The following is a 70,184-nucleotide window of genomic DNA, read 5'->3' on the forward strand; positions in this document are numbered from 1 at the left end:
CTATACAAAATGATTTGAATCTACATGGTAGTTTAGGCTATTTGAATCTACAGTTGCTATACAAATAGAAAGGAACCCGGAAGCATATTATCACAATAAAAAACTGCCAGCGATAGCAGCATCTCATAGTGCGCCTCAAATGTTGCACATCAAAGTTGGTAAGTTTATTTAAATACTGCCAGAGTGGACCAGTTAGTTCTAATTTCATTTCCATAAAGCTCTCCGTTAGCTTGGTTGAAAGCTGTCACAGGTTGGGTACATTACAGGATTGAATATATTGTTTTACATTCTGAAGTGCCCCCACTACCTGATATATATTTGTGTCAGTGCAATTTTTAAATGTCCGAATAATTGCAAGGGAGTGTTTGAAAGTTTAGTGGATGAATACACCAAATAGCATGTTGTCTGCAAATATAAGGGATGAAGAAAATTAGTGCATCCTGCTGCCATGAAGTTTGGCAACATCAAGAATACGTATATTTTTGAACATGTGCGACAACTGTTGATTCCTAAGCAGTTAATAAGAAATTTTATGCTACAAACAAACAAGAAAATGTTCTTTTACCGTACCTCATCTTCGCTGCATCCCTGGCGATTCATGGGAGCAAACAACAAGTCACCGGTGGCAAGCTCAAAGGCAATGCAAGCAAACGACCAGATGTGGTACTGGGTGCGCGTCCGAGGAGGACGTGGTGAAGCTCTCCTCCTTGGGGAACGTGGGCGAGCTCCCCGTGTTGCCGTGCTCCTGCTCCGTCATGGACGACTCGGTCACCGACGACGAGGCCGCCGACCGTTCGGGCGACGCCGGTGCAGCGGTGCCCGGGGCCGGTACGACGACGGCCGTCGCCTTCCTGGCTCCGCCGCCCCCGCGCTTCGCAGCCACCGCGGGCCTATGCTTCTTGCCGACGCCAGCCGCCGGCTTCGTGTCGTGCTGCTGCTGCTCCTGCTTGGTGGGATCCAGGCGCTTCTTAAGGTGCGTGTGCCAGACGTTCTTGATCTCGTTGTCCGCCCGCCGGGCAGCCTGGCGGCGATGGCGGACCTCCTAGCAATTCAGAAGAGAGAGAGCAGAAGAGAGAGAGGCGAGAGCAGCAGCTGCGGCAAACCCTAGCGTCGGTGGCTGCGGCTGTGGCTGAGAGAAACGAGAGAGAGGCGAGAGCCGCAGCTGCGGCAAAACCCTAGCCGTCGTCTGCGAGCGACGAGAGAGGCAAGAGAGAAGACGTCAGTTGAGGCAAACCCTAACCAAAGTCGGGCCAGGCCGCACTGAGAACCTGAAAACCTCACGTTTGTACTCAGCCTGGCCCAAATTTGTTTCTGGCTCGTCTCAGCCAGGCTACCGAGCTAGGCCAGGCAACCAAACAAATGTACACTGTACCAAACGGGCCTGGTTGTGGGTTGGGCCAGGCAACCAAACACATCCATAGTCATGCTCTTCCCGTTGCCAGCTGTTAATGCGCGGGACGGGCGGTGGGATCACTGCCGCTGCACGGCTCGGCTCCACACCCCTGCACGGCTCGGCGCTGGCAGGTGGATGGGCCGCGGGCGTACAAGTACGTACATTGCTCGCATGGACCATTGGACCGTGGTGGTAGCGCCGATCCGTGGCTGACGTGGGTGGGCCGGAGCCTAGTAACGTGTATTTGAATTACTGAAAGAAATATACACTATAATTAATTAATTATTATATATCAAGCAAAAACCTTTATCGCTGTATATATTGCTACTATAAAAATGTCGCTACGTGGCCGCGATTTGCGCCTCCTACTGCTGTTTGTTGTCTCCGTACCAGTAGGCAGTAGGCAGGGTATAGGTAGCTAGTCGACTTTCCCTAGCACTAGCATCTCCCCGACTAGTAGATGCTGTACAGCAAAAGCACACCCGGGTCACGGCACTTGGCGTTTCGGGAAGCGTAATGAAATCGACCCGTTCAACCGTGCACGGATGGCGCGGCTCGTTCAGTCTCTTGGGTTCTTGCGCGCAAGCTAGAGGTAGGAGGGGGTCTGCATCGGCTCTATCTACACAACTTGCTGTATTTTGCACACCAAACGTCCGTGCGCTCCGGCGTTTTTGTTATCATCTGTATTACATATATATATTTATCACCACCTAGTCTAACCTAGCACTTTTGTTTGCACACAGTCGTCCGTGATGGTAGCGTTACTACATGTGCTCAGCTGCCTTTATTTACGTTAGGCTCGGCTCAGCCTCCGAAGCTTCACGCTCCTAAGGACATGTACAGTGCTTAGTTGCCGTCTGTAAGCGCTTAGAAGTACGTATATAGACAACATAATAGACAGTTTATACAGTGGGTTGTCTATTTACACTGTCTACATAGTTTTAAATTTGTATAATGTCTTTTATTGCTATAAGAGATCCCATGTATAAACTGTCTTTGTTACTATTGTGTTTCTTATTCATAAACTACAATAAAATAAATGAATTAGGAATAAAAGAAAAAATTTAAAATATATATTATCATTTGTAATTAAAAGATATAACATAATTGATATAAATAGTAAATGGCATGATACCTCTATGTAGACCTATTTTGACGGTTTCCAAATTTGTGTACAATATTTGCAACTAAATCTCTCTTCAGTTGAGTGTGAGTCGAGCGAGCACGGATAGTAAAATTCCTTTGTAGCACTTCAACGAAGCAAGGGTCAGGATTGTCACTAGTCTGCCCTTCTGGCAGTAGCACAATTGTTGCTCCTAGGTTTTCATTTAAATCCAATGGAATTTTAATTGTTTCTTTTTCATCTTCAACAATCATGTTGTGAAGGATAACACAAGCTTGCATTATGTTCACAACATCCCCCCGCTTCCATAAACGATCATCCTTACGCAACTTAGCATCTCAGTTCGAACAGCTTCATCCTCGCTGTCCACATCAATTTGATTCTGGTTTGCTTTTGCAGTCGAAGTACATGTCCTCATGCCAACAAAATGGGAATTCTGTGATGATGAGTTGTTCACTAGGTTAATAAATCCACCTGGGGGGTGTGGATTGTTATCCCTGAAAGCATGGATCGAACAACATCATAAACTTACTAAGAAAAAGGAAGGACATCACCCTGTTAGTTACAATTTATTCTGCAAATAAATTATAGTTGAATAAGCAACTACTACATGGTTCGTGTAACAAGACATATATGCAAACCACAAGCCATAGTTGAATCGAGCAGTTACCAATTTGTTGGATCAGATTGTGGAATGACCGGAGAAGATGAACCGGGATTGGATGCAATATCGGAGGAAGCCATAGCTGCAGCTCTTCTCTTCAGCCCAAGTGTTCGTGTAGAATCAATGGCTGCTGCTGCTTGCCCAGCCAGCAGTGGTGGTCTTCCAAACAGGACTGATGCCACCGGTGCCTGGCCTGTCCGAGGAAGTCCTGTCGCTGCCGCCTGGCCTATCCGCTGTAGTCGCGATGCCGCCGTCGTGCTTGTCCGCGACGCCGCGCTGCCCGCCTTCTGGCTTGTCCTCTGGCCTATCTGCGGTGCCGCGTTGCCCGTTGTTTGGCCTGTCCGCGACGCCGCACTGCCCGTCCTCTGGCCCGCACACAACCCCGTACCTGCTTGTCCAGCTCCAGCTTGGGAAGAATCCCCACCTGCAGTCGCCGCTGCACGCGAGAGGTCCCTGCTTGCTGCTGCCGCAAGGAGTCGCTGCGCTTGCGCCGCATCGAAGACGAAGGTGGCTGGAGGCAACACATCATCCCCATCGGACTCCATCTGTTAGATTGGGGGAAAAATTCAAGATTGAACTGAAACAACGAGAGGAGAAGCTATATAGGGGAGGAGAAAAAATGGCGCGCGCAGGAGCAAATTCATCCATGCCGCCCGCCAAAAGCTCCCGCGCGTAGGTAAGCCGTCGTCGCCGCCGACTCGCTCTACAGCTGTTGCTTCGTCCGTCGCTTGGTTCTTGGAGCACGGGACGAAGCCGTCGCCTCACGAAACGACGACTGCACTCTCTCTCTTCTCTAATTGCTGTCCATGTAGGAGTATTCTCTTTAATGATAGCTTTTAGAGACTGCTAACTAAATGCCGCTGTACATGCCCTAAGTAGAGATGGCAACGGGAATTATCCGTCAATCTATATTGTAACTATGAAATTAATCTAATTATAGTCTAATTAATTCATAACATTATGTATTACGGTTATATATATGTTTAGTATTTTTTTTAAAAGAACTCCAAAAAACTGATGTTAAATGGTCAAATGGTTGATCTAAAGGATAAAGAGAGAGCGGGAATGGCTGGAGAGTGGATGAAATAGATAAAAAAGTAGTTGAAGGATGTATTTATAAATATAAGTTCAAAGTATGAACGAGGAGATTTGAGAGGGCAATAGATGGAACCCTCTCCATTCACAGGCAGACAAATGCGTCCGTCTCGGAGCCACCTCACATTCAGCGAGGCAGGCCCACTGAAAATAGAAATGGAACTCGTTTTCAAGGAATCCAGCCGAGACAGTGCAAGCTGATGGACGCTACTGATGAAGCCAGAAAAATCTCCATATCAGTTGGGTAGGCTGCCCCATTCCTGGTTCTGCCATTCCCATTCCATCTTCACGTTCTCATTCGCATTCTCATCCTGGTTCTGCCCAACCATTCCCATCCCCGTTGGCTTGTTCTCCATTCCCATCCTGGTTCTGCCCACCATTCCCATTCCCGTTGGTTGGCTTGTTCTCCATTCCCATCCCCGTTGGTTGGCCCACACCCTGTCGTACAACGTCTGACAGGTGGGTCCCACACCCCTGGTCTTGCATGTGGGGTCCTTGTCTTCGTGCACCGCGCATTTGACCAAAAAAGCCTGCTATTTGGGGTGACATCAATGGTCAGGTAAGAATACACAAGATGTTCCGCATAAAAACTTATAAACATGTGTCTGCACAATTCAGTGGTCGATGTGGTACTAAGTTTAGCTTGTAAATACAAAGTGCATGCGTCCTCGAAGGCCCATCTGCTTGTTGCGGCCCATACCAAATCCTCTTGTACCACCTCCTTCCCAGCCCAGCGGTCCTGCTCTCCTGGTCTCACCCCGTGCTCTCCTGTTCCTCGTCAAGCTCGGGCATCTCGGCGCAACCGCGGACCGCCTTGCTCTCCCTTCGGCGTGCAGCACGATCCCAGTCCACGACCTCCACCTCTACCGCTTGAGGGAGCAACAATGAAGATAAATAGTGACCAGACTGACTCGAAGGCACTCCCACGGGTGACATGGCGGTTCCCTCTCGACGACACCTCCAGGTTCTGGTCCACGGCGGCGGCGTCTGCGCGGGACGGGGCGAACGACAACAAGCGTCTCCCGACGGCGCCTCCACCTCTCTAGGTTCCCCTCTGCTCCTCGTGCCCCGCTGTAGATCTGGTCGGCACTCTCCCTCCACCGCCACCACACCTCGCGTGGCATCCTCCGCGGGCGAGGCACAGTCGGGCCCTCGCCGCTCGCCCGCTCCCCCACGGGGCGTCAAATCCGAATTGGCTGCATCTAACTACCGGCGGGGCCAACGACCTTAGCTTCTCCTTCCCGCATGTTCCCCTTCCCTCCTTCCCTTTCCTCTCCTCTCCTCTCCACTCGTCGTCCACCCCTCGTGCTCGTCTCACTCTTCACCTCCAGCTCCGGATCTGAAACGCCGAGCAGTCTTTCGTCGTTTCGAGTCTTCAGCCAGAGCTTCTCGGTGAGTGCGAGAATTCGGGCCGGAGAACTGGGAAAGCCTCGAGGAGACATGGATGGGTTGCCCAGAGAGTTGTGCGTCAAGATCTTCCACCTCCTGGATCACCAGTCCCTCGCCTCTTCTCCCCAAGGTCTGACGCGCTCCCTAAAATTGTGGCATCCCAATACGGAATTGGAAGCGCCGGTGATTGCAATTGCAATCGCTCTGCCTCTTTTTTTCCTTTTTCAAGAATGGAATTTCAGTTTCTCTGTAGTAATTACTATGAACTTCCTGTGGTCCGAATTCTTACTGTCCATTTTAATCCGGCCCCCAAAAGAGATCCTAGGGTCTGGTTTCCGTTGGCAGTTCAGATTTTGGTTGTGTATCTCTGTAGACTTCTTCCAAGTCTTAGATTGCCAAATCGGATTGATCGTATACCCTGTGTTTCTGTAGTCTGTACATGCTGGAGCATGAAAACGTTCCAGGCCAGAGAGCTTGATATAGAGGAGTAGTTGGTACGACACGCAGATAGCGTGCGTAGAGATCTCTCATTTTGGGCAGTTACGCATACCAATTACCTGCGACGGTGCTGGTCCTGGCTCATCAGTTTACAGGAAATGGAGGGCGTTGACCTCGGATGATGAACTGTGGCGCAAGCTGTTCAACGACAGGTGGGGAGCGGACGCCGCAGCGTTCTACGCGCCGGAGGGATCCAAGTCTTGGAAGGACGTCTTCGCCGTGCAGGACCGGTGCGACCGATACGGACTGTAAGCCGCCACTCGCCCATCTGCTCCAGCTCCACTGCTTCCGATTGCCATCAGCAGCTGGTGTTACTGCTAGCCGCCTCCTTTGTTTTTGTTTGGCCTGTGAGTGTGTGTGTGACCGCGCCACGTCCTTCCCAGGGGTGTCAGGATCATCAGGGAAGGGAAGGACTACTACCTGATTATGGTCATTTTTTAGTGAACCAATTGCTGCTGCCAGTTTTTAGTGACTACAATTAGGGATGTCGTGGGCGGTTTATTTCTGGTGGCTGCTATCTTTTTATAGGAGTTGTCAGAGAATTGTTTTAGTGATTAACCATGTGTGTTTAGTGGCTGGTATTGTTATCATATACCCTTGTTTTTAGTTCTATACATATTTCTTAAATAGGTTGTCTAGGCGTGCTGTTTTTTATAGGATACTAAAGGCGAAAACGTATTAGCCTTTTGGGAACTTAGGCTACTGAGTTGCTATCATCTTTCAGTAGACCTGCCGAGGAGCGATCTCTGTCCAATTATCAGCCAATGTCAAATGCACTGCTGCTTTCTGATTCCTTTTGTTTTAGTACATTGTAACTAGCAGCTTTCAGATTGCATTTGTGTACTTGCCGCTCCACAGATAGCCTACATGAAGCTATTGGGAATGGCCTTGGTGGCTATTTTAGCGTTGCAAGGCAAAATTTTGACATATTCTGTTGATCAGTTGCCTGTTAATATGTAGATTTGCAAGTATATAATTTATAAAATCGTTACTTCATGGGGTACCCTAATTCCTTTCCTGAGGCTGTGCTGGCTCAACTTTGTCATCTACTCGTGTTTGATACCAGGATGCAGTGCAACCATTTCCACATATGTATCGTCTAGCATTGAACTGAGGCTTTGTACAGTAGTAATAAGAAATGAGAAATGCCGAATTCTTTTAGGGCCCTGATTTGGCGTCAATTGAAAAGACATTGACTATATCTATCTACAGGGTTCCACATGCACATTCACCGAGTCAATCCTGCGATCGTGTGGCTTCCATACTGGGCTGTTCACCTCACCACATTTGATGGATGTTAGAGAGCGATTTCAGCTAGATGGGTAATTCTTTTTCCTACTGTTCTTTCATCTTATACACCTGCATCTGGCTGTGGTGTTGACAACAGTGGATCCTATGAACTTCCAAATGATTTTTTGTATGTAAACATCTTGTGTCATCTTTCTTGTGCTGTCCCTGTAATTAGGTGCTATGAAATTTATGATCGCACTGACCTAGCCCCTCCTTTCTGAGGGCATCAGGGTTAATATTTCTGAAGAGAAATTTTTGAAGTACTTCTGGTGGTGCTGGAACAAGTTGAAGGTAAGTGTCTTGATTTGTTGTTCCATATAAAGTCACTCTGCGCTCGACGTTTACTACCTAGAAGTGACAAAGCTCAAACTACTGAATTGATTCCATCAGGAAATTTTTTGCATTTGTCATATAATCTGTCTGATCTCACCATGCTGCTTTTATTCTATATAAACTGGTGGATGATGAGATAAATGGGCTTACTTCCAGGAGAAGACTGATGATGATATTCCCATGCCAGCCTATTTCAGGTTCCTCGCGCCGCTCGCATTCAAGATATTTTATGCTGAGCAGGTATAGAAAATACAGCATTTACTACTCTTTCTGCCTTCTTTGCAAGATATTCAAGATGCTAAAGTCATTTTAGTTGCAAGTTGTTGTGTTAATATGTGATTTTAACTTTTAAGGTAGACACATTGATGCATCTATCACATATATGCTTTTCTCACACTAGGAATTTACTCATTCTTTATACCTTCTGAGCTTCACTGGCATCTGCCCAATCATTTCCCTGTCTTTTTTCTGACTCTAACAGGTAGATGTTGCTGTTCTCGAGGTTGGCCTAGGAGGGAAGTTTGATGCAACTAATGTGGTATGTGATGTTCTATTTCAGTAATGCATAACTAAAGTTTGTGTATATAGGTCATCTTGAGTAGTCAAAACCCAGAGTAAACTTGAACTATACCATTTTGGTCCTGAAAAGATTTTCTTAGAATTGGTAAGGGCAGGCCTGATGTAGTGGTGCGTGCTGTCTCATTGAGTCACTAGGTTTCGGGTTCGAAGCAGCTTCTCCAATCTCCACACTTGCAGGGGAAATACTTGCCTCCGATTATCACACCTCCGATTATCACTTCTCCAGACCCCACCCATGTGGGAGCTTCATACACTGGGCCTCCTTTTTTCTTCTTTTCTTAGAATCCAAGGTGTGACTTTGTGATATTGTTTGGGGTTCTCCCCCCCCCCTTTATTATTCTTAATATAAGATATGCAATTCGCGTGCGTGTTCGATAAAAAAACATATTGCATGTTTTTTGTGTGAGCATCCTTGTATTGGATTACATGTAGAAGGATGGACTAGATTAATGCGTATGCTTGCTTGAATGCTTGATTCAGTGCCAATTTGACTTTCAAAATGATTCCGTGTTTAAATTTACCTTGTGTCTCTTCTTGGTTTTCTGACAACATTTATATTACCACAGTTGTCTTGAACTATCAAAAATCAAAGATCTTGAGTGGTCTCTAAATTTGGGTGCCTGAGTGCCTGCAGGTTAAAGCACCTGTAGTTTGTGGCATATCTTCCCTTGGATATGATCATATGGAAATTCTTGGTTAGTCCTGCAACTGACAGTTGAAGTACCTCTATTATTAGGTCCATGCTCTCAGGGGGTGTTTGGATGGTGGCTGCCAGGGTTCCAAGCAAACACGCCCAGTCTCATGTTTCTTTATTTATCTATTTTTGAATTGTCCAAAATGCAGGTGACCAAATCCTGTTCTTGGTGATAAACTTGGTGTCAATAAACGGGTTAATTCTGTTGGCAAAATTAGGATGACACAGGTGACATGAAGATGCCAAGTCGGTGCATCGATACTAATTGCGAGTTAGGTCTGTTTGGACCTCTGGTAAACCACGTAGTAGGTTTGGAGACCTAGAACTACAAATCCATAGTATTGGGACTTAGGTGATACCCTGAAGAAAATCCATAGTATTGCGCTCTGCTATAATTCCTAGAATCAAGAATACTTAGGTGATAGCCTGCAGCGTACGTAGCAGCGAAGCAGTAGTGCCTGGTGACAGCGCGTGGTGACCAAGCTACAATCAGCACCAGAATATTCTTCTTACCAATAAAGTATTCTTTTTAACCTATAAGTTCCAGTAATCTTCTTACCAGCTAATATTTTCAATAATGTGGTGCATGTTTAGTTTCCAATATAGCATGTTGCACCTTTACCTTTGAATTTCGTATTTCACTTCTGTCATAATAGATCATTGAAGTAGCAAAATTAGATAACTGGACCATCATGTTACTTTTCTCTTTTGCTTTACCTGTGTTTCATTTGCCAGTCATGAAAATTTGCCCTACCTGGAAGATAATAAATACCATGGTTCTTTTATTTCTCTCTCTCCAGGTATCGAGTCCTCTTGAGGAGCTTCAAGAGGAGTATCAGAAGCGAAAGCAGGACACCAATGAAATTTCACATAGCAGGTGGCTTCAGCCCCTTGGAGTGATGCTTATGTTCTTTTCTTTTTTTTGTTTTGCGGATTGTATGGGCTTTAGGCAATGTTGCTGGTGACTCCCCAAAGTGTCATGTTCTGGTACTTGGCAATGGTGGGCTATACCCTTTGCCGCAACATATTAATGAGCATGCTAAGCTTTCGATGCTTAAGAATGCCATATAGACTCTCTCCAACTTCTGCAATGGGAAGCCATAACCAAACTTTGATCTGGTTTCTTTTTGTTGTGTCGGCCAAAATTGATTCATTGATTGATATTGGTTTGATTTGGTTTGTTCATGCTTTAGTAAGTCAAACCAGCATTGCCAGCATTACAACGTATTATCCACTCTCAGGATGAGGAGGTCCTAACTGATGCTTGTTGGGCTCTCTCATAATATCTGATGAGACTAATGAAACTGTGGAACTTCTGATGTAACTACAGTTTTGTGTTTTCCTCTGTAGCATTCTAAAGTTCTACCATGATAGATGATTGAAATCATAACACCTGAATTTTTATTTAGGCACCCTTAAGCCTCTGTACTCATTCCAGCCTTTCGCACGGTGGGTAACATTGATTGGTGAATTGTTTATAGCACCAATTTGCAGAGCTTTTATCTATTTCGAGGAAATATGCGCGTAGTGATGGTTATTGCAGTGCAGAGTAGCATTGCTTTTCTACACTAGCTCTACAGTTGGTTTATATTTATATTTAACTGTATCATATTTGTTGATTACTTTAGACGATAATAGCTCCTGAAAGCTTGTCATGCCACATCGAAGTATCTGAAAAGTAAGTGCTTCCCTAACATGATGTTGATTGGTTAGGTAATTCATTAGTGTGGAAATCATGGTTTTTCTTTCATTTCATCTACCAGCGGCCATAAGCATTGGAGGAGTCAGAAATTACCATAAAGACGAAGCTAAAAATCATGGTTTGTCTGTTTTCTCTTGGGATGAATTCCTGATCATGGTAATCATTGGGCAGCTTACTTTGTAAATTACAGGGTGTTCTAGACTTCCAGTAGACGATAGTAGCTCCTAAAAGCTTGCCATGCCACATCGAAGTATCTGAAAAGTAAGTGCCTCCCTAACATGATGTTGATTGGTTAGATAATTCATTAGTGTGGAAATCATGGTTTTTCTTTCGTTTCATCTGCCAGCGGCCATAAGCATTGGAGGAGTCAGAAATTACCATAAAGATGAAGCTAAAAATCATGGTTTGTCTAGGTTTGTCTATTTTCTTTTGGGATGAATTCCTGATCATGGTAATAGAAACCGTCGCAACGCACGGGCATATAACTATAAATTCACTATATATGCATCCCTTCTAAATTATAATACAAGTCTATGCACTCATAAGACATCTGCATCCATCTCAAATTCGCTCTAAGCTTAGCTACTAGCTTACAAGCCTCTTGGGCCTAATTTCCTGAATAAGCCTGAAGTATCAACTACTTGGTTCTGGCATACCATTTTTATATGTTCTGTTGGCTAAATGCAAGTATAACACTAACAGGTTGCTAAAATCAGCATGACTGTCTTCATTCTTGGTTTAACATGTGTTTTGTTTCTTTAGTACCATGGAGGCACCAACTTCGACAGGACCTCCGGTGGGTCGTTCATCGCCACTGGCTAATGCGCCGATCGACGAATACGGTAGGTCGCCATGATTGTTTCAGTTTCTGTATGTCACTCACAGTTAATAAGAGGAAGAGAAGTGTACTGGAATTGATGCAGTAGATTGTTCTAGATGTGTGATGGTCTATATGTAACCAAAACTCTGAAAACCATGGCATGTTCCAGTCCGCTGAGGCAGCCGAAATGGGTCTCCTGAGGGACCTGCACAAGGCCATCAAGCAAACCGAGCTGGTGCTGATCTCTGTCAACCCCACAATCCAATCCATCAGGAACTACGAGAAGGTCAGCCAAATTCTATCAAAAATGTATCGAGTTCAAACTAGCTACTCATGGAGTGAGTGCAGTTGTGTTCTCACTTTAATTTCAATGCATACATATTCAGTTTGAGCAGCGTCATTCCTGTTCAACTACCATAACAAAGTATCTTTAGAAGTATTCCAATAACTCAACCTCTTATTTGCTATGGAATAGGGATTATATTTGGGTGTATGCTAACAGGTAACAGTTCACCCAGATCCTCCTCCACTTGACTATGTCTCTAATGAATCAGACAATTAGATAGTCTCTGCGTGCTGACCTCTAAATGTTTCAATGCAGCATGACCATCAACTCGAATGAGCGATTCTAAGTCTGGGCAGTGACCACAGTTGACCATCTACTCTGCTAGCCAGTCCATACATGTGTTCGTCAACGACCAGTCCTATGGTACTGTATGTCTAAACCTCACTGCTACCCATAAAAAATCTACATCTCGTGGTTTACTGATGGAACATTTCTATAGAGTTCTTCAACAACAGGCACCGTATATGGTGGCTACGACAGTCCCAAGCTAACATATAGTGGGCATGTGAAGATGTGGCAAGGCAGCAACAAGAAATTCAGAACCAGGCGGCCTCCATGTAAGCTCATAGCACCAGAAATTCATAACACTTCTTTATTAGTAATATCCCCCTTTGCCCTGGAGATGAGCAAGGTTTATTATTTTTCTACTTGATTTCACTACTGTTCTTCCTTTTGTAAGCACATTTAACGTTTGATACAAGAATTAGCTAATAGAGATGTCATTTGCAGTGCCTCGCTCTTTACAAATTCCAATTGGTTTAATTTGCATTTGACTAGGACAAAGCACTAAATGATGGTTTGGTGCAGGCTCAAGCATGAAGCATCACTTAAGCGTGATGATAAGGTATATTCAGATTTATCCTTTACAATATGTAAAGGCATTTAGTAGAGCCTTTTTTAACTGTGCTGCACTCTTGCCCTTTATGAGCCTTTTTTCAAAAGAACCTTATGTTTTCCAGTAAATTTATCATGTATGACTAAATTTACTGTTGTGGATACCTCTTTAGTTGAGATTTCAAATTTTTAACAATGAAGCTAGCTTAAAAAGTTGAACCAAAGGGCTCCTAAATATGGTCTACGAAGAGAAATGGCACTATTGTTGGCTAACTAGAATGACCTAATTAGTCTTAATATACTATAATTGTGTTAATTTTGGTTGAATGACAGACTACTCTTTTGGTAGTAGGTTCATAGGCTGAAGTAAGCTATTATACAGATGGCTCCACTTAGATATCCACATGATGCAATTATCGGTTGTATACACATGTTTTTTACCTGCAAGCGCAAGTCTTCTTTCCTGCTATGCTATTCTTTTATTATGTATTGGTGGTATAGGTTCAATATCAATTGCACGTCGCGGAGATGGAGGCAGTTAGCGTTGCAATGCCTCCTGTTTATGTAAATCACGGTAATGATGGTGGGCCAGCTGTTAAGGATATACATATGGAGAACTTTAGCGTCACTATTGATCTAATTCAAGAAGCCACTTTAACAATCGTATTTGGAAGGCACTATGGTGAGTATTTTGTGTTGTTTGATAGATTTCAGTACGTAAGATTGTGTCCGAGGCCTAGAAAGCATGCATGTACGGTTGTACCTTTATAAGTTTTCAATGAAATGATAATATACAAGTTTCAGAATTTCTTACTTAGCAGATTAGTGAGCTCCTTCCAAGATGATGCCTGCAACTTTGATGTTTTTTCCTGTATCGACTAATCTATTGCATGTGGTCTGTGTTGGTTACATGCGCTTGTCTGCAATAGATTACATATATCTTATTCTATTTTTTCTTAACAGATTCTAAATGTTAGTGGTTGTCCAAGTTTCCACATGTGTGTCGCGTAATCTCACACATCTTCCAGGTTTGTGGACTCAAGTGGTCTTATGACAATTGCCAGCTTGCATCCAGAGGCAATGAGAAAGGAGTAAGATGTCTGTTGATATGTTTCTGTTAGTTTGGAATGCACTATTATTAGGACTCTACACTGTTGTTTTCCCATACTAATGGTTCCCCTTGTCTAGCTTTTTGATTGGAATCCACATTCAGTACATCCAGTACTGAAGTATACAAGCACACAACAGATGTCAAAGCTATTGCCATTTGTAAAAAAAAATTGTTGGGCATTTTTTCTGTATCTTACATAATGATCTTTTTTCCTTCACAGGTCTAGCGAAGATGATTTTTAGTTAGGAAACAAAGGATGCTCTGCTTTTGTCTGTTCATGCAGTGGATGCTTATTTGTCTGCTCCTAAGCTTAGTCCCGCATGAAGGATCTTCGTGCTTCTGTATTCATAGTGACATTGCAAGGGATATATGTTGAGCTTCTTCTAGCTTAGCCTATATGATTATGCTTATTTTATGAAACTAGACCATCATGATTGTGCTCGTATACTTTGTGTCTTCACTGATAGTACCAAGAACCTAAATTAATGTGTTATATATCTTGCTTTTGATGTAACATATGGATGGCTAAACTGATGTAATGTTCCTATGTAAACGAAGAGATATACTGTTGCTTTAGTGTTTATGTATATATGCACTTCCAACTACAGTTTCCTGCATTTCATATTGCTTGTGGCCTAATTACTATGGCAAACGAAGAATTTTATATGCCTCAACATAGCCGTGATCATTATAGGGCGCACGATCATTGTCATCACCAACAATAGTGTACGAAATAGTTTTCAACCATAACCAGCAAATGTTCTCTCACTATGGTGGTATAAAATTAGTGACTATGGTGGTATAAAATTAGTGTTACGATGTTGTTTTGCCACACAAATTTCGCATATCATAGTGATGTTTGTCGTTCTACATCTATGCTTTCTACATCTATGTTTTATACTAAACACTTTTTCCCATGTTATGAATTATCCAACTATGGTTATTGTTTTACAAATTGTATTTATTTCAAGATATATGCTCTAACCTCCATTTGATTTTTATACATTGTATTAACTAGGATCAGTAGTGGCTCGGTGGTAAGGGCACAAAGGGGAGAGCGGCAGGCCAAGGCGGGTAAGGCAACACTGTGGCTTCCAACTCACCTTCATGTGTTCCAGCTTGGGTTCATGGTGTTGGCATAGGAAAAACGAATGCAAGTATCAATTATCAACCATCTGTTTTCCAGATATGTAAAAGCATTGTGCCTTTATTTTTTCCAATGATGTAGACCTATTGTATAAGTTGAAAATAGAACGGTGATAGGTGATCATTAATTTTTTGTTGAGCAATGCAACCCAACTGCCGTGCTTACAAGGTGTGTCAAACATTGGTAGTTATGAATTATTTTGTTGTTGTCCAATTACATTGTAAGATGATGCATTATTAGTGGATGCTACCATCTCAAGCACTAGAAAATTGTAAATCCTTCTGATCGAGAAACATAAAACAACTGCTCATCTACCATAAATATTGGGTTCTTTCATAGTGTGTTTTTTACCATCTGCCATTTCTGGATTAAGAGGCACCAATTAAGAGCAATTATTTATCAGTATGAAAAATCACACTGGCCCCATACTAATAATTTATTTTTTGAAGCACTAATTTGGTGAGGATGATGCATGTCTCCATGTGTTCTGTTCTCTCTCTTTTTTTAGCAAGGATTCTTCTCTCTAAGAAAAAATCCTGGTGCATGCTATCATGATGTTCGATTTGAGCTTCATTTACGTCCTTTTCTTACCGAATTTATACTATCTAGCTAGAGCTTGTTATTTTTACGTGACGTGTTTAGATGACTATTGCCAATTGCGGTGGTAAAGCAAACAGGCATATGTGGCCTGTCAATACGACATTGGTCAAGTAAATGGCCACATCAATAGAAAATATACATCGTGGTGCATAAAAATTAATTGAATGGATGTATTATCATATATTTGTATCCCATATTTACGTCTATTTTAAATATGAATGTGTAATCTTTTGTATTCCATATTCTACTCAGATGAAGTGGTTATGATACGAGTGTTGGGTACCACCGGCAAGTCTACATGTATCTATCTTTTGATGAAAGTTGTTGTAGTTATTTTTAATTTTTGTAGTGGTTATGATATGAGTGGATTGAAACACTGTGTTGTTTAAGATCATGTAAAATTTATATATATCTAATTTAGGTCGAGAAGTCTCGTGTTATGATATGTTGTTTGATTTACGGAGTCGTGTCATGTGTATAAATTTTATGCTTTGTTTGATTTGCGGTATCACATAGATAACGATTTCACATGTTTCCTCGTAGCATCGCACGGACATAAACCTATTTGTACATAATTATCGTGGTATTGTAGGTTCCCGTTGCAACGCACGGGCACTCACCTAGTAAAATAGAAATATCAAGTTTGCCAATACATAAAATCTATGACCCATGTACCCAGCGGATTGAGATGGATTAAATTCCCTTAGGCCCCATTTGTTTTGTTGGAATTGAATTTCATTTTAATAATTATAATTTAGACAAAACTAATTAATTTCATATATTCATATATGTAATATATTTATATATTAACCTAAATTATATGAAAGAGATAGTTATATACTATATTTATATTATAGCGAAGCAAGTAGATGAGTGTTTTATAAATTATACATCGGAAAAATAGTATGTAAATCTATAAAATCAATTTTCATCTCTCACCCATTAATTTAAGATAGTCTTATATGATAACTTTGAAAAATGGTGTAATATCACATTCTAAAAAAATAATCTATTCTATTAGTAAGATTTCAATTCCTTGAAATGAAAGAAAACAAACCGGACCTTATATTCAATCCCCTCAATACACTCAACTGAACAAACCCTTATAAATTGTAATGGCTTCATGTTAAAAGTGCTGAATGCTGTAGGCTAGGAAAACACCCAGAGCCATTGCGTCATCGCAAAGCAAAAAATGTCGTGAACCTGAACCATCATTTCGAGGAATCCTCACTGCTGGATCACGAAATGGAGATTATAGTAAAATAAATAAAAGAAAAGAAAAGACATGGCGGCAAGCTCCCACCTCCCAAGGCAGTGGCAGGGTAGGCCACCCGTTGCATGCTGGCCCACGCGGACCACCACACCACCCAGAGCACTCCACGTCCTGCATCACGGTCACCGGGTCACGCCACTCGGCAAATCAAACGGAGAAAAAAAAATGGAAAAAAAAAAGAAACGTAGCGCAGGCAAGGGGAAAAGGAGAGGTCGCAGCTGCTGCATTTGCCTTGCTCCGTTCTGTGTTCTTCTGCCTGCTCTCCCTCTCCTAGTCATATGTCATCAGATATTATAAACAAAAAAACCGACAGCTTTTGTCTCCGTGCAGACGCCCCCACACAGCCAGGCAGGCACACACCCCACGTTTCCTCCCCGTCACCGCACCGCCCGGTCTCTCCCCCGGAGTATATATAACTTCCCTCCCGTCCCGATGTCTTTCTTCCACTGCCCACTTCTCTCCTCTTCCCTCTCCCCGCCCACTCGGCACTCGCAAGACAAACGCGGCGGCGATGGCCGTCCAGGCGCAGCACCTGTTCGCACCAGCTTTCCTGCCCCACGACGTCGGCCACGCCTTAAGGGCGCTGGAGGGTGCCGCGGCCGTCGGCGGCTCCGCGCTCCTGGACGAGCTCGGCCTCGGCGGGTGCGCGCCAGCGCCGGCGGCCCTCGGGGACGCCGCGTTCGGCGACGCCCAGCCGCGCAGCGAGCTCACCTGCAATGCCGCCGGTGACAACAGCGTGTTCCTCCCGAGGAAGCGGGCACGCGTTGTGCCGGGGTTCCTGGACGTCGGCCACCAGCCGGGGTTCCTGCTGGACGAGGTGCAGAACAGGTGCGGCGCGGCGTCCACCAGCGGCCGGGCGGCGGCGGCCAGTGGCGTCCTGTCGCAGCTGTACCACCAGGGCGTGGAGGTCGACGCGCTGGTGCGGGTCGAGGTGCGTGCGTTGGGTTTGGGAGTCTGGTGGTACATACATACATGTTCGTCGACGGACACGGTGTCTCTGATCCTTTTCCCCCCCACACCGTACGCCGCAGACGGACAGGATGCGCGCGGCGCTGCAGGAGGCTCGGCGGCGGCACGCGCGCGCGGTGGTAGCGGTCGTGCGGGGCGCGGCGGAAGCTCGGCTCCGCGCCGCGGAGGCAGAGCTGGAGCGCGCCCGCCGCCGCGGCGCGGAGCTGGAGGAGCGGCTCCGGCAGCTGGCCGCCGAGGGCCAGGCGTGGCTGGGCGTGGCAAGGAGCCACGAGGCCGTCGCCGCTGGCCTCCGCGCCACGCTCGACAAGGTGCTCCAGCAGCCCGCCGTCGCCGGCGGCGGTGGCGGTGGCGGCGAGGCGGAGGACGCGCAGTCCTGCTGCTTCGTGGCATCCCCGTCGGGGCCGGTGTCGACTGGTTCGTCGCCGTCGTGCAAGGCCTGCGGCGGCGGCGACGCGTGCGTTCTGGTCCTGCCGTGCCGGCACCTGTGCCTGTGCCGCGCGTGCGAGGCCGGTGCCGAGGTGTGCCCCGTCTGCGGCGCCGTGAAGAACGCCTCGCTCCAGGTCCTGCTGTGACGGCGAGGAGGCACTGGCAGCGGAAGCGGGAGTCACTCCAGCTTGCCTCCCGCGTGCCCCGGTACGTGAGTCACGACACCGGGGTCAGGCAGGAAACTTTTGTTGGTTAGTAGCAGTAGAGAGTAGCCCTGTTGAGTACAATCATGTAGAAATGCATTGGCTAAACCACACGTCATAGTTCCTGTTTGCTCAGAGACGTGTACTCATTTTCCTTGATCGCTAAACCACATCATGTTAGCAGTTAGCACCATCTATGCCGGCGGATCGCGTCGTTGCTGGTGAGTCCGGACTGTACTACGAGGCAGGCTGGTGTCCCTCGGCTGCCTGCCTGTACCACGAGGCAGGCTCGTCTCGTCCACACCGCAGAAAAGGCGTGAGTGTACTCCAGTCCAGTCCCGGGAGGACAGAACTTTGCCTGTACAAATCTGACCTGTCCGGTGCGTCACTACCCATCAAGTCCAAGCAACGTTGGGGGTCGGTCAGTGACCGAGCGATGAGGTGCAGTAATTTACCTTTGGCTTGGCATTGGAATCGAGTTCGATAGGCAAAGCACTCGGTAGATTGGTAGGGTAGATCGTTCTGCTTTGGTAGGGTAGTAGATCGCAGAGCTGTAATCAGTCACTTGAGCGCACGTCTAGTCAAAGTCCACACTCGGCCTGCCGCCTGCGCTCGAGAAAAAAAAGATAGGACGACCGAAAGGGCCTCGGAGTCGGAGACAACAATGCAAAGCCACTGCGATTCCTTTCGTGCGTAGCGTACTGGTGCTCGATCGGTGGCCTCTTGCCTGTGCGCTCTGGCCTGATGGCGACACAGGCGTCTTTGGAGTGCCTTTACGCAGGGGTTTTCTCTTTGACAGCAGCATCGGTTCCTTTTGGAGGACAAGTCATGTTCGTACGTACTACGTAGACAGTAGGAGGCCAGGGGCACTGGCCACTGGCAGCTGGCACCAGTAGGGGGGCGGGCATCATACAGGAGGAACCGAGGAAGGGAAAGCGGGCGAGCACTTCGAGGACGCGGATCTCCAGCAGCCTGCACTTCCGAGGACGCGGATCTGGCCTGGGAAATGGCTGTGCGCGCGCGCGTGCCGGCCTTTGCTTGCTTTCCCCCATTTCTGTCGGGGAAATTCAGAAAACAGCATTCATCTCACGCACGATTCAGAAAACAGCACTGAAAAAATGGGGTGTTCACAAAATAGCACTGATTTTGCCAAGGGAATTTATAAAATGACACTATGTTTAACACTAGTTCCTTCTTCACACACAATTATACCAAATTGCTGATGATGTTTCTACAGCATCATTTTTTCCCAACTGATGATGCAGCCCTTTCTTCCTCTAATAGAACAAAGAGGCGTTTGATTGGGTAGTGGTAGTAGATGGTCCTGCAACATACTCTTGGTCTTCCTTTAACAAAAAAAAATTATACTTTTGGTCTTCCTTTAACAAAAAAAAAATCCTTCTTCCGAGAATACTTCCTAGAAAAATATTATTATCAGCCGGTAGTGTATTTGGCCTGGCAAACGAATGAATTTTTTAATTTTGAAGAGATGATATAGGATGAGGCATGCGTTTTTCTGACTGCTCCCGCTGCCTGCAGTGCTATTTCGTGAATACTCGGATTCGCAGTGTTGTTTACTGAATCTCCTCACAGACCAGTGCTATTTTATGAATTCTCCCCATTTCTCTCCAGTCCCCTCTCTGATTTTTTTTACGGCTTTCCACCGCTGCGTCCTCGCCAAAGCTCGGCGCCTGGTGAAGCGTGACATCTCAGAGCAGGCAACGGGAGCACGACGCCGACGTCGCCCCGTCACGACTTGACGGACGGACCGGTCCGTCGATGCCAGTGGGCAATGGCAGCCTTGTCCTGATGGCTGGGGCTGCCTAGGGATGGCAATTGGGCGGGTAGTACATAGATATATAGTTCGCGAATCCATACCCGCGAGACAAAACTCAACCCATACCCATACCCATAAACGTTCGTGGGTATGGATCTGTATCCATACCCATACCCACCGGGTATCCGCTATCCAGTGGATACCCGTTACCCGTCCGCCCACTACAATTTTAGCATTAAACACCAAACAACAATTTTATTACATTTCAAAATAATTATCATTCCAATAGCATTAAATGATAATTTCAGCACCAAACAACATGTTATGGATAAAAATTGAAAAATAAGAATTTATGATAATATATAAATCCGGATTGCCCACATGTTAGATATCCATTGGGTAACGGGTATGGATACTGGATATCCATACCCGCGAAAAATATATCCGCGGATACCTTATTATATCCATAACCGTACCCGCGGATATTAAATTCCACCATACCTATATCCAATGGATAATTATCCGCGGTTATTTACCCATACCCATATCCATTGCCATCCCTAGGCCTGCCAACCTCCCGTCCGTACTCCTTTCGTCTAGGAGTACTCCAGTGCTCTCCTGCGCCTACAGTCTACAGAGGTACTAGGCTGTACAGTGTCGCGCTCTAGCTCACGTCGGCACTCCGGTTCTCACGGCGGCTACCATTTCTTTCCCCCCTTTTTTTCAATCTTCGTGTCGTTTCTCGTGCACGATGAGCGTAGCGTACTCGACGTCCGTGTGTACGTGTGAGTAGAAGAATCTTTTATGGCGCTTCTGCTGATGGTACCATTTCATCAAATCTAACGAGCAAAATTTCCTTCATTACCAGTCAAATTAATACATATATTACCTCGATGTATAGGTGAGCACAGTTTCAGAATTTCAATGAAGAGATGAATCTTACCGAGGGTTGTCATATATATATATATATATAACGATATCAATGGTACCATTACCACTCTGAGAGGACTGATGATTAAGCCATAAAACAATGAGCACGAGCTACAAAAAAATCACACACAACACACACTGATCCTAAGATGCTGCTATCTAGCTACTCTGCGACATAAAAAGACTATAGAGGTTTGCATCGTAAGTGTGTAGAACTGTACGTTTTTTTTTCTCTCTTCATAGAATGTGGAACGCCTAGCTTTTCACTCGATGCATGCAACCCAGAGAGAGCGGAGGCCCTGATTTATGGAAAAAAATTTGGTGCAGCACTGCTGCAAACCAGAGTGGTTTGCAGCCCCTCACAAAAAGGTGGATAGACCCCACCTACAGGTCCAGCAGATAACGTTTTAGTTGTATTATTGTTGCTGCGGGTGGGGTCTATCCTCCTTTTTGTGAGGGGCTGCAAACACTCTGGTTTACAGCAGTGCTGCACCAAATTTTTTTCCTGATTTATTATTCCATCCATCTCTCGGCCGACAGAAAAGGTAATAAAAGGACCGAATATATTTTACACTATAGGTTTCGGCGATCTCCACACCTGTTCACCCAAAGACTCGCGCCTGCTGTAGCGGAGCACCCCACGCATGGGTCTAGCACTCTAAGCTACGTACAGTACCTTTTATAGTTTTAATTTGCGTCCCCTGAGGTCTGAGCTTTCACGAACTAACACGGACGAATTAATCTTGTTCGGCCCAAAAGTTGCTGCTGCCCAAAAGTGACATGCATGGGAATGGATTTGCATCTTTTTACAAAGCTCGTGCATGCACGTATGTATGCATTCCCAGCTTAAAATAAAGGATGCTTATCGTCCGCCTATGCTTGTGACAAAAGACGACCGACTGTGGATATGATGCAGCAATCGATATGATCTGATCGTGCAGGTAAAGTGAAGCCCGCCGCTAGCTAACCAATAATCGTGTTGGGTAGACCGACTGGAGGGGACCCGAGCTCAATTCCTCTGCTCATCCCTTCACCGTCTCCTGCCTCTGCCTGGCTGGTGCCTGCCCCTGTCGACGCGTGAATCGAGTCGATGCTGCCCAAGTGGAGGATCCAAAAGCTAGCGCATGCAGGCGGTGCGTGCGTGCGTGCGTGCATGAACCCGTGTATGGATGGATGGATGGGTGGGTGGGTGGGCGTACGTTGTCGACTTGTCGTCGCCTGCCCATAACAAGCAGCAGCAGCAGCAGGTGGTGTAGCCATCGGTAGTGATGAACGAGATGTTGCATGATGCCATGGTCTCCTCTTCGCCTTGCACGCTGCTGCAACATACTACTGCCGATCTTGACGACGACCCATGCATGCCAGGGCAGCGTGCGTGATCCAGCTCCCGACCGGCTGGACAGATGCAAGGCATGCAAAAGCGTGCACGCGTGCTACTACCTCCACGGTCGCTGGTCTGGATCACATTTCGTCTCCACTTCGGCCGCCTGACGTACCGTCGCCGCGCTCCTGGCGCTGTTTTCACTCGACACGCTGGCACAGTACTGCTCCTCGTCCTCGGCGCCCTTTTCTTGGTAGTGTTTGGTTGAAGAGCCAAGTAGAACGGAACCATTCTGTCCTAGTTTTGTTGTTGTTTGGTTACAAAGTAACTAGAACGGAATGGCTCAAATTAGGGAATATTCTTCTCAGATCCGGAACCATTCCGCTCCAAAAAATCAATGGGACGGAGCCGCTCCGTTCCAATCCCGCTCTCACAGTCACGCTTCGTTCCGTTCACTCTGCAACCAAACAAAAAACAGAACCACTCCGTTCCAGATTACCAAACACAGAACAGAGCGGCTCCGTTTCTAGAATCAGGGATGGAACGACTCCGTTCTACTTGGCTCCTTCTCTGCTAGCTGTACGCATGTTTTCCTCTGCCACCATTTCACAGAGTATTTACCAAAACTATGCATTTTCTTTTAAACTAATAGCTTTAACTTTAGGAAAGAGATTTCGCAGATTTTTTTATTCATTGATTTGTTATAGTACTTTATACTACTAGTATATCTCTTCGAGATTTCTGTGGCTTGTGCTGCTGCGCGTTTCATTTTTTTTTTTTGCTGCTCACTTTATTCTTGGACCGACTTTATCGCTCAGTTTCGCTTTGTTTGCCACTTTCTTTGTTGGGCCAAATTTGTCTAACAGCCCAAGCCCAAGGCAGCCCACGGTAGCACTCCACGTCGCAGTGGAGCATTGCCGGCACATACAGCCTACAGGGGTTATTCCGAACTGTTCAGTCTCACGTATTTCGGATTTTTTTTTTTACAAATTTGGTTCCAAACTTAACATCCAAAATTTACATTACGAAAGTAGTATACGATATTTAGGGTTTATGTATTTCGAACTACATTAAAACCAGCAAAACCCTAAAATATTTTTTTTACAAAAAAAGAAGATAGAATTTCATCATTTTAACAAGAAATAAAACATAAGCACTACATCATAGATCAAGTGGTTCCAATGGCATCATAATTCACATTAGAAAACAACCCGATCAATCACTCACAAATACTAAATATTACATCCGTTTCCGAATATTTGTCGTCCCCACTAGTTCATTTTTGAACTAAAACATGGCAGATAAAAAAGAACGGAGAGAGTATGATATAGTAGTTGTTTCACCATTTCGAGTAAACTGGATACCAAAAATCAATACCTAAATTACCTGAACTAAAAATTGTGTTTCCAGTCATTCGAAATTATGTTATGATGATTCAAGTTAGGGCATTTTTGAGTTGGTTTCAGCTAATCCTGGTTTAAATTTTAGCATAGGATTTTATGTCCACTAGCCGGGAAACAATGTCGGTAGGGAGAAAGATCGTTAGGTGCGTCACACCACTTTGCTAGTTTGTAGTTGTAGCGGTCGGTGATGGATGGACAACGGGACTCATAGACAATAGCAACGCGAACTCCGATGCGACCAAATCCAAGCAACCATGGAGGCCGATTCATGGATACCGATCAACATTGCCAAGGTCTCACTCGCCGGTGTCTCACTCTCTGAGCCTCTGAGGGATCAACTAACCAAGGTCTCACTCACTGAGGGTTCAGGTTCGGGTCAGGACTCGAGTGGTTGGAGCGTGGACACCAAAGGAAGGCACATGTCTCCTGCTTTGAGAAAGTAGGACTATTATTAGACTCTCAAAGTTATGCTCACCAATCCAATCTAGCATACTCTCAAAGTTATGCTCACCAATCCAATCTAGCATCGATCATTATATGAGCAAAACTAAAAGATGAAAAGATATGTTCCTCATCTTTCAATTAGGGTTTTCATTGTTTTACTAACCATTTTTTGTTAGACTTTTGTATGTGCCAAAACCTCATATAAAATAACAGTCGCAAACAATTTGTTGCCCTTTTTGAACAAGTCAATTACCAACTTAGATCTTTGTTGGGATTGATATAATGACCTATATATGTTGGACTAAATATGGATACGCCATAGTGATGTGTCCTTACAAAGCTCCAGCGTAATCTCTTTTGAAGCTATATTTTTGAGGCATCAATTCAATTTGGTTCGGTTCCTTGGTTGGAAAGAAAGAAAAAAAAGAACAACTGATAAAACCAACTTGGTAAAGGTCGAAAGCTATCACAACAATAATACACATATTTTCTACCCATTGGTGGACGTTTAACAAGCCATTATATTTTTCATGAAATTGTTAGTTGGGCTTGAGCACTTATTCAGCACGTTTCAAATTATAAACCATTCTAGTACATACAACTTTTTTTATACATCTAGATGGCCATATATACATACATACATATATATATATATACACTAACTATTAAGGGTGCAGTGTAGACTGCCCCCGCTCCCCTCCCTGCCGCGGATCACGCCCCCCCCCCCCCCCCCCCCCCGCGGATCACGCGCACGACCCCCGCCGCCGCGATTCCCTCCCCCGTGGATCACGCGCACGAACCCCCGCCGCCGCGATTCCCTCGCTACGCGCGCGGGAACCGCCCGCACAGCCCACCGCGACCCTTAAGCCCCCCCTTCCTCTCTCCTCGACGCCGGAATGGCGAAAAGCTGCGGCGAGTACACTGTGGAGGTTGCGTCCTCCAGCTCCTCTCCTATTTCCGCTTCCGCGTCGGCTACGAGGTCGAAGGCGAAACACCATATAGAGATCGAGGGGTACCCTGTGGATGGCGTCTCCATCGGCGGTCAAGAGACCTGCGTCATCTTCCCGACGCTGAGGGCCTTCGACATCGGCCGATGCCCGCAGTGCGCCGTCTCGCAGGAGTTCCTCTTCGTCTCTTACGGGCACCTCGACCACATCGGGGGCCTTCCCATGTATGTGGCCAGCGGGGGCTCTTCAGGCTGCGTCCGCCCACCATCTTCGTCCCGGCGTGCCTCCAGTACCTCGTGGAGCGGCTATTTGAGGGTCTAGAGGCGCAACCGTCACACCGAGAAACCCGCCCCCAAGCAGCGGCGGAAGCGACGCCGGTTCCTCCTGGCTCCAGCTCGGGATCGGCCCGTCTTCGGCATCCCCGCCGCCGTCACCCCCGCACCGGCTGAAACGGCCGAGACCTGATGACGACGTAGGCCCTTCGGTGTATGTATCCGTCAGCCGGCGGCCGCGCCCCTGCTCCCGCTGCCGCAACTGCAACTGTAGGTCTCTTTACAACTAGGGCCTTCGTCCTCGTATAATAGAAAGGATAGATAGGGGAAGAAAAGTTGGGAATGGTTGTAGATGCTAACACAAGTCGCCAACAAGAAAGGAGGCAGTTGCAGGCCGCTCCAGCTGAGAGCCTCGTCGAGAGCGAGGGAGGATATCTGGATGGCGATGGGTGACGCGAAGCCGTTGGTGCTAATCCCGATGCCCAGCCGCGACCGCGACCTGCTCGTGCCGACCGCCGCCGTCGCCACGCATGCGTCCCCGTCCGCCCGCAGCGTCGCTGATTCCGACGACGACGAGAGCAAGCCCTCCTCTGCCTCCGCTGCCGCGCAGACCGGCAGCGAGGTCGCCACCCTTCCCTCTCCGCTTCCTCCCACTCCCGCCTCGCTTCGCATGACGGTGGCTTCTCGAGTCAGATTTGGTCTGCCCGAGAAATGTCAATGCGCGAATTATTGTGGGATATGAAATGTAGTTGCTTCTTGTTTCAGGCGTTCCATAAGGTTGTGCATAGCTGGGCGTCCAAGAAGTTCATGACCGGATGGTATGTATGCTCCTTGGATCCTGAATCTCTAATCCCCAATTTGTTGTACCGTGATGGGGCTCACATTTTGCAAGGATTTTATTTGTGCGACGCTGAATCTAATGGATCTTTTGTCGCTGTAGCTGTATTACTGTGAAAAGATGGCATTTTAAGCTTTAATATTCTGTTTATATTGCTAAAATACCATTCAAACGTGAAAAATGCAGCAGGTTTTGTGGTTCTGCTGTTGGGTTTATATCCTAAGACTGAACATGGATGCATGCTGAAGTTGTTTGTCGTGTACATTGTATAATGTCAATGCAGTTTTGTGCTGTCAGTTAATTTCTATTGAAATTCTTGCGATGAACTATAAACTGAGTATAGACTGCATCTGAAATTGCAAGGAAATTGGTCATTTACTAAGCTGTAAGCTTTTGCTTCAAAGTAGTAAAGCTCAAAATTCCCATCTTTCACTTTATCAAAGCGAAAATTTATAGTCTAGCAAATTTTTTGATTGGTTCTGTGATCTGTCATGGGTTTCACAATTGTATATGTGGACACTGGTTTAATGAAGTAATTTTTTGAATCCTATATATGCTACCAGACTTGAAAACATTAGCTGTAATTGTTTACCTTCTCTGTTGCTCTCATGTTATGTGTACTGTCCTAGCAGAACTTCTAGCTATGTTTTCCGATAATTTTGCTGAATAATATTTCCAGAATATCTTTCTGCTGGGTAGTATGGAGCAATGTGAACACGATATCATCCTTGAGTGCTTTTGAAGTGCTTGATGTTGGAAGATGGTAGAAAAGATAGTTAATACCACTAGAATTGTTCTTAGTACCAGCATGTTGATGCTGGCCATAAATGACATGCATAAATTGAATAAGATAGTAAGATACTGAATGTAGCACCAGAAGATATTAGTGAAACACGGAATGAACTATAATTTTGTGCATTTAGATTGAAGAAGCTATGAATAAGTGTTCTTTAAAGAAGATGAATTTAAAATGGTCTCACTGTACCTTCTCTTTTCTTGATATCTCTCACAATAACTTCCAATTCCACTTTCTAATTTCCTTTTTCAGTTTCATCATTGTCCCGCACGTTATTAATGATGTCATGATGTGGTCACAAAGCATAAGCTTAACATGAATACATTTCATCATAAGTTGGCCATGTAAATGAATATTTACGAAATAAGCAATTTTTGAGTTTTTTGTCTACTTTATTTGTTTTGGCCTGACATGCTCTGTCAACATGACTTAAGCAAAACATGTACTATTTGTAATGTTAAAAAACGGTACTATAAAATTGATTTAGGCATTTAGCATTAACTCTAGGTGAACATGGGCTAGAATAATACACTATACTGAGTTGACTTTTTTTTGCAAGGCTTCTATTCATCTAGATGGTGTCAGCCATGGTAGTATAAAGTCTGATTTCTCTATTTGTGTTAGGAAGGATCATCATAGAATGAAATTTGGGATGAACCAACGTTCTGATCATACTCTCTTCACTATAGTTTGGCATATTAACAAGCTACTGAACTGTTTTGTGCTTAAGTAAAAAAACTTAAGATTAGTGTAAGGTACATTCTTTTCAGGTTATTCTTTTATCACTCTACTGATGTGGTTTCTCTAATTCTCTTGCAGTGTCATCCTCTTCCCAATTGCAGTTACATTCTATGTGACATGGTGGTTCTTTCGCTTTGTGGATGGTTTTTTCTCCCCAATATATGCTCACTTGAATGCATGCTTGTTTTGATCTGGATGAAACCGTGATTTGGTTATACACATGTATTTTTAGAACCATAAAATGGCAATGAATCTAACCAGGTGAAATGGCGGCACTGATTTGCTTAGATGCATCATAAATATGGCGAACAAATGGCATTCGTTTTATGAACCACTCCCCGAGACCAAGGACAGATGCCCCCAGCCAAGATGACATGAATACACCAACCACAAAAATGAAAGATATTGATGTTACAAAACCAAGCCCTGCAAGAAGGTAAAAAGACATTAAATTTAAAACTTTAGTGAAAATTCAAAGATGATTCTAGAGATTTCCATATAAAGGTACTCATCGTAGAAAGAACATAAAAGAAGAGATGATTCCATGAACAAGCTAAAAGAGAATTAGTTTGTTTAGTAAACAGTGCAATTGGGCTATGAATTTGGGAAAATATACTTGGCCAGATTTGATTAATCATCACACATTAAAACAGGGCACTTATAGTAAACCAAGAGGATGGAGTTTAGGATTTAGGAACCAAGTTGAAGGAAAAGCTTGAATCCATCACTAGATTAAAACAACCATTCTAATGTCTCGCATGCACTTGCCAAACAGTGCACAAATCTATGGGCGACAGGACAAGGTAGGCTCATAGTCATGGGGAGATATAAGCACTAACGATTTCATGAACTGACAGCAAAACAAACAGCTAAATAAACCATGCCTTGTCTCCATTTGTTGTTACATTTTACAGATACATGGAAATGCGCTTAGATGTCTACGTCTCAAGGCTGCACAACATGTCAATGATAATGCAGCAGTTTGGATCTTCTGGCAAAGCTTGCCTTGCCTTGCCCGGCAAGGATATGCAGCTAGATGTGTTTGGATTGCTGGCAAGCACACCTTGTAGGATGCAGTGGCAAGCGTCATCTGTAGACTGCCCCCGCTCTCACCAGCCTCCCGCGGATCCTGCGCGCGCACGACAGACAACCGCCGCCGAGGATACCGCCCCCGCCCCACCTCCGTTTTCGCCGCTGCCGCGCCGCGCCGCACGCCAACGCTCGCCCTTCACCCGCGCCCGCCGCAAAGCTCGCCGACAGCCACGCCCGCACGACCCGAACGCCATCCCGCCTCCATCCCCCGGCAATTGTCACCGCCTGCCGCCCGACTTCCGTTTTCGTCGCGGCCGCGTCGCGCCGCACGCCTACGCTCGCCCTCCGCCCGCCCCAGCCGCAAAGGTCGCCGAAAACCCCGCCTCACACCTATACACCGCCCGCGATTCGCGCCATCCCGCCTCCCTACACGCACCTGGCCGCCGCCGCGAACCACACATCTCACGCCATGGATGGCAGCGATAAACCCGCGCCTCTGTGAATTGGAACCCAAAACCCTAATCCTCTCTCTCGGTGTGGGAGCTCGGTCCTCGGGATTCTGCATCGATCTCTGCTATCTAGGTTTCTCAGATGGGTGACCTCAAGGAGGTTTTCCGCTCCCTCCAAGAACTCTTCCCTGAGGTGCGTACGATCGGCTCTCATTCGTGTCTCGCGTGCAGCTTTTGAGATGTCATATGTGAGGGGCTGCAAAAGAAGTTTTTTCGTGAATTTATTTTTTTATAGTTGAGGGTACTAGGGTTAGGGGACACACATGACACATGGACTGGGTAAATACCAGTGTGATTAAGAGCTGCTTATTGTGGTGAATTTGGATTTGATTTTAGTGGGTTTAGAGAGATCATACACGATTATTTGATGATTAGATCAAATTTAAGGGTGTTATCTGTTGGTTTCATGAGGGCAAATTTGTGAAATACATCTTTTCTGCAGGTTGATCATTGTATGCTGAAGGCTATCGCAATTGAGCATCGTAAAGATGTTGATTCCGCGGTTGTTACTGTTCTTGATGAAGTCATGCCGTTCATGACGGGTTCAGCTGGAGTGGATGGTTATGTTGGGAATTTGTCATCTATGGATGGTTCTGTTGGGAATTTGTTTGCTAATCACAGCACACATGAAGTGGGAAGTTCATCATCTGTTTGTGAGTATGAAAACCAAACTTTCAGACTTGTACACCTTTTTTTCTTCTTCCGAGACGACGTTTGGCTCATTAAACTCTAGCTTTAAAGCCTTAAAGGTGTTCTGTTAGGACCCCTTAGGCATATACAATGTATTTGTACTGTAGAAGTAAAATAGATGTGCTAAAGCTATACTGATGATATCTACAAGGTCGCGGATGCCGCCGAGCCGGCGCAGGTCGTGGACGAGATCATGCGGATCGTTGAGGAGGTCAAGACCCCCGGTGACATGTCCAAGGTGGTCGACCCGGCGCTGCTGGCCGAGATGGCAGAGCTGGAGAGCGACGAGGAAGAGGCAGACACCGATGACACCTACTGATCGCTCCTGCATGCAGCTCAGCAGCTGCTCAGTCATGGTGTCCAGTCCTTGTGCTGCAGACATGGCGCCGCCGAGCGCCCGAGCTTAACCCGTGCGTGTGATGACGGATGTTGTATTGCACTCTTTACTCTGTTTGTATAATAAAAGTCTGTACAGCGCTGTACAATTGCATATTGCCTTGTACAGATAAACTAGCGTGCAGTGATATACTTCGTCCCAAATTCTATGTTCCAAAACGGTTTAAATAATTATATTTTTTAGAGAGATCAAAGTAGTTTTAAGTATGATTAAATTTATATAATAAAATAATACTAATTATGATACCAAATAAGTATCATGGATATTTAAGTATGATAAATTTATAAATAATATTACATTATAATCAGCTACTACAGAAAATTAAAGATAAAACGAAGCGTCGATCATGACAGAAGCCAAAATATATTATAGAGAGGTCATATCGCGGATGGCGTCGAGGGCCAGAACGCGACGCTAGGGCTTCTTTCGTGCTTGAGCGGCAGGAGCGAGGCCCACGAAACGGACAGTATGGACGCCCTCGTTCCACTCTTATGCTATTTTATATCTTAGAATGTGAATACTTATGTTTTTCTATAATAATCATGGGTCATTTTCACTATCCTGGGAAATTTGGATCTGTGTTCGCCTCATTTCTTGGACCCATCTTTGCAGCTCTATATCTGTTTCAGACTACGTTAGGTTATTATGTGTTTCCGTTGCAACGCACAGGCATCCACCTAGTATATAGTTTATGTATTAGAAGCCCTGGGCTTCCATAACTGCAGGGAGCCCCAGCCAGGGTGGGTCCGCTGGCGCGTGCGACGGGTCGGGTGATGACGTGGCGATGTTTCCGCGCAGGTGCACCGGGGTCGTGGTGGCGTCGCGCGTGGGTATTGACCACGTTTATACTTAGGTATTTTGACTGCAACAGTTACATAAATCGTCACAGCGATGTGGTCTGGTCGGTGTGGTGTTGTGGTTTGTGATTTATGCTTGTATAATTCGATGTTAACAACTGCATATCAATCGGGCTCGCAGTGTTTACGATCATATACACAACAAATTATGATCCATATGGACACGATGTACAACCAACGTTTTATATCACGTACTTGGCGTGGTTCTTGATTAATGCTTTTTGTAAACCGTTTACGACACTTTGCGCAGTTCTTTATGCTTAATATGAACACGACGTAAACAAACTGTCCAACTGATCGTGCACTGACTAGTGGACCCCACAGTCCCGCGCCGCTCCCCGCGGGCCGACCGAGCCAATATGGTCAACGTCCGAGACCCACCCGACCACAATCAATTAACTCCTCTCGGGTCCACCGAAACCCTAAAAAAATCAGCTCCTCCCCGTCGCCGTCACCCGCTCCTACGATCGCCATTGACGATCGCCCCCACCGCTTCCACCCGACGTAATTGTCGTGCTTCATCGATTGGCCGCTGCCGTTCTCCCCTGGTTTGTTTCATCTCTCCTTCTTTCGAGTTCCCCACATTCTTTTGCATAGTTTAGTCGCCAATCGCCATCAGGTTCGCCATGCCCCTTCTACATCCCTCCCATTGATTTGAAATTTGTTGAATCGCCTCATTATCTGTAGTATCTTAATATCTATCACTGTCAGTTAATATTTTTGCAGGATTCGATAATGGCTTCCAATTTTTCAATTGCGTAGTTGTTTCATACTGTTCATTTTTTATATAGGTACTGAATGTTATATAGATTCGATGTCAAGTTCTCACAACAAAGGAAATAAACGTTCGTACGGAGAAGGAAAAAATAACAGTAGAATCTAGCTCGGGTACCATGTTATGAATAGGACTTATTATTTATTAGGCAACTAGCCCAAATACATATACAAATACAGGAGTTCAAAACCGCTTATAAAGAGAAAAATACAAGTAAGACCCCCTATCTATCTATCTAACGAGCAGCAGCATCGAAGCAGGTAGGTTTTCTATGGGGCTAACTAAAAATGGCTATTGCATTATTGGAACTCCTTGACTCTTCTGAATTTCTGATGCACAACAGGCCAAACAGTACTGGGCAGTTCTGGACGTCGTCCTTGAAACTGAATCAAAGATTGCTGTGACCATATGACAGTGGAACAGAGCAGATCAGCCTCAGTTCACTTGACCATGCCATGGCACAGATCTGAACCGCACAGTACGAGCAGCAACAGAAGCACTGCTTTGACCACAGGGAGTGTCTCCACGCTTTATTCGGTTGGACGACATGCCATGCCATGCCACGTCTGGCCGTGTATGCAGCCGGATTGAGGCCACTCCACGTCCGCCTACCTACTAGTACGGCTTGAGGCAGTCGTAGAGGCGGCGATGCTCCGACGGCCAACCGGCAGCCTGCCCCGCCGCTGCGGCCGGCGACTGCAGCGTGCTCCTCGAAGTCGGGGATCTGAAGCTGGACGGCGACGCGCCGGTCGGCGTCAGGCACTGGGCCGGCGTCCTCGGGCTCTCCCGGCTTGCCAGCGCCTCCCTGGACGCGTCGGGGTTGCTCTCCACCTGCAGCCTCTGCAGTTCCCGGCGCCTCTGCTCCCTCCTCAGCTCGTTGCGCTTGTTCACGTAGTCCTCGTGGATGAACACCTCCATCCTCTCCTCGATCTCACTGCTGCTATCACACCGCCCACTATGAATTACTACTGCTGCTGCTGCTGCACAGTATCATTCATCAAACTATCCAAGAACCTAACAGCAACACAAAAGCAAAACAGAGGAAGAGGAGGAGGAGGAAGAAGAGGGAGAGGGAGAGTCCTGCAGTGGAGAACCGCACTTGTATATAGAGCGCGCCACGCGACTCACCCAGATCCTGGTGTTGTGAAGCATGGAGGTCACTGTCGCCAGTCGCTTTTGCCTTTAACCAATTTCACAAGGCAGCTGCTATTAGCCATGCCAAGTGTGAAGTCCACAATGGCACAAAAAATAAAACGCCCACCGCTACCAAAATTACCGAAAGGTCCAGCGCCACATATTGCTTTGCCTGGCTGCTTCTGGAGAAAATAAGAGAGGCCTTCGTAATGCCACTCCCCCATGTCTCTCTTCCTCGGTCACATCTACTGGTGCCAGTAGTTTTAACCAGGACGTCGCTGTCATTGATTGATGCACCAAAATAAACAAGAACCAGACGATTACTCGGAATTTTCAACGCACAAGAATTGGGAGATGGTTGCCTGCTTGCCGCGGCATGGAATTGTGGACAGAGAGCACAAAAGAGCTAGAGGTATGGATCTGTGTGGTCTGTGCGCTTAGAATCATCGCGCACCACATAATATCTTCTTCGAATTAGTGGCCGGTGATATCAGTAAATCCTCTGCACTGGACTCGCTTTTGCGTGGATCCAAATTCCAGTCCACATTCAAATGCTTTCACCCTTTTCATTTTTTTGGAAATATAAACATTTAATAATAAGAAAATAGAAAACAATAGGTTTCACTTCAAGCAAGACCGGACCAGCCAGGAGTCATAATTTTAAGATCGACACAAACAACAAATACTTGGCAGAAAAAATTTGGCAAACGAAAACTGGAACGATCCACCGCTCTGCTCATGGATTCATTGGCTCAAGTACGAACCTCCATGTTTTAATTCATGTATGTACAAAAGTAGGCCAAACAATCCATGCCCACCTTGCGATTGAACAAAAGGTTTTTGTTCACTTCCCAAATTCCAAAACAATATATACATTTTTATTCGGGTTTACTGACTACCACACGCCAATCTCAACAAAAAAAAGGGCTTGTAATTTGGAGGACACGTATGCAAAAACCCACAAAAATTACCAGCTGATATAGCCCGTCTCTCTAGCTCTCCATTCTTTCACATGGATGTTGACGCAGTCATCGTTCTCTGTGCATTTCCAAGGGTGATAACAACGACAGTCACATCATCGTGGTACTTTCTCCTACTCCCAACAGGTATCCTCATCAATTCTTCGGCTGTTAAAGCTGCAAGAATACAAGGAAAGCGGTTAGGAGTGGCTGAGTTGGCATTGATGCAGGTCGACTGCACGAACTGAAATGATTTCAAACATGCTGATTACATACATAGGAATCAAAAGGTGCAAAACTACTGTCAAATAAATCCTGATGCTTCTAGCATAATATGGAAAACTAATTCTGCAGATGACTCTTAGATTAATGATCTGCGAGGCAATAGCCCACTCAGCTGTTTGATATTTCAATCATAAAAAGCTCGAAATCTAATTTGGAGGGTACCTGCTTCCTTGGCTGCTTTGAGTATAAGTTGCTCGATAAGATATTTTGCAGGATCCCCCATTGGATTATCGTGCATAAATTGATAAACCAACAGAACAACTTCATCATTACTGAAGAAATCAAATAGGCCATCACTACCAAGCACAACGAACAAATCATCATCTGTAACTTTGTGACTCAATGTGTGTGGATTTGTGTAAACATATGGAGGGCTGCTCAAATCGCGGACTCGTAGAATGCCCATGAGTGCATCATTGAACTTCCTCTACAGATTGACCAAAAAGAAAAAAAAACAATGGTTTTAGTTACAACTATAACAATGATACGAATTTTATTTACTTATTCAAGATATATGTCACCTGCTTCAGATAGCCAACTCCAAAAGCACGAGTAACCTTCAGCTTTCCTTTTATTTTGTTACCCCTGACAACTGAAGAATCATTGGGATGAGCAGCTAAAAGTCTTTGGTATTCCGAAGGATTTTCAAGTGAGTGGGTCTCTGTCAGTTGAGCAGCCTTCAAAGCACCATTTTCTACATATGGCATGGAAGCAAGCACAGCTCTACTGTCCCCCATATTTAAGATGCACAGATCTGTTCCATGAAGAAGAAGAACCAGAACACAAGACCCTACTGAAACTAAATCTGGTCTATCATCCATCTCTTGTTCAACCATGCATAAAAAGTCATTCTCGGCTTGCTCAACAGCAGTAGAAAGGCAATTCAGCACGCCAGATCGAAATGTTTCAGAAAATTTTATGTCTTCATTCTCTGAGTTTCTCATGGCTAGTGTTAACTCACTTTTAAGACCATCGAGAGAGCTTTCTGATGAATTGTACAGACCATTTTGTTGCTTTATCCGATTCTCCAGCAGGTACAAGTAATATACTATGTTATCATATAGAGTTACTGCAAGAAAATCAGCTGCATCCCTCCCATTAAACCCATCATATATCCCACAAATCAGCCATCCATTTTTCTCTGAGCACACAGCTTGGACTCTATCCTCTCCAGCAGCTCCCCCAGCCATTTTCACCTCTGTATTAGTCAGAAAATTGGATGATACAGTTGTTGGTGCACTGGACCTCCAAAGGTTTTTACTGATCTCAAATATAGAGCTCTCAGTTGACACAGGACTTCCTTGTGAGGTGGAGAACGAGTCCAATCTTGACATTGATGGAGAAGAAACAATTTTTCTAAAGGAGTTTGGAGAATCTAGTTCTGGTAAAATTTCTTCGCCAATAAGACCATTGCAAATGTTTGTATTTGCCAGTGTGAAATTTGCACTAATAGCAGCACCAGATAAACAAGTGAATGAGCCATTTCGTGACCCCATCATGGTATTAGTCCCAAACGTGTTCTTAGGAGAAATGCCATTGCCATGATCATTTTCAGGAGAAAAACTCTGATGAGAATCACAATGGTATCCAAAGCTCACATTGAGATTGCTACAGCTCCTGACAAGGATATCTTCTTCCTCAGAGCTGATGCTGTGATCACTAGTCTCCTTAACAAACAGTTCTACGTCCACCATGTTTTTCTATAATAGTATAACACCAGTGTGACGTAATACTGCTGGAACACTGTTTTCTAGGTTCCGACGCTATTCAAATGCCATGCCAAATACTGCTTCCTTTATACTTGAACGGAAATGCAAACCAAACCTGCAATACTAAGCACAAAATATTTCAAAAAACATGACCTAGCTTATTATCCGAATACACATCATTATTTTGTTGTTAAAACCACTGTAAAAGAACAAAAAAAGGATCAGGCACTCTGATAAACTAATAGCAAGGTGATTGCAAATCAGTATGTCCATCCTACTAAATCTGTAGATCTGTACACAAAAATTGCAAAGGATGGCATCTTAACAACGCAGAGGGATGCTTCTCTAGTTCTGGTCATAGTATTGTTGTGATTGCAGTACAATTGATTCTTTATTTTAATATAAACACAACAACAACAACAAAGCCTTTTTAGTCCCAAACAAGTTGGGGTAGACCAGAGTTCAAACCCAACAGAATCCACAGATTTCGAACACATGAATAAATTTTTCAATATAAATATATATGACAATTCAGAGGGTTCAAATCCGGGTGTTCATCTATTTAGATACTTGTGAATTTAGTACTCTTGTGCATCCCTAGCCAGTGTAGAGGCCAGAACTTAGACTCCTGTCATCTAAATAACCAAGTATTCCTTCCTGCTAATATGGTACTACCTCCATCCCTAAAAGAATGCAATTTTAGGTCTGAACCAGTCAAACTCTCCCAAAGTTGACTAAGTTTACGGAAAATAGTATCACCATTTATTACTTCAAAGATAAAATATGAGAATATATTCCATGATGTATCTAGTGTTAATAATTTGGCATCATAAATATTAATATATTTTATATAAATTTTGCTAAAATTGAGATGAATCGATTGATAAGAAAACTAGAACGCCATTCTTTCTAGGACAGAGGAAGGAGGTTCGTTTGATTATTTTTCCACCAAGATTTAAGAGCGCAAAAATTACATATTAGGTGCCAACACTGTTTGCATTGATAAAATAAGAAAACTCAAGTTTGACTTGTGCAGGTTGTAATATTCATCTGTTCCCACACCACAAACTTTTATACGAGGAATCAAACGCCATCAGGCACAGCCTCCACCTTGAATTGTATTCCCTCCGTTCTTTTTTATTTGTCACGTTTTAATTAAAAAATGAACTAATGGACGACAAATATTCGAGAACGAGTGTAGTAGAAACCTACCCTCTTAGTTCTTATCAAAATTGGATAAACCGGTTCTAAACTCAGTAGTACTTGGGGCTAAATCTATCTCCAGCAGCGTTCCTCATCCCAACCCCTATTTCAATATGACTGAGTAGAGAGTTCGACAAGATCCAACTACAACTAAAGAAAAGAAGGAAACTGGTAGCCTCCCAATCAAGAACGGCATCGTTTAGAGTCAGAGCGTAGAGTGTTGTACTCTTGAGCAAGACAGGTAGGCGGACAGAGAACACAATAACCTGAAGTGAGAAGGGGTTGCTTCGCATACGACCGGAGCACACCGCAGCTAAATGAACTTCACCGCAGCGGCTGTGGCCGGTGTTCCCACAGAAACTAACCTTCTTCTTGGCGTTCACCTACGCAGCAGCACAACACAAGAGAACGGAACACGCGTGAGAAGAATGGTCAGAGAGGCAAAAGCAACCAGAGGCACAGAGACGTACAGATGCATCCATCTAAGTTTCAGAGAGATGGGAACAGGACCAGTCGACGCAGCGCCTGCTCTCCCCCCATTCCTGAGCCCAACCCCCAAGCGCGCAGCAAGCCAGGACACCGGGGCAACTTGCGTCAGGAAAAGCGCCGCCGCCCTTTCTTGAAACGCCCTACCGCAGCATAACAGAACACGAATCAAGAATCAGCATACCGCGCACGTCGACTCAGATTGCAATTGCAGTTGCGTGTACAACTACATACGCATCTACAGAACGCGGACCGAGGGAGGAGAGGGACGATTCGCACGCTCACCTGTCCGCCAATGACCAACCCCGAGCCGTAATCCGAGAAGAGCAGAGCAAGTTGAGGTGGAGGAGTGGCAGGACGAAGACCAGGAGAGGAAGAGACAGCTGCGGTGCGGAGGGGATGGGGGACGGAAATGTGGCGGAAGGTGTGGGCTGCGGCGAATATATTGCGGGCGACGGGGAGAGAGAGAGAGAGAGTGGGAAGCCGGAAGCAACAGACTCACCTGGTTTTTCGTTGTTTTTGTTTTGGGTTTTTTTAGATGAGATCTGACTGCTTCCTGTGATCTGATTGGATATACCAAATCTAACCATGCCACCTCGATAATGTCACGGCTGTTTCTTCTTCACCCTTTTCTGCGCCCGGGCCCCGGGGTAAACAAACTAGTGTAGTGGCCTGCATGCGCGCAGGAACTGCGTTTGTCCCCAGACGGCTGCTCTTGCGCTGTAAAAACCAAAAATGAACCGACTCGAAATGTCAGTTTTCAGTTTCAAAACCTCAGAAGTTCAGCTCATTGGAGAAGCTAAGAGCTACTTTTAGAACGGATCAATTTGCCTTATGAAGATCGATGTATATATACACAGATAATAGAGTAATTAGTCAATATCTGTAAATTTAGTGCTAATTAATATCTCAAAAATACAACAAAAATATCAAGTACACTTAGGCTCTAGTAAGTATGAATTATCATTCAATAGTGACTTAGTGACTATATAGTCTAACTCCTTTAGTACTAAAATATTTAACGTAAATAATATTTATCGTGAATATCTAGATGAAGTTGTAAGATGAAGACTGTTACAAATGGGTCTATGGGCACGATCGATAGCCTACAGTCTAGAGACTCAGCAATCGAGATCAAGAGGCCTACTGTCAGAAGCTTTTCGCAAGCATAAACATGACAAAGATCTTATTGGAATAAGGAGATATAATCGAGATCCTAAAAGATATAGCAAGATACTATCATATAAGGAATAATGCACATGTAAAGATAGAGTTCAACTCACATATGACTCAGTACCGAATCGATCACGATTCCAAATAGGTAATCGACACGGTGTCTATCCTGTAGTCCACTGCCCCTTGGTATATAAAGGGAGGGATAGGGGAGCTCCTTGGGGGAGATCACATCAAATTGCATAGCAATAGATACCAAATACAAATAGGACATAGAGTATTATCTCACATCGAGAGCCCAAACTTGTATAAATATGTGTGTCTCGCTTTCGGTCACGTGACTTACCCTATATAATTGCTATCGAACAATCTTTGATAGTTAGCGTGCTAAGTAAGGGAAGTCATGCTTACCAATAGAGAGTTGATGACAACCATGAGTTTTGCATCGGGAGCAGAATTCATCTTCAGTATCGTGAGATTCATCGCCGACTCACTCAAAAATTTTAGGGCCATCCTAGACCTTCCGATGATTTTGGCATCCTTTGGTCAAGAGTTTGAAGATTAAATCTCCATCCTAGTGAATTCTGGTAGGTCTGATCATCAGACAATGACTTAGACTCGGGCTCAACTTCGACCTTAACTTGGACTTGGACTCGAGTTTGAATCGGACTCTAACTCTGACCCTAATTCAGACTTGAGCTTGGACTTGGATTCATATGCTCTATTTGAAGGTCGCTTCGTGTTCATGGATGACTCGATGGATGGACACCTGTATGGTCATCGTTCTAACCTAGAAGAGTACCATGCGGCTAGTAACAAAAGAAATCCCAAAGAAATAAGAGAGTGAGACAGATTTGTTCATATCTAGATGGTAGACTTTCATAGTCAACATGTTTATAGACAAAGAGTTTGGAATATTGACTGACAATGGTATAGTAATAGAAGGACCAGAATTTTGTAACAAACAGCTTAAAGGAGATGAATGACCTGATGCTATAGCTCTAAACAAGGTATATTATGTTTTTCTTTAGCGAGAACCTTACATTCTCTTAGTTCAGAGTGATCAGTGATCCATGGTTATTATTCATGTTTGTGGCTCCTTGCATTTTCAAAATCAGAGCCATAGTCGTTGAGAAACATATATTTAGAAGGATCTATTTCACTAATGAGGGCACTACAAACAACTACAATTGTATAGATACCTTAAATATGTGTACAATTGAAAAATTGTGTTCTACGCACGACAAACTAACCTTTATAGATCTTTTTTGTGTTGTGTTTCTGTTTGGCCTTCTCGTTATGTTTCCCAATGCATATGCATTTCTTTTCTTGTAATATGGGTTTAGGGAGAGCAGGTTCGCTGTTTTTTCTGCGTTTTAGGTCCAATGTGTGGAACCAACCAAGTCAATCTCAGAATAGAGGCACATGTTTATTCTCCTGATAAAGCTCTAATTTTTTTCAACGAGTTTCATTTTGCTGGCCCGTTACGTGTGATTGTATAAAAACAACTGCAAAGCAGATTCCACTGGCAAAGTGTATGTACGTTGCTACGTTTTATTATGTTTAAGTATAGAGTATAAAACACATATATATATATATATAATATTGACTAGATGAGTACGAATGTGAGTGTGAAGCCAACTACTATTGTTTAATTCTCATATATGCATAATTTTAACTTTTTAATTATTTAAACGTGGGCTGACGTATGATAAACCGGTACTTTATACGGTAGAAAAGTGCCTGGACCAAGTTTCGTAGATTTTCTAGAGATTAAAAGACCATTTTTAAGCACCTGAAGCTATGCACAGCAGCTCGTTTGTGGCCCCGTAAAGTCCGTACCACTGCACTTTTTCAGTGGGAAACGCTGTTTCTGATAACGTTTGCCGATCAGCTGCCAGCAAGTAAGCACACACTGTAGCGCTACGTGCTCAACACACGCGCCGGTTGGTGGTACTGATACATCAGCGTTATTTATTTAATCTGATGACGATCTCCGTCACTTCATGCATGATGCAGCACAGATTCAAATTCTCAGCATCAGATACACACAGTGAACAGCAGCGACATGCATGAACACGCTGGTTGCAAACCCTTTCCATCGATCCGGACCACCAGCTTCTGTTCGTCGGCGTTTAGATTTTGTGAACAGGAGGAACTGTGGCAGCCATTGACCAACGACGGGGCGAAGCACAGGCACAACCCGACAGGGACGCAGCGTTTCTTTTCGCGCGACGCGACGCGACAGCGACCGGGGCGGCGGGGCCGTCTCAAATCGCTGCGTCGCTTTCGGTTCGGGGTCCCGTGCACGCATGGATCGTGCGCCGGGACCAGCGGTGCCGTGGTGGTGAACTGGTGCCGGCCGCGACAGGGCAGGGTCTGCGAAATTTACCTGTGCTGCCCGCTCTGCGCGTCAGAGGCCAACAAACCGATCGATGGAGCAGACGGCCGCGCGGAATGGAGGAAGAGGAAAACAAGAGGCAACGGCGACGTCGGATGGCCGGACGGGGATGAGACCAGAGCTGCGAAACAAAAAAGAATGGGATCGAGCATTCGAGCCTCGAGGCTCCAGCATGGTACTAAAAACAGAGCTCGAAGCTTGTGAGCTGTGCTTAATTACTTAATATGTAAAATAATGATAAATATTGTATAATTTTATAGATAATCAGTTTGTTTCTTAGCGTTTCATGATAGACATATAACAATTCATAATTTAGATTATTCATAATGATAAATGATATTTATATATTTCATATTTATATACTAATAATTCACTATATAATGTAATTATATATATCAGAGTGTGGCTCCGAGCCGAGTCATGCCTATATCTCCGGCTAGTGAAATGAGCGAGCCACCGAGCTGCACCGAGCCGAGCTCGGCTCGGCTCGTTTCTGGCCCTACTTAAGGAGACGGTGGTCTCTGGACGAGCCTAGTTTTTTATTTTTAATCCTTTTTAAAGGAAATTTTTAAAAATAGTCCTAACCGATTATTTTAAAAATATAAATCACGCTTATTATCATGTCATCACTAAAACACTATGTTGCACCAAACTGGTAGAGGAGGGAATCGAGGGGGCTAGAATCTCTCGATATTCAATGTTAAATAGTGAAGGATTCTAGCCCACTCAATTCCCTCCATTACACTTGCTTCCAAACAAGTCTTCATGTGGTACTCCTACCACAATTACTATCACAAGGACATGCACATGCAATTCAAAATGTATGCATAATTCCAAAAGAAAAATATTACTTGACATTTTTAAGTGATTTAACAAGCTAACAGTAGCTGCCACCTTAACGCGATTTAATACAAAGGCGATGATGCATAAGTACACACATAGCTACTGAATCAACGCATATGATATACACATGGTTTTTATAAAGTGCATAAACATTAGGGTTTTATGGGCTACCAGTCTACTACTATCGTCTAGATCCTTGGAATATATCGGGGTCTGCTAGCGCCTCTATCCCTTGACCTATGTGCGTGTGGAGCTTGTGAGGAATGAATCCCACGTCTATATAGGCATGTTGGCGGTGGACCTGACGGAGCTAATGCATCTCACCGAGATTATTCTAACCCTATATCTAAAACACAACAAACTCATACATATAATATGTATGCTTGTTTGTACAACCTAAGTACTAGATGTACCTATGCGTCAGGTTGTGTAGAAAATGATGCATCATTTAGTTGTGATATGCCGATCTTCTACATTATCCAAGTTTCATCGTTGTCTTATGAGGTGGAGTCGTGTTTTGTTATCCCTATTTGGGTCCTGACAACCTATCTAGGACATACATGACACTTTCCATGAGGGACATGTGCTCATGCAAGAGAAGCAGAAGTCGTAGGAGTTCTTTTTCTGTCATGTGGTTGTCATGTGGTCAGCAGAGAGATTGAAGAGAAAATGACTAGACAACATTGGGTTATAGGATGGCTTACTTAAAGAGAGCATTCATGCAGCTAACCATATTCTTTTACAAACCAATCATTGGTCGAAGTGGTTCTTCCACATTGTGCAACATATACACATTGATAAAGTGATGATCTATCATAGGACTTACATTGACATCTTGTTATTATGCTGAAAGGTGAAGGAGGATGCATCAAAGAACATGCAAGTTCCTCATCCTTCTTACATGTGGTGGCTAGAGGAGACATTGTCTTTACTGGTGGATCTTCATGTGTCACTTGGGGCTCTTTTGTGTTTACCTCAAAGGCAAAATAGTTAGCATAATTTTCAATGGTTATGGTAAAGGTGGAGTCTTTAACTATCACTTGTGTATTTGACATCTCTTCGTCATTAGATGCATCCTCAATAGAGGTGATGGTCTGTAGTAAACATCCATGTCATCTGAACAGAGGAAGATCCTAAGGTCACTTCCATGGCTCATTGCATGGGTATTTTTTGGGTGAAACTCTATGTTAGATGCCTTTGAAGCCACTATATGGTGAACTTGTTAAGGACATAGTCAACAATTTTAGAACATGGATTGTTATGCAACAAACAATTAGGAGCAATACAAGTCACATCAAGATAAGCGAGGATTGATGATATTAGAGAGTGTCGAACCAGAGAACAAGCCAAAGAGCTTAGCCACAATAGGAACGAAAGAATGCTCTACACGTAGAATCTATAACTAATCAAATTGTTCATCTTTCCTCTATCTGATATAACCATATGACCTTATAACACAATACTCTTATAGTTATTTTATTATACCTTTGTCTAATATACTTTAATCACGAACTGCACCATATTTTGTCATCCATATTTTAGTTTTCCAATACACCACACCTCCATTTGCGTTAATCTGGCAAATGATCAATTCAAACTCTTGCATATATGATCATCTCTTCCTATGTATACATGGTGTAAATAGTGACATACATTATGCATGTATTGAGATAGTTTTCAATCGGTCAGTGCTCGGGGAAGCCATACCCTTGATTGTCACCAAGACACATTCAAGAATCTTGGTATAAAAAGATACCACCGAGCCCACCTACTAGGATCACCGCTCCTAGAGACCTATGACCAAAGGACCTAGTCCCAGCCAGGACATGGCTTTGATATGATGTAACTTGACATTGAGGCTTCCCGAATAAATAACTACACCATAAAGTCATGTAAGAAGCCACTAATGGACCCAGGACCCACCGGGCCTCAGAGCACTCCAACGCCCAAGGCCTCTAGTGCCCTACGACGTCCCTGGCTAAAATGATCTAAGTCCTAGGGCCCCCTCTATCCCTAGGGTGCTCATGAGTCAAAATTCCTAGGACTTCACCCTCTATCTATTACATGCACCTTTTAAAGATCTTAGATAATAATCAACTAAGGTGCTAGGTGGCGAAAAAATTTGGTGTGGCGGTGCTGCATAGAGCAATAGTACGACACCACCTCCGATAGGTGATGCGTGGAGGCTATTCTCATCTAACGGAGAAACAACCCATCTTTGTTGTAGAAGTTCGGCTTCGGCTTGCTTTGGTTTTGCTGCAGACGTTCGATTTTAGCTTGCTCGACTAAGGTTGTTATAAAAAAATTGCCATACACATGGGCTTGCCCTAGGATAACCACTTCGTCTGTTGAGATGAACTGATTTGAAATAAATATTGGATTTCAAAATCAAGTATTCTGATTGTTCTGGTCTGTAAGATTGTCTTGAATCGAATAATTGTATTGGAATGCACTCAAACTCTTGTACTTCGGATTACAAAAACTAAATAAAAGCCAAAGTTGCAATTGTCAACGATAGTTAATCTCAATATATTGTAGTGATGTGGCAATCCTGGGCAAGCCCATGTGTAAGGAAAATTTCTGATCACAGGCCATAGCCCCTGTTTGTTTCAGCTTTTTACAGCTTCTGGCCACCAAAAGCTGCTATGGACTGCCAAACGCGTCAGCTTTTCAGCCAGCTTTTATAAAATTCGTTTAGGTAAAAACTATTCAAAATCAACATAAACATATAATCGGTTGAGTTGTTGCAATAGTAGGAATCCGTCACTTTCTAGATCCTGAGTCCTATGAACATCTTTATCTTCCTCCGCATGTAATCCTAATAATACTTAGATTCTCTCCACAGCCAGATTCTCCTCGTAGCCAGATTTTCAAAAAAGCTGGTCAGAAAAAAGCTGAACCAAACATGCCCCGAGTGAGCTGAAGCTGAACGCCCGCACCAAAAGCCGAGCGAGTTGTAGTTGATCACTACCGCAAGAAAGATGTGTGGGTTGTTCTCTGTTGGATGAAAATAGCCTCCACACGACAACTATTTGAGGCAGTGTCGTACTGCTGCTCTGTGCGGCTACGTCGCACCAAATTTTTTTATAGTTAACCTAAACACTTATAGTTAACAGGGTCACACAAACCTATTTAACTAATATTCAACCAATCTGTGCGCTGCTATATATATGCTTGCGTGAAATTTTAGGTTTTTCTTTCTATTGTTTCATGCTTGTCACCTCGTGAGGATCAATCAAGGTTCATCGAATCGTTTTACAACCGAAAACCACCCCTCGTCGGTATCGGTTTACCACCGGTTTACTGCAAAAACCGATATAACTGTCTGGTTTACTCAAGGAAAATTGAAATTTTCCAGTGCTGGTTTACGATGGAAAATAAGCAATAAACTGGCCAAAACCACCGCTTTTCGCCAAAAAATGTCTAATTTTTTATGTTTGCTATAGAAAAAATGACGGGGTTCATTTATTTTTTGCTTAATTCATGTTGCACAATAAATATCAATTGACCCACATAACATATGTTCACCGAAATGACATACAACAAACATATATTACCACAAACTCTCGTTCTCATGTAACAAACAACTAGCGAATTTCACAGTACTCAAATACAAGTTTTTTTACAGTTCTCCAACGACACATAGGTAGGCTTGTTTAACAATACTCACGTATTCAACTCGAGTCATAGTGATAGTACTCAGGCATGTTGGAAGGATCATGATATGGTTCTAATCCGTCATAGTGATAGTGATAGTCCTATACAAAAGATATGAGATACATCAGCGAGAAAACAAGAATGACAAATAAATACTTATCAACGAAGCAAAAATAACACATCAGTCTGCTTGTAGTTACATGTGCAGGGGAACTTGTCCATACACATGATCGATGGCACATACTGTGGTCCTGGTGGAAACATATTTGACAAATTTGAATATGGCGGTGGAGGGCGTCTACCATACATGACCAATGGTGGTACTTCGCCTGGTGGTCCCTGACCCGGTTGCCATTGCCATGCATAAGGGTTGTAGGTTGGGTCATGTCCAGGCGGATAGTTAGAAGGACTGGAGGTAGTTGAGCTACATATTCCATCTTGGATAGGAAATGAAACCGAATGACATCGACCGCTTATTGTCTCCCATTGTGAATGAGAGGTTCATCATGGTAAGAATCTAGTGTGCCATGGGTGAACCGACTTCCTCCAGTGGACACATTGCAGTGTGGGCGTATCTGATCCAAACATGGACTACCAACTCGATTGAGAGGTACCGCGGTCAACGGCCATTCTCCTTGCAAGCTCACTTGAGAAGTCTCCAATCTTCCTCTTGAAGAAGTCATACTCTTGGAGTGCAATTGTTGCAGTATTCAAATCAAACATCCTTTCGACACCCTTATGAAGATCTGTCATGATATTGTTCGTGGTCCTCATGACATAGTTCACATATGGATGCAAGGCACACACTGGTTGCACATATGTGTCCATCATGACAGTGTTCATTCTAGCATCAACCACTTCCATGATCATGTTGTAGCAGGCGCTGTCATTCTCGAACTTACTTTGAGTTGTGTGCTTGGTGTCTGTGTATTGCATGTGCACCTCGTCAAGTGGCGGTTTCAGGAAACAAGCAAAATCCCCTATAAAGTGGCAGTTTACCGCTCCCTAGTGGCAGTTCACCGAGCCGATGGAGCGCATCAATGGAGAAGTCGTCGCGTGCGGGAGAGGCGAGCCCCGGCTGAGAAACCGAGCTGGCGGGCGAGATCCGCCGTATCCTCACCGGTAACCCCCGGCCGCGGTTCGATCGGGCGACGACGTCTGCCCGCGTGAGGGAGTGGGCATGTGGATTGGGGAATTGAGAATGGATAGGGTTTCAGTTTTTATACAAGTGAGGTAACAGACCCAAACTTTCTCTATTTTTGTACGAGCTAAACGGATAAAATATGAATATGCCATGTACCATATTGTTCATAAAACTATGTTTATCATATTTTTTCCATTTTTATAATATTTTTTCAAAAATTATAAATTTTGAATGTATTTCAAAAATTTTACCGGTGGTTTTTACCGGGTTTGTAAACCTTGGGATTAATACGAAAGAGCAGTAGGATGATATGCTGCGAGGTTACAATAAAGTAAATGTATCACCGCCGGGACCTACCATTTCAACATTTGCTGTAATAGAAAGTTACAACGATTTATACAAGGATCGTCACAGCAGCTGCTGGCCAGTGTTGGTAAATTAAAGATGGCCATAGCCACCCAACAAACTTCTAATTTACCAAATACCAGTGTTTTTTTCATGATCAATGATGCAGCTGACGCATGCTCCAGCGCCAAAACAGTGTCAAGTAGCCAAGTAGGCCACTGGGGGTTCACGATAAGTTTGTTTTGTTTCACCAGCTCGTCATGTTAGCCTGACAGTTGTCTGTTGGGGCATCCAAAGGGCAGGTGATAGCTAGCTAGATTCTAGCTCTAGAGGCCGTGCTATATTGCGGGCGACACACATCCGGTAGCTCAGGGAACAAAGGTCACTACTCACTAAGGCCAGTGTTTCTACGTCACTGCATTGCCACATTGTTTGAGACTAAGGGGCTTGTTGGGACTTGTTCTCAAATGCTATGAATTAAGAACAAGGCAACATAAAATGTTAAATGTTAACGTCCTTCGTCCATGAAACATTATTTCCTTGAGAATAATGAGCCTTAGACGAAGGTTAGCGAGAATATGATTACGAAGCTTAAATCTTCGTAATCAAATTTCAATAAATATTGTAAGACAACGTAGAAAAAAGAGTATAAAAAGGGTGAATAATTCATAAATGAATTATATTATACTATATTTATTTGATATGATGAATTATTGAATACAATAATACCTCTGTCTTGGTAAAGGTTGGGTTCCGAAAGATGCGATTGCAATTACCAGAATGCCTGAACAGTAAAGGAATACTGTTCACTATTTATAGGCACAGGGCGCAGCCTGTGAGGAATTACAAGTATGCCCCTTATAAAAGTTTACAACATTGACTCAGACCTTTATGGACTAAAAGGTCATTCTATCTTTAGGTTGGTTTGTAATACCGAAGCTTTAAGAAGAGGAACCTTCGGCCATCTTATACAAACAGCTTCAGCCGAAAGCCGCTTCTTCCTAGAGGACCTTCGGCGACGAAGCATAGGCCCAACAGTAGCCCCTTTCGCGGTGCTAGATCGTTTTTCGTAACGAGCTTGATCCGTGAAAAAAGTCTCTTAAGCTTCGGAGCGCCGAAGGTCTAAAAAACACCCTCCCTGAGCTCGTTGTCGAGAAACGATTCAATTTCCCAGCGTGTGACGGCCCCACCTTGCAGAGTTACTGTTCGGTCTCTGCGGTCCACCACGCAGCGAGTGCGAGCGGGTGTCCGCCTGGTGTAAAAATCCTGGCGCTTCGCCTTCTTACCTGCAACACTATATAAACAGACGAGTAGGTGTGAAGTTACCACAGCATTCATTGCTATTTGCACTGTTTTGCTGCCAAAATTTTTAACCGTCGCCGAAGCTTGTCTGTCGGAATCGAACGAAGCTCCAGTTTGATACCTGCTTCGGAGGAAGAAAGTATTAACGTTCCACAAGTTCATAATTAAATGGCCAGAGTGCGTTCTACCGCCAGGGTTGAGCGTGAGGGGGACGAGACTGAAGCTTCGGAGACTGTTCCCATCTCCGAAGCTATGCAACGATCCGGGCTGGTGACTTCGGAAAAGGTCCCTAATGATGATGCAGACCAAGCAGAACAAGCAATTGCTGAAGCAGAAGAAGAAGATATTCAGGAAACTGATTCCGAAGATGATTATCGCATTGCCATGCCAAGCAAACCCAGCCACTTGGACTTCGGGAAATCTACTGTTTCGAAGGCTGATCTGTCCAAGATGGTAAAGTCAGGCTTTTTTACTGAAAATCAGAAGAAGCTATTACGCTTCGGAGGAGAAGAAACTACCCCAAAGCCGGAGAAGGATGAAATTGTTATTTTCAAGAGCTTCCTAAAGGCTGGATTAAGATTTCCCTTACATGGGATTATTGCAGAGGTACTGAAGAGGTTCGGTATCTATTTTCACCAGCTGACCCCTAACGCTATCGTTAGGCTTAGTGTTTATATCTGGGCACTCCGAAGCCAAGCGGTGGAACCATTTGCGGACAGCTTTTGCCGGGTTCACGAGTTGCATTATCAAACGAAGGCTAGAAAGGATGGATTGCACGACAATTTTGGTTGCTATAACTTCGCCTATCGGAAATCTATAAAGTTTTCTGTAATTAGCTACCGAAGCAAATGGGCAGCAGGCTGGAAATCAGAGTGGTTCTATGTCAAGGTTGATGACGACAAGGAAAAGCTTGTACAAAGTCCACTCGAATTAATCTTCGGAGAAACCCGACCTCGCTGCAATATGACACCCGAAGGTCCAACACAACAAGCAATAAATGAATTCAGAATTATTGCAGAGCATATCAGCACAAGGGACCTGGTTCAGGAGTTTTTGGCTTTCAAAGTTTTTCCTAGTGTAAAGGAGTGGGAAATGCCGAAGCTGAAGGGGGAGAAGAAAGAAGGTGAACTCATACGCTTACCTTACTACTTCAAGTTTAAGAAATACTTCAAAGCACCTTGCCAAGAGTGGCTGGATACAATTGAAGTGATGTGCAATGAGATACTTGGCAATTATTCTAAAAAAGAAGATCAGTTGATGACCGCAGCCTTCGGCACCCGTCCGAAGCGAAGACTAAACCGAGTGCTGGACGCCCTAGGTTTCGAATACCCTGATTACGAAAATCTGAACAAAGGTGCCGGAGGCCAAAAAAGGAAAAGGATAACTGAAGGCTTAAATGAAGATGAAAAAGAACTACCAAAGAAGAAAATTCCGAAGAGGAAGAGAGCGTCCTCTCCGAAGCGTAAAATATCCGACGAAGAAGAAAGCCCCGCATCACCCTCTGCCGCTGACATTGAGGAAATTCTGAAGGTAATGACTGAATCCTTACCTGCGAAGCTAAGTCCACTGGGGCCCCAACTGACAAAGTTTTTTCAGAAGGACAAGGAGCCCGAAAAATCGAAGAAAATAATCAAAGCAAAGAAACAAAGAATTATTACTGTGACAGAAGTAATTGACAAGACACCGCCAAGAGCTTCAGCTCAGAAAACACCAGCAGCTGCGAAAGGGACAGATATTGAAATTACACCTTCGGAGGTCGCAGCTGCCGAAGCTGCCTCGGCTGAAGGTTTGAACCTGGAGAGCACAATCGAACACATTGACAAAATACTGCTAGACATGGCTGCAGAAGAAGCTACCACCGCCGCCGAAGAGGCCGCGACCGCAGCGTCGGAGAAAGGGAAAGAAATTGCTGATGAAGCTTCAGAAAACGAAGCCTTCATGTTCCAGAATTTAGTTGGAGAAAAACTGTCAAAAGCTGAAAGAGAAGAGCTTAGAGAATATGCAAAATCCTGCGGATACAAACCTGGAGCACTCCTCTTCGGAGGCGTTGATGATGAAAAATTAGATTGCATTCGAGATCAAACCGGAGCCAAAGTTATCGGTACTCTGTCCAAGAGTATCGGCTTTCCGAAGCTAGAAACAGACATCAGCCGCTACCGACGACAACATATCGTCGGTAGTTTATTTTATTCCAACTTCAAGGTGAACTACTTTTGCCTTAACTTTTATTGTTTCTAATAATGAAAACATGTCTGACGAAGGTTGTTCTCGTGCAGAGTATGCTGTTGAGCAAAGCCTTGCAAATGCAGCAAGATTTTGAAGATAGGAAGCACGAGGTTATAATTGAAAATTTGGAAAGCAAAATAAAGGAACAATCAGATGATTTCGAGAAAAAGAACTTTGAGCTCCAGGCAACCGAAGGTTTATTGGCGGAAGCTGAAGCAAAAATAACAGAACTGAACACGAAGCTTCTCCGCCAGTCTGAACAGTTCGAACGAGAAAAGCAAGATCTTAGTGCAAAACTTGAAGCCGAAGCTCAACAAAATTCAGATTTGAGAAAACTATTGACAAGCCTTCAAGAAAAATGTTTGGAATTTAGCAATAAATGCATTCAACGATTAAGAAAGATTTTTCACTCAGTTGGGGCCAGCAGTGAAAAATTCACCCCCTCAGCTGAAGATCTACCGAAAACCTTCGAACATATTGAGGGTGAGATTGACGAGCTCGACGAAGTCATAGCTGGGCACGGTGACTTCTGTGCCTGGGTGGCTTCTCGGGGCACTGCTGCAGCTTTCCTGAAAGCTGGCTGCGATCATGGAAAGATTGTCAATAGGCCAAATTTCACTTTAACACCATCAATCCCAGATGACATTCCTGATCTTGCCCGAAGTATCTCTAATAGATTTGTAAAAATGATATGGACAAAAGGTGGGCGAGAAAAGGCTGGAGACGAAGCTCGTAGCCACCTTGAACCAGTAAGAAACCATACCTTGTGCTTACCTTTTCCTGCAAGGTCGACTCTGACTTACAACGACCTTATTCATGTAGGATGACGAAGCCGAAGCCGATGATTAAAAATGACACCGAAACCGAAGCTCCTTGGAGATTAGATAGTAGACTGTAGACAGTACTTGAGAAACTTTTGAGATAACTTTTGTAAATGCAACTAAAACTTGTCTTTAATGAATTCTGTTCATACCTTGTGATATATCCTTATCCTTCCATTGATGTATGAGAAATGCTTTGATGTGGACGAAATTTTCTTTTTTGAGCCGAGGGCGAAAAAACACCCTCCCTTCTTTTCGTACGCAGCGAAGCATAGAAAACAACATTTTCCTTTTTTCCGAAGCTCTTCTTTTTGTACACGAAGCTCTTTCTTCCCCTTCTTTTTTTTCTTTTTGCCGAAGCAACCACTTATGCCATGAAGATGATTATCCTACATATGTCTGGATGAATGTTTATGAATGCAAATGCTATGATGTAATGTGATGTGCAAATGAATGGCCAAACACGTATTCCGAAGCTATACTCATAGCCATTATTTTCTTAAAAACAATCACACCTCAGCTCTGCATTCCCTTAGGAACGACTTTGGAGCTTCTTTGCCTTTACTTTTGGCGAAATCAGCGTTGACTTTTCGCTGTAAGCTCTGCATTCCCTTAGGAACGACTTTGGAGCTTCTTCGCCTTTACTTTTCGGCACTCGATGGTGCGTTCTCAGCTTTTACATTTACATTCCTTGGGGGATTTTGCTCTTATAGAACTAAAAAAGGAAATTACATGTGATGGCCCCATTAAAAACCTTTCTCCCCCTTCGGAAAGGAAAAGGGTGCCATGAAAGAAAAATAAAAAATATGAAAAATTACATCGAGTTATACATAGTATCGCCGAAGCTCATCCGCATTCCAAGATCTAGGAATGTCGTTGCCGTCCATATCCTTCAATCTGAATGAACCGGGTCTTGACGAAGATGCTATTAAGAAAGGTCCACCCCATTTCAACTGCAACTTACCCACTGTTTCTGGATTGGCCACTCTCCGAAGCACCAAGTGTCCTGGCTCAATATTCTTTAGCCGAACCTTTCTATCTCGCCATTTAATTGTTTCGGCTTGATATTTATTGATGTTTTCCACGGCTTGCAGCCTGATCCCTTCTAAAGCATCTTTTTCCACAGAATAAGCAGCTTCGGAACCTGATTCTGCCGAAGCTACTATCCTTATTGATCTAGTTTTAGCTTCTTCCGGAGTTATTGCTTCGTCACCGAATAATAACTTGAATGGAGTAAAGCCTGTAGACCTTGATGTTGTTGTATTGTGGCTCCACACCACTTTGGTTAACTGATCTGGCCACTTTCCCCTAGGTTGATTGAAGATTAACTTCATTATTCCTGTCATTATGATGCCATTTGCTCTTTCAACGAGTCCATTTGACTCTGGATGTCTGACTGATGCAAAATGGATCTTCGTACCAATTTGATCACAGAAATCCCTAAAAGCTTCGGAGTCAAACTGTGTTCCATTATCCACAGTGATAGCCTTTGGTACCCCGAAACGACAAACAATATTCTGCCAAAAAAACTTTTGAACGGTGGCCGAAGTTATTGTGGCTAAAGGCTTTGCCTCAATCCATTTAGAAAAATATTCCACCGCCACTACAACATATCTTAGGTTCCCTTGGGCCGGTGGTAACAGACCTAACAAGTCAAGGCCCCACCTTTGCAATGGCCAAATGGGTTGTATGAGCTGTGTTAAGGACGAAGGTTGTTTTTGATCTCGTGCACATTTCTGACAACCTTCGCACTTTTGGACTAATTCCGCTGCATCCGAAGCTGCCTTCGGCCAATAAAATCCTTGGCGAAAATTTTTTCCAAGTAACGGCCTAGATCCAATGTGAGATCCACACAGGCCTGCATGTATTTCTTTCATCAACTCTATACCTTCGGTTCTGGATAGACACTTGAGTAGCGGAGCACAAACTCCATGCTTGTACAACTCTCCTTCTATCATGACATATGGACGAGCTCTTGCCTCTATCCTCCTGTTATAAGCTTCGTCATCTGAAAGGAATTTACCCTGAAGATAAGAGATGATCTCAGTTCTCCAATCTTCGCTATAAACAGGAGATATATTGAGGACTGCTCTTTCAAGAAGTTCGACCGAAGGTGCTTTTATTGTTTCGAAGAACACATCCGAAGGTAAGGGCAGCCCCTGTGCTGCTGACTTAGCTAGCAAATCAGCATGCTCATTTTGTCCTCGAGGGATATTTTTGACAGAAAATCCCTCGAAGGAAGCTTCAACTCTTCGAACGATATCCAGATACTTTTCAAGCTTCGGATCTTTAGCCTTGCAACTCTTGTCAATATGACCCGAAACAACTTGGGAATCAGTTTTAAGAACAGCCCTTCTGATTCCCATTGCTTTTAGCTTCTGAAGACCCAGAAGCAGGGCTTCGTACTCGGCAATGTTGTTTGTGCAACTAAAATCAAGCTTTGCCGCATAACAAGTTTTAACTTTGGAAGGTGAAACCAACACAGCAGCCGCTCCCGCTCCGAAGGTTCCCCAGGACCCATCGCAAAACACTGTCCATGCTTCGACGTCTTTATTTGTTTCTTCCTCCTGAGCCCTGGCGTCCAGTCAGCAATGAAGTCTGCTAACGCCTGGGACTGAATCGAAGATCTATGAACATATTCAATACAAAATTCATTGAGCTCTGCAGCCCATTTTCCAATCCTTCCAGTAGCTTCTCGATTCTTCATAATATCCTTCAGAGGTTGTGAAGAAGGAACAATTATGTTGTAAGCTTGAAAATAGTGCCGAAGCTTCCTGCTTGCCATCAAAACAGCATACAACACCTTCTCTAATTCTGTGTAGTTTTTCTTTGATATACTAAGAACTTCAGATACAAAATATACTGGGACCTGCTTCCTGGCTTGGCCATCAAGCTTCTCCTGGACAAGTGCTGCACTTACCGCTGAGTGCGAAGCTGCCACATATAATAATAAAGGAGCCCCTGGCGTAGGTGGAGTTAGTGCTGTTAGATCTATCAAATACTGCTTCAGCTCTTCGAAGGCCTTCTGCTGGATTGGTCCCCATTGAAAGACTTCGACTGACTTCAGCACTTCGAAGAATGGTAAGTTTCTCTCTGCTGATCTGAATATGAACCTGTTGAGAGATGCCAACCTTCCTGTCAATCTTTGAGCCCCCTTTTTTGTAGTTGGTGGCTCCATCCGAAGTATAGCTTCAATCTTACTTGGGTTAGCTTCAATTCCCTTTGTTGAAACCAAGCATCCTAGAAATTTCCCCTTCTTTACTCCGAAGACGCATTTTTCTGGATTCAACTTTAAGCCAGCTTGTCTGAAACTGGCGAAGGTCTCCTGCAGGTCAGCAATATGATTCTCCTGCTTCGTGCTTTTTACAATGATGTCATCAATATAAGTTAGCACATTTCTGCCTATCTGAGACTGGAGAACCTTCGCAGTCATTCTGCTGAAACTTCCTCCAGCGTTTTTGAGCCCCTCAGGCATCCGAAGATAACAATATGTGCCACTTGGAGTTATGAAGCTAGTCTTCGGCTCATCTTCCTTCTTCATCCAGATTTGATGATAGCCTGAATAGCAGTCTAACAGACTCATGAGCTCTGAAGAAGCTGCTGCATCAACTAAAGAATCTATCCTTGGCAATGGGAATTCATCCTTCGGACAAGCCTTGTTAAGATCTGTAAAATCGATACACATTCGCCACTTGCCATTGACCTTTTTTACCATAACAGTGTTAGCTAGCCATTCTGGGTACTTTACTTCTCTGATAACTCCTGCACTGAGGAGTCTTTTGACTTCGTTGCGAGCACCTTCGGCCTTATCATCTGACATTTTCCGAAGCCTTTGCTTTCTGGGTCTGAAGGATGGATCGACATTGAGCGAGTGCTCAATAACATCTCTATTAACTCCGCAGAGATCATTGGCTGACCATGCAAAAACATCTTTGTTGTTGAACAAAAACCTTATCAAGGTTTTCTCTTGTTCTTCGGATAACTGAGAGCCCAACAGCACCTTCTGTTCTGCTATATCCTCACATAAGAGCATGGGCTTCGGCTGATCTGCTGAAGCTGCTTTCTCCCTTCTAAATTTGTATTGTTCACAAGCTTCAGCTCCATCTATGTTATGGATTGCTTTTGAATCAGTCCAGTTTCCTTCGGCCCTTCTGGCAGCTTCCTGGCTTCCATGAATAGCGATAGGTCCTTGATCCGAAGGTATTTTCATGCAAAGATAGGCAGGGTGAAGAATTGCTTCAAAAGCATTGAGGGTGCCACGACCAATAATTGCATTGTAAGGGTATTCCATGTCAACGATGTCAAACACAACTTGCTCAGTTCTAGTGTTGTTGATGAACCCGAAGGTCACTGACATGGTAATCTTGCCCAGTGCTACAATTTGTCTTCCTCCGAAGCCACAGAGAGGATGTGTAGCATCATGAATCTTATCTTCTGGCTCTTGCATTTGTCTGAAGGCCTTAGCAAATATGATGTCATCTGCACTGCCTGTGTCAACCAAGACATTGTGGACCAGAAATCCTTTGATAACACAAGAAATAACCATGGCATCGTTGTGTGGGTAATCCTTGAGCTGAAGGTCCTCTTGGGAGAAGGTAATAGGAATGTGAGACCATCTTGACTTGATGAAGGGTCCTTGCACCCCAACATGCTGTACCCTTCTCTGTGCTTCCTTCTTTTGTTTCTTGTTAGCTGGCTCTGAGGACGAGCCACCTGTGATCGGGAGCACCAGCTTCGGGTCCGAAGCAGCTCCAGCTTGATCGTTGAACGAAGCCATCAGCTCAAAAAAAAGTGGAAGTGAGTTCACCGGAGGTGGGCGCCAATGTTGGGGACTTGTTCTCAAATGCTATGAATTAAGAACAAGGCAACATAAAATGTTAAATGTTAACGTCCTTCGTCCATGAAACATTATTCCCTTGAGGATAATGAGCCTTAGACGAAGGTTAACGAGAATATGATTACGAAGCTTAAATCTTTGTAATCAAATTTCAATAAATATTGTAAGACAACGTAGAAAAAGAGTATAAAAAGGGTGAATAATTCATAAATGAATTATATTATACTATATTTATTTGATATGATGAATTATTGAATACAATAATACCTCTGCCTTGGTAAAGGTTGGGTTCCGAAAGATGCGATTGCAATTACCAGAATGCCTGAACAGTAAAGGAATACTGTTCACTATTTATAGGCACAGGGCGCAGCCTGTGAGGAATTACAAGTATGTCCCTTATAAAAGTTTACAACATTGACTCAGACCTTTATGGACTAAAAGGTCATTCTATCTTTAGGTCGGTTTGTAATACCGAAGCTTTAAGAAGAGGAACCTTCGGCCATCTTATACAAACAGCTTCAGCCGTGTTGGGGGCTTGTTCTCAAATGCTATGAATTAAGAACAAGGCAACACAAAATGTTAAATGTCAAAATCCTTCGTCCCTCGAAGCATTATTTCCCTAAGGATATAATGATTTCCGGACGAAGGTTACGAAGGACATACCTTCATAAGATCATTATATAGTGACGAAGGATGAAATGTAAAGAATATAAAAGATAACATAAATAATCATTTATTATTGAGCATAAATAAAAATATTATTGAATCACAAGTGTACCTTCAATCGGAATGAAATGACAATACAAGTGTGACGCAAAAAGCGAATGCCAAGTCAGCGTGAACAGTACAGGGATACTGTTCACCTATTTATAGACACGGGACTCAGCCCTTACAAAATTACATTCATGCCCTTTACATTTGATAATAATTCTATAGTAGTCTACCGAGGTCTGAATAGCCTTTTCATCTTTAAGTCGGTTCCACTCTTTGCTGTCACGCCGAAGCTTTCCTGCTCACACCTTCGGCTCTGTATCAACCTTCGTACAGCTTGGTGATCAGCCCATCCATCTCAATCCTCCTTCGTCTAGCTTAAGCTTCGTCCTGATCGTACTTCATGTTCATAATCTAAGTCCGAAGATACCTGTTCGTACATTTCACTTGGAGAATATTGTCAAATCATGTTTTTGAGGACCTTCAGAGGACGAAGGCCCCCAACAGTAGCCCCTCGCAATATAAATTTGTTAGCGATAAATTTAGATTGCGATATGGACGAAGGCCTTAAGCCGAAGGTCCGAAAAAACACCTTCCCTTTGCTAGAATAGCAACATTCACTGACAAGCGGGTCTTTCGACTTTCACCGCACTGGGCGTATAAATAAGATCATACCCCAAACTCATTTTGGTACGCACACTTGCTATCTGCCCCCGCTTACTCAATTTTAGCTCTTGCGCGCAAAAATTTACTGAGCTTTTAGTTTTGAAGCTTCGGCATTGAAAACAGTTTTTAGCATTTCCGAAGATGTCTGAAGACAAAAAGGCCGATCCCGAGATGAAGCTGAGTCTCTCTGAAGAGAAGAACCTGGGGTTCCTTATAGCTATGGCGGAGACCAATACAGAAAAAATCACCAAGGAGATCCTGGAAGGCTTGTCTGAAGATACTGGTGACAGCGACAGCTACGATGTAGAAAGTGGTGGGGAAGAGTCCGAAGACCGGCCATGGCGGCCAAGTCACGCGGTTTTCGGGAAAACCACCATTAAGCAGAGTCATATTGATAATATGAAGGGGCGGTATTTTCGAGATATATCTATTGTGAGAGCTGATGCTGGAGAAAAAACTTCTCCCACCCCCGAAGAAGATGAAGTCGTAATCTTCCGAAGCTTTCTCAAGGCTGGGCTTCGATTTCCCCTAAGCAACTTTGTTGTTGAAGTTCTGAAAACATTTCAAATCTACCTTCATCAAATTACTCCCGAAGCTATCATAAGAATGGGGATGTTTGTCTGGGCTGCGAGAAGCCAAGGTTTAGAACCAAATGCCAAAAGCTTTTGCAACATCCATGAGTTGTTATATGAGACGAAGCCCTGGGGGAAAGAACAATATCACAACAACTTTGGGTGCTACAGCTTCGTTGCCCGCTCCGGGTCAAGCTGCCCTGTCCCAACCTTTTGGAAGAGATGGCCCGGAGCCTGGATGACTGAATGGTTCTATGTAAAAAATGACCTGACAACGCAAGAAGATGTCAAGAGTATCATTATGCGCCCCATCTGGCAACGCTTCGGACTTCGAAGGCCGAAGGTTAAAATGGATGAAGCAGCCGAGGAATGCCAAAGAGCCTTCGGCGTAGTCTGCTCTTTTATTGGGACAAGGGACTTGATTCAAGAACATATTGCCTTCAGGGTGTGGCCACTTGCAGGAAAGTGGGAAATGCCGAAGGGGACCATCAAAGAGTCCGACGAAGGCGGACTGGTAAGACTAAAATACACATTCAAATACGGGGATAAATTTCTTGAACCTGATGACGACTGGTTGAAAAGCATTGAAACGTTAAGTGACGAACTGCTTGGGGCATATTCGAAGGCCGAGAATACTGCATTATCAGCAGCCTTCGGAGGCCGAAAGAAGAAAAGACTCAACCGGGTATTTGACGCAGTCGGGTTTGTCTACCCTGACTATCACTATCCGGTGTTGGGTCGCAAAAGAAAGAACACTTCTTCTGCAGCAGAATCTACCACAAGTGCCACTAATGAACCAGCGCCGCAAAGGAAAAAGATGAAGGTGCTCACCCACCGAGCGCGCTTTATTGAGCCGGCCACAGTGCCAGAATTCATTGATGAAATTTCCTTGGCCTCTGAAGCTACAGAACCAGCTCCAGTGCCGAAGATAGAAGAGAAATCTGAAGCACCTTTAGCAGAGAAGGCGGAAAAATCGAGAATTGAAGGACAAAAAATATTGGAAATCTTAAGTCCTTCAGCGAATGCTGAAACAGGAAAAATCCAAAAGGGCCCATTGGTGACCCCAAAAAGAAAAAGAATGGTGAACGTACTAGATGTCTTGGAAACAATTATGTCTTCAAGCACAACTCCAAAGAAGACTGTTGAACTTGCTGAAGCGTCTACTGAAACTTCGAAGCAACAAGCTGAAGCTGAAGCCGAAGCTGAAGCTGAAGCTAAAGCTGAAGCTGAAGCTGTGCCTTCAGAGCCCACCAAGGAACAATCTTTGGAAACCGAAAAAACATCAGAACCAGTTTTGATCGAGAAGATTGACACTGCCGTCCCCGAAGCTCCTGCCAGCACATGCGATTATATCATACGACATGCCTCGGGGAAAAAATTATCTGAAGAAGAGACTCATGAAGCTAATCACTATGCCAAAGAGTTAAAATATCCAAAGGGAGCAGTGGTGTTCAATGGGACAAATGAGGATGACTTTCTATACTGCCTCCCTGATAACAAAGAATTATCTGTTTGCCGAGAGATGGCTAGAAGTATGGGGTTCCCGAAGCTCGAAGCTGGATTATGTGCTATGACGAAGGAGGATCTCGCGGACAGTCTTGCGTATAACAGCCTAAAGGTATGGGAATTAGTCGTTTTGAAAAAAAAAAATTTACAATACGTAATTCATTTTTTTATTCTTATTCCAAGTCTTTACATATAGGGCTTAATCCTAAGCAACGCATTAAGAGCACAAAAGAGTGCCGAAGATGAGAGCTATGAAATTGCGTTCAACAACCTTCGGTCAGAAGTTATTAAACTGAGAAACGAAGCTCTGGAAAAGGATAAAATTTTGCTTACATTGGTAGACAAGGTAAAAAAGGACGAAGCTGCCTCAAAGATCCAGGCCGAAGCCCAAAAACGTGAGATTAAAGATCTTCAGAAACAGCTAGCTAGAGCTAGAGAGGAACGTGCGCTTGAAGAAACAAAACGAGAGCTTAGTGATCATTTGGTTAATCATTTAGAGTTAAGTACTCAGGAGCTTCGTGCATCCCAGAGGAAATGCTATGTTAAATCTATAGAATGCGTCAAAAAGATAAAATCCAGCTTCGCCAGTGTTGGCGCATTTTCTAGTGAAGAAACCTTCTCCAGAGGCAATCCCGAAGGTCCATTGGAATGGATTAGTCATGAAGCAGAAGCTTTCGAGGAAATCCTGAGCAGCCGCGGTGATATCTGCGCATTTTCGGACGCCAGAGGAATTGCTACTGTTCTAGAGAAGAAAGGTTGTGATCATATTAAGCTGCTTGCGCAATCCGAAGCCACTTTATCCGCTGAAGATATTAAAGACCCCTCGACCGAAGCTAGCCAAGTTGGTGGAAAATTTTTCACCGACATCTGGGATAATGGTGGCCGAGAAATGGCAGGAGAAATTATTCAAAGAAGTGAAAAGGGCATTCACGATGCTAGAGAAGTGGCTAAGGCTGCTGAAAAGAGCGCAGAGCCCGAAGGTCAATTAGGTATTAATTAATAGTTTGTATCGTGTTGTAATTTTTATTTCAAACTTTGTTCGTGGTTTGTAATAGTAATGCAAAAATATTCTCTTCCCTCAGAACCTGCTGGATCGTTTGTTGACCTTCACACAAAAGGGGATGACGAAATTAAACAAATGGCCGAAACTATCGTGGATAAAGTTGTTGAACAGCTTCTAAATGAGGCTGCCGAAGTAGTATTAAGAGAAGACTAGGTGTTATTAGGAAAAACAGTTGAAGTGTGATTTATGTAATATCTGGTACATTTGAATGTAATACACAAGTCTCTGTTCATTATTCAATTCTTTACGATGCATGAAACTTTACATACGTACCGCTTTTGAGCCTTCGGCGAAAAAACACCTTCCCTTCTTTTCATGCTTCGTGAAGAAAAATTTTTATGTATCACAACAATGTCCATAGTGCTCAGATGAAGAATATCCAAGCTTCGTGAAAACATTCTCCGAAGCTATACTCCGAAGATGAAGATTGTGTCTCCTTGTGACCGAACACGATTTTCACTCTTTCAAAGCATACTTCCGAAGATCAATATTGTGCCCCCTTCTTGTGCCATATGCAACATGATGTATGATGCTTATGCTATGCAAAATGATGTGATGATGTTATGTTACGTAGATGACATTTGTTCCGAAAGATACACACATATCCCCACACAGTATTTTTGTATCAGCACTGATTCTTCGCTGTAAGCTCTGCATTCCCTTAGGAACGTCTTTGGAGCTTCTTCGCCTTTTACTTAGGCGGTATAAGCTCTGCATTCCCTTAGGAACGTCTTTGGAGCTTCTTCGCCTTTTACTTAGGCGGTATAAGCTCTGCATTCCCTTAGGAACGTCTTTGGAGCTTCTTCGCCTTTTACTTAGGCGGTATCAGCGTTGACTTTTCGCTGTGTGCTCTGCATTCCCTTAGGAACGTCTTTGGAGCAAAAACCTTACACTGCGCTCCCTTTGGAACGACTTTTTGTAACTTCAGCAACTTACTCTGCGTCCCTTAGAACGACTTTTTATTACTTCGAAGGATTTTTAATAATTCGAAGGTCCTCCGCAAACTTTCAAGCTTCAGCAACTTAAGCCTTCGGAGAAAGTAGATTTCCCTTATGGCCAACCACAAGACCATTACATGAAAATCGAAATGTTTTTTATTATACAGAAAATAGAACTAAATGGAAAAGACTGCTATCAAAGTAGGATACTTGTCAATAAATGTGCTTTGACTCCGGCACGGTGCTGTTGACTGTACGAGCTTCAGACTGCTCTCTGAAGTCCCTTTGGTGTGGAGCATATTGGCTCCCTTCTGGCTGTTGGCCTTGTTGCAGCGGTGGTGGAGGTGGAGGTTGTTGCCAGGAAGCTTGAGGTTGACTTGCCGAAGCAACAGAAATTGCAGGGTGGTTACCTACGTATTCTGGGATGTAAGGCACATGGCACGAAGCAGTATGCATGACTTGCTTCGGCTGAGCCTGTTGTGCTGCAGCTTCGGCTATCTCCTTTTGCTTTTGGATGGTAACATGGCACATCCTGGTGGTATGGCCCTTGTTTTCACCGCAAAACAAGCAAAATATTCTCCTTGGTTGATCTCCAAATCTTCCGCCAAAGCCCCTGGCGCCTCTTCCTCTTGGAGCTGGTGGCCGGAAGAAGCTTTGTTGTTGCCCCGAAGCCTGTGAGGAGGGCTGCGGCCTGTGCTGCTGATTCCCCTTATCATCACTTTGAGTAGAGTTATGGATGGACCTGACATGCCTCGGATAGAATCTTCCTCCGAAGCCCCTGGTAAACTCAGAAAATCTGAAAGCCTCCTCCCTTCTTTGGCGAAAATCATTGTCGGCACGAATGTACTCGTCCATCTTTTGGAGCAGCTTCTCCAGAGTCTGAGGGGGCTTCCTAGCAAAATATTGAGCTGCAGGTCCAGGACGAAGCCCCTTGATCATGGCCTCGATGACAATTTCATTGGGCACCGTTGGTGCCTGTGCCCTCAGACGCAAGAACCTTCGGACATATGCCTGAAGGTATTCTTCGTGGTCCTGAGTGCACTGGAACAGAGCCTGAGCAGTGACCGGCTTCGTCTGAAATCCTTGAAAGCTGGTTAACAACAAATCCTTCAGCTTCTGCCATGAAGTGATCGTTCCTGGTCGAAGGGAGGAATACCAGGTTTGAGCAACACTTCTGACAGCCATAACGAAAGATTTGGCCATGACTGAAGCATTGCCACCATACGAAGACACTGTTGCTTCGTAGCTCATCAAAAACTGCTTCGGGTCTGAGTGGCCATCGAATACAGGGAGCTGAGGCGGCTTGTAGGACGGGGGCCAAGGTGTAGCCTGCAGCTCAGCGGACAGAGGAGAAGCATCATCAAAAACAAAATTCCCATGATGGAAATTGTCATACCAATCATCTTCGTTGGGAAAACCCTCCTGATGAAGATCTTGATGCTGAGGCCTTCGGTGTTGCTCGTCCTGAGCAAGATGACGAACTTCTTCAGAGACTTCGTCTATCTGCCTCTGCAGTTCAGCTACCCTGGCCATCTTTTCCTTCTTGCGTTGAACCTGCTGCTGAAGGATTTCCAGATTTTGAATCTCCTGATCTAGATCATCCTCCGGAGGTGTTGGACTGGTAGCCTTCCTCTTCTGGCTTCGTGCCTCTCTAAGAGAAAGGACGTCTTGATTGGGGTCCAGCGGCTGCAGCGTGCCAGCCCCTGGTGCTGAAGCCTTCTTCGGCGGCATGACGAAGGTGATGCTTGCCGAAGATGTTGAAAAGCTCAAGAGATGGAAGTGAGTTCACCGGAGGTGGGCGCCAATGTTGGGGGCTTGTTCTCAAATGCTATGAATTAAGAACAAGGCAACACAAAATGTTAAATGTCAAAATCCTTCGTCCCTCGAAGCATTATTTCCCTAAGGATATAATGATTTCCGGACGAAGGTTACGAAGGACATACCTTCATAAGATCATTATATAGTGACGAAGGATGAAATGTAAAGAATATAAAAGATAACATAAATAATCATTTATTATTGAGCATAAATAAAAATATTATTGAATCACAAGTGTACCTTCAATCGGAATGAAATGACAATACAAGTGTGACGCAAAAAGCGAATGCCAAGTCAGCGTGAACAGTACAGGGATACTGTTCACCTATTTATAGACACGGGACTCAGCCCTTACAAAATTACATTCATGCCCTTTACATTTGATAATAATTCTATAGTAGTCTACCGAGGTCTGAATAGCCTTTTCATCTTTAAGTCGGTTCCACTCTTTGCTGTCACGCCGAAGCTTTCCTGCTCACACCTTCGGCTCTGTATCAACCTTCGTACAGCTTGGTGATCAGCCCATCCATCTCAATCCTCCTTCGTCTAGCTTAAGCTTCGTCCTGATCGTACTTCATGTTCATAATCTAAGTCCGAAGATACCTGTTCGTACATTTCACTTGGAGAATATTGTCAAATCATGTTTTTGAGGACCTTCGGAGGACGAAGGCCCCCAACAAGCCGAAAGCCGCTTCTTCCTAGAGGACCTTCGGCGACGAAGCATAGGCCCAACAGGGCTGTTTGGTGTGTGGCCTAAGCCACCACGGCGCGCCGTAGTTTTACCGCCGTAGGTGTGGCAGCCGATTCGGCCGCCGCGGCTTAGGCGCGCCGTGGCGCCGGACGCGCCGCACCAAACTGGCCCTAAAACCAGGGATGGCGGAGGAATAGACTATAAAGAATATATATGCGAGGGAGGACACTCGTAAATTATTTGAGGACAAGAACAAAAGAATCTTATCTCTGCCGCATGTGAATTCAAGCTCGATCCGTACCATTAACATGGCTAAAGTGAACACATGTAATTTGCCCCTCCATCCACCGAGGCATGTGGCCGTGGACCTGGACGTACGGATCGCACACAACAAGCACCATGGCACCATACGGCGGCCGCGTGGGGTTTTAGAAATGCAGCAACGCATGCAATGCTAGCGTGATCTGAATCGACATATACGCACAGTTTATCTCCTTCAAATAAAAATAGAAGAAGAAGAAAGGAAGCGTGATCTTGGGAGTAGAATTGAAGCAGTTGGACTGAAGTTTGATGAACGAAAAGGGGGGATTTAATTAAATTTGCGCCCGGCCTGTGCAGATGGTCTCTGAAATCTGAATCCACCTAAAAATAGGAGGCCGGCTAGTCTAGCAGTGGCCAGGCTAATCTTCTTCAGCATCGCGGCTGAAAACCAAGCTAGGCGCCAACTCCGAATGGTTTCGGACTCCCTGCAGCTGCAGGCTGCATTTGTGCTTCGTGCATCGATCGACCGATTGGTTGCTATTGCCAGTTGCCACGCAAGAAAGAACGTGAATTTTAAAGTGAACCTGATTCGCCTGGCTCTGTCGCGCCAACACGATAAAGAACACTAGCTTTTTTTGGTCGCAGAATGATACGGTTCCGCGACACGAGAAGGATCACGCGTTTCAGCTGGACAGGGAAAGATAGATAGAGCAAAGCACCTCTTCAGTCTCCTTCCCTGACGCCGATGCCAGAGCCTGAAAAAAGTGATACTGGCGGCACAAGATCATCGTATCTCCTGCAGGGTGCAGCAGCACGCCCGCCACACCCGTCTTCTAGTTCCTTTCAGTCTCGTTTCTGCCTTTTTGGTCGGGAGAGCACTGGATTCCGGTTCCTCCGGAAACGCACACGTCAGATCACTAGATGCTCCGGCATGGCGGCATCAGTTGCATGCCATTGCTCCTTCACTTCCCGGCCGGGACGGTTCAGGATCAAGTTGGCATGAAACGTTTTGGCGCCATGACGACGCAAGTATACAAAGATCAAATACATATTTTTTGTTGCGTAAAAAGATCAAATAGTGAACATCTTTTTGATAAAGCAATCTGCTATCCTAACTCGTTTTAAAAGATCAAATACATACTTTTTTCTAATTGCCCGTTTGGATGCCTAGAAATGAAACCTTTTCCAAGAAATAAATTCCAAGAAATGAATTATATAGAATTCAATCGACTAGAAAGTGATTCAATTCCATTAATTTTGTTTGGTTGTACAAGCAATTGAATTCCTAGAATTAAATTCTAGATGTTGTTTGGATACTTTGCACACGGAATTTGAATTTGAATACAAACAAGGATCTCTTGACTTTGCATCTGCTTAAAAATGAGCCTGAACAATTTACAACTATCAGAAACTATTAAGTTCACAAATAACAGTTCCACAAAGGCAAGTCACACATAACAATTTCACAAAGTCATCAAATTCGCACATAAAAGTTCTACAAAGACATCAAATCTTCACATAGCAGTTTCATAAAGCCATCAAGTTCGCACACAACAGTTTCACATAGCCAACAAGTTCGCATACAAAAGTTTCACAAAGACAGGTTCACACAATCAGTTCAACACAGAGATCTAAGTTCACATATAAGTTGTTTCACTTCCTTAGCTGCATCATAAGCCACCTCTTCCTCCTTTCCATTGGGAGTGCCATCATTGACTCAAACTTGCGTGCATTAGAGGTGAGGATGTCATAAAGCTCAAGTTCTGTGTCTTCATCAAGTCCTTCAACCTCTTGTAATGCGGCGAGAACTTCAGCGGAAGAGGGTAGCTTTGGACCATCATCTTTCAATGCAGATGTAAGCATGTCAAACTTATCACACCATATAGAGTTAAATGAATCATCTGATCTTTGTCTTTTTAAACTACTCGAGGAAGATACAGAATATGGAGCATCCTTGCCTCCGGTATCATTCTCTTTTGCCATTTCCTTTGAACTTTCAGCTGCTGTTTTAGCACCCTCTCCATTTGCTTGGTCTTTATTGTACACTAGGCTGAGTAGATCCCAAAACTTCACAACCTTATGTCTATATCCTTTTGCTTCCTTATTCCTCTACAAAAATTTGTTACAAAGATACATCAACAAATAAACTTGGAATTGAAACATAAACTAAGCTGCAAAAAATGGAATAAACTACTAGGCAACAGTAGCAACAGTAGTCATTTTGGTGTTATGACCTACTATAAGCAGAAAAATTGCAAGCTTTTCTTCTACCGACACATTTAAGGTATCCTGTAGGCCACTCTTTTCCCGTAAGATGGCACTCAAGTCACTAAAAGATCTCTTAGTTAGGCGCAAACTGTCATAGCAATAGACATTTGAGCCCTGGTACATATTACGTAGCATTTGTTTTCTGGACTCGACATTTCTCTCTTGAACTTCGTTAGCATCTACGATGTGTCTAGGTCTCCTCCGTTGATACCGGTTTGCAATAATAGCCATAATAGACACAACTAATACAACAACTCTCTTTCGCTTCTTTCTCTTCCTTTTAATTTCCTCCTCGTTAGTATATTGAGTTGATATCTAGAACAAGTAATTTATATGCAATTAGACATGCTAGTTGAAAGCAAAATGCTCTACTCAAGAATAAAAACACTACTAGTAGGAGCACAAGGTGGAATAGGAGAAGTACCGATGTAGCCATGGAGATTGAAGGATTTGTTCGAGGTAGCTAGATGAAACTTGAGGCGGCAAATCCCAAAACAGTGAGCTGTTTTAGCACTCCTGCAAATGATTTGTTGGAGGTAGTTAGACGAGACTGCAAAAAACTTTGTTGGAAACATTACTTAACGCACAAAGGAAGAAGAAAAGAAGATATTAGAACAGCAGACAAGTAAAAAACTGAAACTCAACAGGTTGAATATGATAAACTGTACATCAATCAGATGCCTACACAATGAATCACCACAAGTCAGATAGTTACATCTGATGAAAAAACTGTACAATAGGATGGGAATTCTCCCTTCACCTACAGACCTACATCATTGTTGATAACAAGACATGGGTTCTGACTTCTGACGGACCTATTGCGATGCTGGCCAACACAATCTCGGCAGCGCGCCTGTTCGTCCAGCCTACGACAAGCAATGCTCGTCGTTCCACGTCGCTGTCGCTTTTGGCAAACAGGATCGTCGTTGCTGATAATAACTTCTCTTGTGTTTCAATTAGCGTGAAAGCAATATGTGGGGGAAAGAGAACTGATGGGACTATATTTGTGCACTTTACTCCCCTGATATGCCCTGGAAATTCTTGCTCCTGAATTCTGATGCATCAAATCTATTCTAGTCATAATGCTACTAGACCGGATGACTCAATTAGACAGAGAAGTAGTATACCAACCATCACCTGGCTATTAAATTCTACCCCGACCAATTGGCTGTTGTCAAGTTCTGTAGCAAACTGTTATTCTTGAGCGACTGGATACCAGATCTTCTTCTGCTGCTCGTTACTTTTAGAATTTAGAAGGGATACATAGAAGGGATACCGGATCTTGAGCGACTGGAGGCGGTTCTTGGTAGCCTCGTCGTACTCCTCGAGCAGCTTGGCGAGGTCGTCGTCGCAGGTGCCGAAGATGAAGTAGGCGACGCGGGAGCCGTAGCCGAACTCGTCGCGCCCACGCCAGGCACGCCACGCTGGGCGCCGCCACGAACAGGAAGAACACCAGGTGCAGGTCGCGGGGCAGCGTGAGCGGTGAGCGATGCCGCGAGCAGGGAGCGGGGCGGCTAACCCTAGCCACTTTCTGACGCTTTCCGATGGGTGATGGTCTGAAATGAGTCAAGGCTAAATTTCCAGGGACGAGAAATGGGCTGAAATGGCCAATTCAATTCTAAGGGGATCCAAACAGGCCCAGACATGGAATTTAATTCAATTTGGACCAATTCTAGGGAACCAAACGGGCTGTAAGTATAATCCTATCTGAAGTTTTTGTTGCGTCTATACCAAGAAAGTAGTGGATATCTTCTAAGTCCTTAAAGATCAAATTCTTCTCGTAAGTCTCGCAACAAAACTCTGGCGGCCTTTCTCCGATCAACTAGCAACAACAATGCCATTCATATAGACAAGCAAAAAAAATGTTACATTCTCTTTGTTATAAAAGAATAATGATATAGCTGCTTTTGATGCATAGAAACTAAGAGAGATCAGTTTATTACTTAGCCGGGAGTACTAGGCTCTAGAGGCTAATTTTAACACATATATTGATTTATCAAGCCTACAAAAGTACCCATATTTTGGCACGTCTTCGTAGCTACGAGGTTGCTCTCTATGTAGACCTCTTCTTCTTGATGCTCATGCATGAACGCGTTTTGCACATCAAGGTGATAGTAAGCTACAACTTCTGGAGACGACAATAAACAGAACAATAAGAACAGTAGCCATATTGACAACCAAATTGAGTGTGCCATCATAATTAATATCATATCTTTTTTCGTTACTCATCTAGCTTTATATAGATCCAGACTACCATTTTTCTTTAGTTTGATTTTATAAACCCACATGCATCTTACAGTACTGTGATGTAACACCCTAATATCCTATTTTAGTATTTGAGAAAAATTTTACTAAAGATTTACAATTTAAAAGTGTATTTCTAATAAGTTTATCAATGAAATATTTTCCTAAAGTGGAATAAAAAGATTATTATATAAAATTAGCCTTTATTGAAGTTTATAAGTATTAATGTGAGAACATTTTTAAGAGATCATACAATATAAATTATTATTTTTTAAAATAATTACATGGGTGCTACATATTCAAAAGCAATTCCCTATGTAGAATAATAAATGAATGGATATATATATATATATATATATATATATATATATATATATATATATATATATATATATATATATATATATATATATATATATATATATAGGGAAGAGGTAATGGAAGCCCTGGGCTTCCGTTAGTGGGCGAAGCCCCAGCCAGGGAGACCGAACGGGTCGCGTTCGGCCCACTGGACGCCAGCCTGCGCCATTTATGCAAAGGATAACCACGTTTTCCGGCTTACACGCGACATACAATTACGCAACCATAAAGATGTGTACAAATGAGCATAACTCATGCATAAATGGAATCTTTGCATTGCCAGGAATCGCGCGCACGAATATCTGCATGTGCTAGACGTTTACGACTGCATAACGTTGTGATA

At 44.0% G+C, this 70,184-nt stretch overlaps 5 protein-coding genes, 1 long non-coding RNA gene and 3 pseudogenes across 12 annotated transcripts; 7 read left to right on the top strand and 2 right to left on the bottom strand.

The window, feature by feature from the left end:
• The first annotated feature begins 448 nt into the window (after nucleotides 1–448).
• Nucleotides 449–1,063, top strand: LOC109942896 (uncharacterized). Its single transcript, XM_020545466.1, has 2 exons — nucleotides 449–474; nucleotides 551–1,063. The coding sequence occupies exons 1-2, from the start codon at nucleotides 449–451 to the stop codon at nucleotides 1,044–1,046; spliced, it is 522 nt and encodes a 173-aa protein (XP_020401055.1). The 3' UTR covers nucleotides 1,047–1,063.
• A 4,477-nt stretch (nucleotides 1,064–5,540) lies between these two features.
• On the top strand, nucleotides 5,541–6,587 carry LOC100275642 (uncharacterized; annotated as a pseudogene). The gene is made up of 3 exons (NR_174084.1): nucleotides 5,541–5,794; nucleotides 6,251–6,410; nucleotides 6,546–6,587. The product of NR_174084.1 is annotated as an uncharacterized protein (transcript).
• Nucleotides 6,588–7,329: 742 nt separating this feature from the next.
• Nucleotides 7,330–9,296, top strand: LOC103632855 (folylpolyglutamate synthase). Its single transcript, XM_020545731.3, has 6 exons — nucleotides 7,330–7,484; nucleotides 7,683–7,743; nucleotides 7,942–8,025; nucleotides 8,267–8,323; nucleotides 8,999–9,059; nucleotides 9,208–9,296. The coding sequence occupies exons 1-6, from the start codon at nucleotides 7,453–7,455 to the stop codon at nucleotides 9,279–9,281; spliced, it is 369 nt and encodes a 122-aa protein (XP_020401320.1). The 5' UTR covers nucleotides 7,330–7,452; the 3' UTR covers nucleotides 9,282–9,296.
• A 2,225-nt stretch (nucleotides 9,297–11,521) lies between these two features.
• LOC109943143 (uncharacterized) lies at nucleotides 11,522–14,096 on the top strand. 2 transcript variants are annotated; one of them, XR_004853263.1, is made up of 6 exons: nucleotides 11,522–11,602; nucleotides 11,750–11,866; nucleotides 12,182–12,289; nucleotides 12,366–12,770; nucleotides 13,262–13,442; nucleotides 13,789–14,096. It is a non-coding gene; the product is annotated as an uncharacterized lncRNA (long non-coding RNA). The 2 variants fall into 2 exon arrangements; XR_002265834.3 differs by lacking the exon at nucleotides 13,789–14,096 and having other exon boundaries at nucleotides 13,262–13,558.
• Nucleotides 14,097–17,344: 3,248 nt separating this feature from the next.
• Nucleotides 17,345–18,676, top strand: LOC109943176 (BOI-related E3 ubiquitin-protein ligase 1). Its single transcript, NM_001365013.1, has 2 exons — nucleotides 17,345–17,822; nucleotides 17,923–18,676. The coding sequence occupies exons 1-2, from the start codon at nucleotides 17,403–17,405 to the stop codon at nucleotides 18,430–18,432; spliced, it is 930 nt and encodes a 309-aa protein (NP_001351942.1). The 5' UTR covers nucleotides 17,345–17,402; the 3' UTR covers nucleotides 18,433–18,676.
• A 6,584-nt stretch (nucleotides 18,677–25,260) lies between these two features.
• On the top strand, nucleotides 25,261–25,760 carry LOC109942897 (nuclear ribonuclease Z-like; annotated as a pseudogene).
• Nucleotides 25,761–26,028: 268 nt separating this feature from the next.
• On the top strand, nucleotides 26,029–26,560 carry LOC109942898 (protein CONTINUOUS VASCULAR RING 1). Its single transcript, XM_020545467.1, has 3 exons — nucleotides 26,029–26,205; nucleotides 26,349–26,401; nucleotides 26,524–26,560. Exons 1-3 carry the CDS (start codon nucleotides 26,029–26,031, stop codon nucleotides 26,558–26,560), a joined length of 267 nt encoding a protein of 88 aa, XP_020401056.1.
• A 5,777-nt stretch (nucleotides 26,561–32,337) lies between these two features.
• On the bottom strand, nucleotides 32,338–38,498 carry LOC100274745 (uncharacterized). 4 transcript variants are annotated; one of them, XM_008663451.4, is made up of 6 exons: nucleotides 38,280–38,498; nucleotides 37,979–38,137; nucleotides 37,775–37,891; nucleotides 35,118–36,428; nucleotides 34,759–35,023; nucleotides 32,338–34,488 (listed from the first exon to the last, which is right to left on the bottom strand). In XM_008663451.4, the coding sequence occupies exons 4-6, from the start codon at nucleotides 36,288–36,290 to the stop codon at nucleotides 34,361–34,363; spliced, it is 1,566 nt and encodes a 521-aa protein (XP_008661673.1). In that variant the 5' UTR covers nucleotides 36,291–36,428; nucleotides 37,775–37,891; nucleotides 37,979–38,137; nucleotides 38,280–38,498; the 3' UTR covers nucleotides 32,338–34,360. The 4 variants fall into 4 exon arrangements, with proteins under 4 accessions (XP_008661673.1, XP_020400546.1, XP_008661674.1 ...); NM_001347910.1 differs by having other exon boundaries at nucleotides 34,188–34,488; nucleotides 35,118–36,420; nucleotides 38,280–38,393; XM_020544957.3 differs by lacking the exons at nucleotides 37,775–37,891; nucleotides 37,979–38,137 and having other exon boundaries at nucleotides 38,280–38,497.
• On the bottom strand, nucleotides 32,342–33,280 carry LOC111982874 (uncharacterized; annotated as a pseudogene). Its single transcript, NR_153816.1, has one exon. The product of NR_153816.1 is annotated as an uncharacterized protein (transcript).
• Nucleotides 38,499–70,184: the final 31,686 nt, after the last annotated feature.

This window comes from Zea mays, chromosome 10 (genome assembly GCF_902167145.1).
Source record: "Zea mays cultivar B73 chromosome 10, Zm-B73-REFERENCE-NAM-5.0, whole genome shotgun sequence".
NCBI classification, from domain to species: domain Eukaryota; kingdom Viridiplantae; phylum Streptophyta; class Magnoliopsida; order Poales; family Poaceae; genus Zea; species Zea mays.

Excerpts from the sequence above, each read along its gene's own strand:
- LOC100274745 (XM_008663451.4), bottom strand. The coding sequence starts at position 36,290 with ATGGTGGACGTAGAACTGTTTGTTAAGGAGACTAGTGATCACAGCATC. Across the intron at positions 35,024-35,117 it reads GAGTTGGCTATCTGAAGCAG|AGGAAGTTCAATGATGCACT; the intron begins GTGACATATATC and ends GTCAATCTGTAG. Across the intron at positions 34,489-34,758 it reads CAAAGCAGCCAAGGAAGCAG|CTTTAACAGCCGAAGAATTG; the intron begins GTACCCTCCAAA and ends GTATTCTTGCAG.
- LOC109943176 (NM_001365013.1), top strand. The coding sequence starts at position 17,403 with ATGGCCGTCCAGGCGCAGCACCTGTTCGCACCAGCTTTCCTGCCCCAC. Across the intron at positions 17,823-17,922 it reads ACGCGCTGGTGCGGGTCGAG|ACGGACAGGATGCGCGCGGC; the intron begins GTGCGTGCGTTG and ends CGTACGCCGCAG.
- LOC109942896 (XM_020545466.1), top strand. The coding sequence starts at position 449 with ATGAAGTTTGGCAACATCAAGAATAC. Across the intron at positions 475-550 it reads TTTGGCAACATCAAGAATAC|AAAATGTTCTTTTACCGTAC; the intron begins GTATATTTTTGA and ends CAAACAAACAAG.
- LOC109942898 (XM_020545467.1), top strand. The coding sequence starts at position 26,029 with ATGGGTGACGCGAAGCCGTTGGTGCTAATCCCGATGCCCAGCCGCGAC. Across the intron at positions 26,206-26,348 it reads CCGCGCAGACCGGCAGCGAG|GCGTTCCATAAGGTTGTGCA; the intron begins GTCGCCACCCTT and ends TTCTTGTTTCAG. Across the intron at positions 26,402-26,523 it reads AAGAAGTTCATGACCGGATG|CTGTATTACTGTGAAAAGAT; the intron begins GTATGTATGCTC and ends TTGTCGCTGTAG.
- LOC103632855 (XM_020545731.3), top strand. The coding sequence starts at position 7,453 with ATGGATGTTAGAGAGCGATTTCAGCTAGATGG. Across the intron at positions 7,485-7,682 it reads GAGCGATTTCAGCTAGATGG|GGTTAATATTTCTGAAGAGA; the intron begins GTAATTCTTTTT and ends TGAGGGCATCAG. Across the intron at positions 9,060-9,207 it reads TGATCATATGGAAATTCTTG|GTGACCAAATCCTGTTCTTG; the intron begins GTTAGTCCTGCA and ends TCCAAAATGCAG.